Raw genomic sequence first — 72,089 nt, forward strand, 5'->3', positions numbered from 1 at the left:
TCAAAAATACAGCAAAATAATAATATTGTAAAATTTTATTGTAATTTAAAATTGTTTTATTGCCAATTAAAACTGTTTTGTATGTTAGTATTGTATTCCTGTGATGGCAAGCAACCATTACTCCAGTCTTATTATCAATACTGAAAACAGCTAAGTTGCTTAATATTTTTGTGGACACTGTGATTATTATTATTATTATTATTATTAAAGTAGCATATAAAACATGTTACAACAAACAAGAAAATGTATCTACCCACAACCCCTTACCCAACCCACCACACATCAGGAATTTGAAAATAAATAAAATACAGATAAATAAATAACAACAAAAATAATGGAAATTGTTTAAATGACCAAGATCTCCCTAATGTTTAGCATAACTGTGATTAATTTTCAAGAATCTTTAACAAATAGAAACGTCAAAATAACATTTATTCATTTATCTTTTGTAAAATTACAAATGCCGTTTGATCAATTTAATGTGTCCCTGTTGAAAGAAAAAATAAATAAATTCATAAACTTCACTGTCCCCAAACTTTTAAATGGTATATAAAAGTATCAAGTTGTCTTCTCTAGAATTATCCCCTAATTATTCCACAAAAGTCGATCTTTCAGAACCTGCGTGTTTTCCAGGGAACAAGGAAAGATTTGGCTTCTCGTAGTTCTACTTTCCCCTTTTTTACATGATCTCATTTGACACTGTCAACATCCTTATGTTCATCTTTATCAGTCATTTCTGTTGAACACATAAAAAAAGAAAAATCACATTTCCCAAAAAAAAAAAAGAAAAAACCTCTTTCACTTGTTTGATGTGGCCCTTCAAAGCTTTGTTTATGCCACCTCTTACACCCTGTTTTTTTGTTCTGTGAGAGCTCTGACACCCATGGTTCTCTCTTGCACACATGGTCCATTGAAAACAGCCTGAGGTGTGAAGTTAGCACCCCTAACATACCCAGTGAGTCTGAAAAAACATTGCAGAGGGACTTACCAGACAGGGTCGTGCCGATAGTCTAGCACAATGCACAGCTCTGGTACTTGTGTGTGAGATTCTTACTGACGGATTCATGACTTTGCGAACTAAAGATTTGTCTTATCACAATAATGTTTGAGATCTCTTTTAACTTTTCCTGTAAACTTATTTTTAGGAGTATGGTCAAAATGGTTTTCCACTTCCTTCCTTTCTCCTTCGTGACAGCTTTCAAAAACATGAGCCTAATGTAAACCAACTGAATTCCAAGCATTTAACCCCCATAGGATCCAAACAGAAGATTTCTTTCAGATGAGGAAGCAAGTCATTGTTTTGAGTAACATCAGAAGAAGAGCTACTCACATAAAATGTTGTAGGCAGTCAGATACTCTGTTTGTTTGGCTTGGTTTTCCACTTCCTTCCTTTCTCCTTCGTGACAGCTTTCAAAAACATGAGCCTAATGTAAATTACCAAATTACAAAAAAAAAAAAAAAACAAAAAAAATATATATATATATATAATTATATATAATAGATATATTATAAATCTTATATATATATATATATATTTACCAAATTACAAAAAAATAAAAAAAATTAATTAAATATTAGGCATTAATCAAGGGTAATCATGTTCATTAATGTTATTAATGAAAATGATTTTAAGTATAAATCTTATAAATATTAGGGGGTTTATAAGTTGGCTGAGAGTCAGAATAGAGGGATTTGTAAATGTTAAACATCCCAGATTCAATCCTTCCCTTATATGACCATTATTCCAAAATGCAACTGAAACTTAAAGGAACAGACAGAAACCAATTTGACTGGAAGTGTGATTTTCCCAGATTATGTCAGATGTTTCCATAAGATTTCTTGATACGCAGGGAGCACCATATGACTCATATGTAGTTTCTCAGTACTCAGAGTGAGAATGGGGGAATGATACATCATCCCTGTTTCTTCATAGTAGCTCTATGACGATAAAATGAAAGAGCAATTTCAAGAATATATATATATATATATATATAATCACCCACTACTTTTGCCATATTTATAATAATAATAAAAAAAAACTTTGTGAGTTTTTGTGAGTGATCTTTGTGAGTTAATAAAACAGAGGAATGCTATCCTCTTGTTCTTGCAGTACTTCTTATGATTTGTTTTTTATTGCACCGAACTTCAGCTATTATTAGTCTGAACCACAAAACTTCTCAGTAAGCTAGTAAACACTGTCATTGTATCTGATAAGAGTATAAACATGTTGTAGCTTTTTAATATAGTGAATTGAGGAATGTGTCAGTTTAGTGCCTCCGGCGGTGCCTCATTTACACTTCCTGGTTCAGCTGGTTTGGATCAGCAGCCGCCCCCACGCTAGAACAATAACTCTAAAATGTAATTTCTGAGGGTTTGTTTGAAAATATGCTGTGGGAATGAAACCATAAATGGCAAGAGCTGAAATGCATACATGGAGTTTACGTACACATTCATTTACACGTCATTAGAAGAACCATTCAAAGAATGCATTCAAACACAGAATGTCTCATACAATAGCCAATCATCATTAAGTCACTTACAAAGAGGGAGGCTAGAACTTGTAATTGCATTTGTTATAATGTAATATTCTGTAGGAAATCTGCATGTCTGAGAGCTGGAAGATATCAGGGAAACAAACCCTCACCAGGATGGGATTATTCACTTGTGCTTCCTTGACTGCATACAGGGAGTGTTGCACTTTTAATGTGATTAGATCACATCTCACACATCTGCAAACATGCAAGGACCATACAGTCACAGGTGAAAAGTGTAATTTTCAGAAATATAGATCCTAAAATTATCGCATCTTTGTAGATTTTATATAGTCGATTTTTGTTATTTATCACTATTTTTTTTTTTATCATGAATGTAGCTTTTGATGCTGTTATGGCATTTAAATGTGAATGAATGAATGAATAAATGAAGCAAGCAATCTCCATTTTCAACAAAACCAAAAAAATAAATAACAAACAATATTTTTGTTATACATTTGTGAAAATAGATTATATATTATACATATTATATATATTACATACTTAAACATAATATAATAAAATAAAACACAAATACTGCCGGTAATGGTAATAAATTAATATTAATAATACAAAATAAATAAATTATTATTATTGTTATACATATATAAAACATAAAAAAAAATAAAATACTGCCATATTAAATCCATATTAATAAAACACACACACACACACACACACACACACACACACACACACACACACACACACACACACACACACACACACACACAAACACACAAATAAATAAAAATAATAAAAAAATCAAGAAAATGATGAGCATACCATATTTCTGCCTAAACAAGATTAAGATGCAAAATTGTGTAAGCTATTATAAGATGTCAGAGAACATTTTTGTTAAATTATTATTATATATATATATATATATATATATATATATATATATAGTATAAATGATATACTGCAAGAAATAATTAAAAATGTATCAATAATAAACAAAAAATACAATTTTATGATTTTTTTTTAAGTGTTCTAGAACTTTTTCATTACACAGTATTTTAATTATGTTAGTGTGTGAATAATATAATGAGCCTGAAGTATTCAGAGCATGTCCATGTCCAGACATGTTTGGTGTGACACCAGCAGGCTCCATTCAGACTTTAACACTCTTTCATCAGAGTATTCAAACATTCAAATCAGTGCCATTTGTCCACTATAAGGTGTGAAAAACTACACATTCCCCTTTGTCATTTAGGCTTTATTTAGTGAGGGGATCTCACTCAGAAGGTGTGAACTTCATTGCTCCAGTCCCCCATCTTCGTCTCCCTCCCTCCCCCTTGCCCACACACACCTCACTTTATCTCCACCCACTGACACACTCCCTCTCTCATACACTCTCCTCTCGCCTGTCTGCTGCTTCAGTATCAGTCTCGTCTCACCGGTGAACAGACACACACTCACTCACTCACTCCAGGGAGGTTGGATTACAACAGGGATCACTAAACCATATTAATCTTGCAGGCAGATACACCAGCACTCTCTCATCAAGGAGACACACACACTATCCCAGGATCAACATGGGGAGTAGTATGTCATGCGTCCCCCAACACAACTTCAGGTTCTCCAGCAAGAGCTTCATACGCAGGAACAGGTAAGAACTATGAGATACTACCTTAAAACTATCACGTTTTAAAAGTATGAAGACATGTCATGCAAACTAGAGGGATGTCATGAAATGTTCCGATGTTTAATGTACGAGTTTGATATTGGACTGAAATGCCAGAAGTTTGGAAAATAAATAACTATTTTATAACTCAAACATCTGTATTTTTATCGTTTTCCAGTAGAAAAGTGGAATCATCATTAAAATGAGATAAATTCGCTTGAGAAGCAAATTTATGTACACTGAAAACAATTTGATGTAGAAAATATTTTTACACAAATTTCTTATAAATTTCATGATTACACGCAAACGCACACATTTAATTAAACATTAAATTTTAAAGCAGAAAACCCTGAAATACTATTTACTGTAAAACAAACTCTAATAATCTGTTTAATTTACAACAAAAACATTATTTTTTATATTAATATATAAGATTTGTTTTCAGAAAATATATTTCAAATTCATTTTATTTTCCTCACCCCACTGTGAAATCGTTTTTTCCCCCTATTTTTTTAATATGAAAATTATTATTATTATTATTTTAATAAAAAAAAAATAAAATTAAAACTATATATTTATATATAAAAAAAAAAAAAAAAAATCCAAAATAGTCACATAATCTGTGAAAATACTTTTAGCTTTTGTCATTTGACTTCTTAAAAGGTTTAGTAATATATGATGATGTTGTAACAGAAAACAAGACAAAAAGTCTCATTGAAAAATTATATTTTATAGCACACTGACATGATGAACATGGGTTAGTGATTTGAATTTAGCTGTGTTATGATGCTGCCTGTAAATCTCATTAGCTCAGTGTCCGGATCTCACTTCATACTGACTGATACATTCATCTGCTGATAGAATTCACTAGTGTAATGAAGTTAACTCTATTTCTGTTTCCAGTGCAGCCTTCAGGGAAGGTTCTCAGGTTTTGTGGGTTTTTGAGAGAATTGGGTTTATCCTGCATAGAAAGTAATACTACTGTGCTTGCACTGCTAGTGACAGCGATCTGTGTAATTTACTGCTGTCAAATTTGGACAATTCTTCTGACTACCTGTCAGTAAAATAGACAGTTGGCCTATTTTAAATCAGAGAGTTTATCTGTTGTGTCTGGTTTGCATGTGCTCTGAATGTAAGGTTCAGAGTCCGAGCCCATAAAAAAGTCTTTGTCGAACATATCAGATCAGAGTTCAGCGTAGCGGGACCCAGCCCCTTTAAAACCCAGGACCCCTATCAGATTTCAAATAAGTCCACTCAGTGGTTGCAGTTTTAATGAAAACAAAAGGTGATCTGCTGGAAATAGTTGATGCCTCTTACATTAAGTTACAAAGTTGTCGCTGTCAAACACTTTTATGAGCATGTTCTGTGTAACAAACAGCCTACAACCTGCATTCTTCTCCCGGATGAATTCTCCGGCTGCCAAACACGTCGATCACTGAGTCCTAGTAAATCACCGATACTTCCCATTATTGTCTGCATGAATGAGCCCAGTGTTGTTATGCTAATTGCATTCAAAGCAGAGACAGATTGACAAAGAGAGAGAAGAAAAACGTGGGAATCACTGAGGATGTGTCTCTCTCTGAGGATGACTTCGTCGCTGACACTGACTTCCTTAGCTTATCGATGGGCAGGAAGGACTTTATTATACAGATCTGACACTAATGGTTATAAATGGGGGTCATGGGTAACAAAAGACATTTCAGGAGCGGTGCATTGTGGTTTTTAACATAAGCTTTATTGTTTTTTTCCTCTTTAAATGGTGCAGACAGAGATGTAAATCTGATATGTTGACTTGTGCAAGCTAATGAAGAATGGACATGTGTAATGGTGAAGTAATCTTTTGTGTGGGATCTTCACAGACAGAGTGACTCAGTGTGATTAACTGATCATCTTGAGTCAAAATAACCCCTGTGTGGGGTCACATCCATTTTTCTTATCCCACAACCCTATACTTGACTAACTAGGGTCTACTGTTTTGTGAGCAGCAGCCGTTTGTTCCGGAAAAAGTACCCGCAGGAGGGCCAGGAGAAGTCCAATAGCATCATCAACATTCTCTGCACTGTCACCCCAAGAAAGGTGAGCAACCTCCCAGCTAATGATTTTTCTTACCTTCTCAGTATATCATGAAAAGTTCTGTGAATGTTCAAAACACCTATTTTTGTATGTTTTAACAAAGATTTTCTTGGGTTATACTAACATCTTGTAAAATGTTACCAGAAAACAAGTTTATGTTCTAAGAACATTTTAAAAACTTTATTTTTGAAAGTTAATTTAAAATGTCAATTTGTTTTTTTTAAGAAACATTATAGAATTATTCAAAATTTGAAGCTTTGAATGTTCACAGAATATTTGGAAATAGCATTGTCATAACTTATGACACTGGTCTTAGAATGTAAACGTGTATAAATATTATTTTGATGATAACATTTTGCAAATGTTTTTCAAGCTGTTAACTTAAAAAAATTCTAAGGACATTTTTTGTTTGTAACTTTGAGAAAACCTTTAAAGAACTTCAGACAAAAGTTCTAAAAACACTGCCTATTAGCTGGGATTTCACATTTCACTAATTTTTACCACTCTCTTGACATAGGAAATGTCACCCAAAGATCTCCAGACGATCGAGAACATCAAATGGGACCCTCCGTTCCCCTACGACCCAGCTAGTGGATGGAAAAAGAGCAGCATCAATGTAAAGAACTATGGCAGAATGATCCACAGCTCCAAAGTTCGCTTCCGCTTCCTGCACTGCCAGGTAAGACACACCAACTCACATCTAAAACACATATCCAATCAAACTCCAAAACAAAAATGCAGTCGTCAAGAATATTCATTCAATAAACCTTTCAAAACAGACTTTCATCTGATGATTAAGGTGGTCAGAGCAGCCATGACAGTCACTTACTCACTCTCTATGAGGTAATGCATAACAAGCAGATGGAAGATACAAGATGTCACATGGTGGTTGTATGAAGCGCTGTGAGAATGACGTACATGCGTTTGCTGATTAACTGATGCAACTCGGTTTGGGGAGTTTAGGCTGTGTCTGAACACGTGGAGATGTGAGGTGTTGTGAAATGGCTCAGAGTTGCAAAGATTACCTGGGGCATAGCGAACTGATCAAACCACTGATATGTTACACATTGGCTCTGAAGCGTGGGAACCTCTTTGGTTTGATAACATGTAGTCATACTGGGAAAAAAATGAGTGTGAAGGTGAAGAAAAGCAAAATAACCCAACACAGGGTGAGGTCAAACGGGGTACATAATGTACAGTGGTGATATTACAGTTGAAAGGAAATGTTACCTAACAGTATGTGATAATGGCATATTATGGAATGTGGTAAAGGCCTAGATCAGATGAAAGGAAATGAGCTGTCAGTGATAAATCAATGTCAGGTGCTTTAAAATAATCTTTAGAGCAAACAAACACTTCTCAGAAAGTATTCATAAAGAGACTTGATTTACGCAGGAGTATTTAACCGTTCATTCCAGGGACTTTAAACAAGATTGCTACATGCACCACATATTAATGCCCTGTCTATTGTTTTTTTTTTTTTTTTTTTTTTTTTTTGCATCTTGTTTGGAGTTTGCCTTCAACATGTCCTTTGAAATTCTTGCTATTCAGACTATGGGAGAGTGAAATCTTTTAATCCATCAGTGTTGTTAAATTCAAGCCTATAAAGGAGCATTACCCAGAATGATCCCTCTGATTGTTTCGAAGCTGAGCTGTTGGAATGTATCTGTTCTTTCAGGATGTGCATGACTGCTATTTGGACCTGTTCCAAACACATCTTCATTTTGTCTCCAACAACACAACTGGACTCACATACCAGGTAAAAGATGCACCTACTGTATTTCTTTTGTTACACACAATAAACAATGCATACCACAGGTTGAAATGTAAAGGAGCTCCAAATATGTCCATGCTTGTGTCACTGCCTTAGGCAGGAACTGTCGTTTGAGTCATGTGGTAACAGAGACGGATATTACAGTCTTTCTATGCTTTATGGTGATGTAAATGTGTCACCTCTCCATGCCAAAAATGCCACACAAGTTGTATCCAATCATAAAATTAGTCTCTTTCTATTGTGACTTGTATTAATCAGGTTTTATTATGTCTATTCATAACCTGAGTCACTGGGAGGCGACGGTAATAAATGTTCATTATCAGTTAAAGAGTGTTGTGCAATACTGAATGTGTCAAAGTGACAGACATCTGAAATGTCATAATTTTCATAACAATGTAACATTTATTTGTAAAAAAAAAAAAAAAAAAAAAAAAAAAAACTCTTAAAACTTTCTAATCAATCCCAGGTTTAAATTAAAGTTATTCTTATATGAAATTGTATATTATAAAATATAATATATAAAATAAAAGAAAAAAAATTTGAATTAAAAAAATATTTTGAATTAATATATATATATATATATATATATATATATATATATATATATATATATATATATATATATATATATATATATATATATATTATTTATTTTTTAAACCGTTTTAAAAATAAATAAATGTATAAATAATTTTGAATCCTACATTTTTAATGTGGATTTTTTAAATTTTTACAGGGAACACTTCCTCTTAAAGAGCTCACAATTTGCAAGCTGCAGAACAGGAACAGCTTTGGTGATATGCAGGAATTTGCATTCCAGATAAACGGTGAGTGTGCTTGATAATTCAGGGTTGAACAAACAGGAAAAGGTACGCAAGAAACACAAGATAAAGCAACAGGGAGATATAGTTGCATTCATATAATTGCCCAATACAAAGTTTTTTTTATTTCTGTAAAATTTTATTTCTTACATTTTGGAGGTCTATTTTTATTTATGTATTTATTTTTTATTTTATTTTTATTTTTTATTCTAAACCCTGTTGTTCTCAATGATATTTAAGGGTGGAATTTGTGACTCTAAACTAACCAGAAAACAAAAGACGGGTGAGGCATACATTGTAAAGCCACACTATGGCCACACTATGGCCCAAAAACACTTCCATGTTTGGACATTCCAGAGGTTCAAAAGCACAAAGACTAACTAAGCCCTCCTCCATTTGCCACTAGTCAGAAAAGAGATAAATTTTCCTCATGACCCCCCTTGTTATACGACAGGTGCGCCTGAACTCGCTCAGCTGTGGAGCTATGAGGGCCCTTTCCCTCTTCACCTCTCCGTCACAGTTAAATAACTCCACATTCCAGAGCACTGGACCCAAACACACACGTTTGCTTATAAATTTTTTACGAGAATTTACCACATAAGAAAATATTGACTTTATTGCTTTGTCACACTGAGCAATCAACAAAAAGCTTCAAACGTTCTTGGAAGATGAGTCAATGTGACAGTGATTGAATGAAAAGGAATTAAAGCTTAACCGTTATGTGATGTTAAATCCCACTTTCCAAATTAGTGAATAAATCTTCTTATTTGCCACAACATTATATTAGATAGGACTCACTACTGTATTTTAGATTGGAAAGATGATATCTTAGATTGCTGGGAATGAGATTTTGGAATCTATGAGGCACACACCAGCATTTCCAGTTCTGACTAAATATGTAATCTGGGAAAAAATGACCAAGTCTTGCACATGAACTCGTGCCTTTGCTAAAATACACATCACATCTAACTGGCAATGACTGTACAGGGCAGGTCAGAGTTGCTGATATCTGCGCAGATAAAGGCTGGAATGTGAGTCTGATAAAAGGGAGATTCCAGGTTTGATGCATTCTTTCAGAATAGCTGTTTTCAAGAAGGGACAACAGGTTTATTGCAAATGCATGGCATGTTGTAATGTTAACAGCTCTTGAAACAGAAATTTTGCTCTCAGGGACAGAAGTGTCAACACTGACATTTTGACATGAAACAGAGCAACGATATCTAAACAAATGCATCTATACTTAAAAACTAGAGATTCACTAAAATATTCAGCAACCTGTTGCAGGCTCTTAAAGAGATCCAGATGGTCACTGGTCGTAGTCATCTGACCTAACCTCTGACCCCTTGTCTTTGACTTTTGTAGGGGTCAGCTTGAATCCTATCATCGTGTATTGCTCGACAGAGGAGGAGATGAACAACTGGTTTGGCCTTTTGAAAGAACAAATCGAGGCTAACGGCGGCACTGCATTGACACCAGAGACATACACAAGAATTAAGGTATTGCAAAATCTACCTTTTATCAGAATTATCTGTACCTGCTAGCTGCCAGATCAAAGTGTATGACAATAAACATGTTAAAAAACGGGTTAATTCAGGTCAGAGTGATTAATGTTGGTCATTGTCCTTTGGGATCTTATAAGGGAGTGGTTTCTTTTGTGGTCACCTTAGCTGGATTTGAAAAAGACATGTTTTCTTTCCTGTTTTTTTCCACATCATGCTATTGCAGTAAGTGAGCTTTCTGAGCAAAACATCTGCATCCCATAATTAGCAGAGATGTGCAATCAAGAAGCAATGGATTTCTCTAAAATTCTCAATGCTAATGACACTCCCTTAACTTTCACATGACATAGCAAGAAACATCATGCCAGTTTTAACTTTTGAACATGGATTTAAACTCAATATTGCTTCCAAAGGTGCAGTACTCAGAAGAGACCAAAGAGGAAAAGGAAGAGCTGAGGAACTCCATCAGTAAAGAGCCCATTTATGAGTGGGAGGGCTCGCAACGAGAGAGTCTAGGGCCTATTACTTACGTCACGAAAGTCAGGCTGCAACACATGCCTTGTCAGGTAAGAGCTCTCCAAGATGTTATCATTATCTCACCCTTTATTTTGGTTTTATTATTTATACAACCTGAAAAAAATAAAAAATATATATTTGCATAAATGCAATGGAATAAAACTACAGTGTTATGTGACGTGACTTTTGGACAAGTATTTAACCCATCTGAGTGCACACACACAGCAGTGAGTAGTGAACACACACCCAGAGCAGTAGGCAGCCATTTTTGCTGCGGTACAGTTGGGGGTTCTGTGCCTTGCTGAAGGGTCTCACCTCAGTTGTTCTATTGAGGGTAGAAGAAAGCGACCACTCCCCCCACCTACAATCCCTGTTTGTACCGAGACTCAAACCCACAACCTTTGGGTTAGAAGTCTGACTCTCTAACCGTTAGGCCACAACTGCCCCATCCTAATTAATCCTAATATTTATTATACAGCAAAATCCAAATTTTATTCTAATTTTATTTAATACTCAAAACATTATAAGGAAATCGAATTACCGTTAAGTTCATTTGAACACAGTGGCATTACACAACTGAGAATGACGTTCACTCCTTCAAAAGCCTTTGAATTAATTGTTTGGTTTTAGCAAGAGGAGGGTCTAAATTCACTTCCATGTTTTCTTAAGAGGTGCAATGCAAGCTCGGTTTACACTCAGGGTCTGTTTTGGGATGGCCACTTTCACACCACCCTCATTAGTCAAAGTCTGGATCAAAATGCCTGGATTCAGCAGGTTTCATTGAACCGACAGCATAAACATGAAGCACATCAGTTCATACTATGGGGACTGTAGTGTAACCAAATATCCAGTGTACGTGTGGCCAAATATCTAAACCTTTTCCCAGAGAGTGAGGGAGGGTGAGCAACTGATATTCCTTCTTAAGTGTACTGTGAGATCGGAGAGGATCTGCTTGAGAAAAGGGTGTGTAAACCAGTTGCTTGCCTCACGCACTTGATTTGACTCATCCAACAGCTGTCTTTGAACACACCCTGAGTTAAAACACACACACACACTCGTGGTCGGAGCAAGCCCTCAGGGAAATCTGAACTTTACACACTGCTGTGCAAATTGATGGTCAGCTTTTAAGATTTTATTACACAACAGTTTGTTCCGTTCCTGATCCACTCCAACATGATTGGGATTTTCAACTGTTTGTTTTACTCCGCTTGTCCATATTTGGGTGTTAGTAGTGATGAGCACATTCAAAACAGAACTTCATGAAGCTTTAATGCTTTTGCAAATCTTTTGTTTCGATTCAGTAGTTCTTACCAAACTCCCTATGTCAGGTGATTTAAGCAAACAAGGCTACCGTTTCGAAACTGTTCAAATTCCGATGGTTCACAGTTAAAGGGTTCTTATTGGTTTGCAAAAGGTGTATTTGCAGGTTTGGGTTGAGCTCTTGTTGCAATTACACCATTTTGACCAGTTCAGCAGGTAATGCCAGCTTGCGGTTTAAAGCGCTTCGAAACAGTGAATCATTTTGCGAAGCAATTGGATTAGTTGATTCAGAATTTTGAAAAGCTTAATTTTTCCCATCACTAGCCATGAGTCTAGCCACTGCATCACTATACACTGAATCATTCACTCAAACTATTTGTTCAAACACACTGATTCCTTTAGGAAAACAACTAAACAGACGCTAACTCTGCTGCTTATTTGGAAATAGTTTGTTGGTGGAGCAAAAATAGATGAAGCAACTGCAATAAAGTGTCCTAAACAAGTTACTCAATATTTGCTTCTTGCCTTTTTTACTGTAGTGTAAGGAATAATGAATGTGATTCAATTCCTCTGTTTGGCTCACAGGAGCAGTATGACCGTCTGCTGGTGTTGTATCCCAACTATCTCATAATTCTGTCAGAAGGGAGTGATGGCCTCTTTTACAAGGTAGGCCAATCTCAAAATAATTTCATTTGCACAAATGAATACAGCAGCAACATTACGTAATCCAGTGAGGCACTCAGAAAATAATCTTGAATGTATTTGCAATTGCAGGGCAAACTTCCTCTCAACATGATAACAGTTACAACTCCCTGCCAGGACATCAAGCCCAACACATTTATGATTGAGGGTGAGTTAACAAGTCAAACTTCAGTTGCCGGATGTTATAGTTCTTGGCAAAGATCTGATATGTGCCATAAAGATGAGTGTACACTCTTACTGTTTTCCTTTCATGCTGTGCCCTGTTTCTGCACAGATTCAAATATGAATCTAACTCTTGTGGTTTTTGTTGTTAGGGAAGTTGATTAACCCCATCATTGTGTCCTGTCTGGACAAGAGCGAGTTCAATGACTGGATCCTGCATTTCAAAAGCGCTGATGTCCCCATCCTCAGCCCTCCTCCCCCTGTCTATGACATCATTTACACTCCAACACAGAAACAGGTGAGCGATCACTTCCATCTTGGACATGGTGTTGAATATCTTAGATATTGCACGTAAATGCTGTGAGATATTCACTTTCTCTTCTGTTATTCTCAGGCTCCAGAGTTTGACAGGTGGAGTGGCAGCAGCCACAGAGCAACCGAACCATTAAGGCAGTCCCAGGACAAACGCAGATCCCATGAGCTCCAGCTGCCCAGTGCTGATGACAACCCTGTTTCCCCTGGATATGCTGAGCCTCTCTGTGTAAGTGTCTATCCCAACAGCCCAAACCCATTAACGTTAAGCTGTGAACATGATATTTGCACATTTGTAATGTATTATAGGGAACTAGATTTCCTATGTGAATTGCTCTTACAGTTTTAGTTTGATTTCGTGTCTAGTGTGAAATTGGGTTAGGCAGTGGTTATCCACAGTTTTAAAACATGGGGCATTATGAATGACTTTGCTTGTTTATTTTTGAGGAGTAGCACATGTGGTTGTGATCAAGATCAGTAGAATTTCAGCTGGGCTGTTAATAATTAACGTGTGTCCAATTTCAACTCTTAAAATGTTCACATCTGAGATTTAAACATAAGCACATCCCTTACCAAAAAGTAGTATACTTCAAGTTTATTTTATTAAGTATACTTAAGTATAGTTCAAGTATATTTAGACTTTTTTTAAGTATAAGTCAAGTATACTTAAATGTAATTTTAAGTATATTTCTTAAAGCCCATTTCTGAGAAGTACATAAAAAGTAAACTAAAAGCATACTTTCCTATTTTTAGTTTAAAAGAAGTATACTAATAGCACACTTGAATAAACTTCTTTTTCGTAAGGGATGTTGATGTTCAACCACAATATGACAAGATGTCATGACATTTTATCACCTCTGAGTCAACATGGACTGCCATTCACAGCACATTTTATGTCCGTAAAGCAACATATTTCTGATTGAAACAGAAAAAAAAATAGGATTAGAGGTTTTTCCACTAGATTTTATCCATTGAATTTGATTGGAAAGTTAGTTTGTGTTGTTAAATCAGTTTTGTGTTGTGTTGGTACAGTTCATTTCCAGCAGGCCTAACTCCTCAGACACGCAGTACTCGGCTCACCTGGGCAGCAGGAGCAGCAGCTTCTCCTGTCATGTCCGACCAGCTCCTGACCACCGCCCTGTTTCACTCCACTACTCCTCCCCTCCACAGTCATCTTATCTCGCTTCAGAGGGGCCCATGTCACCGGTTTACAACACACCATACAGATACAGTCAACGCATCGAGAAGGCCCCGCTAGTCAAGGTAGTAAAGCATGACTATAATCTGATCCCCTACTTAGTACTGTTTTTTTTTTTTCACTTTAAAGACAAGTATAGGAGTGATATTTTAATTATTTGCATTCAGTTTTGAAATTTGGCATTTGGGGGTTAATAGAATGCATAAAAACATGCATGACTTTTATATTTTCCATCTGTCTTTATTCAGTCAAACAGCTGGAGCACGCCACAGACAAATGTCAAACATCAGCTCTTAGTTCCTCACCGCCACTCAGATTTGATCGGTCACCGCAAACCTCTCTCACCCCTTTATGACGACCCCAGCACCCCCAGTATGTACCCTCTTGAGGAGAGCTCTGCACATGCGTCGGTAAGTGGGTCAGGATATTAGATCCACTCTCTCACTTGACACCGCTGCCTTCGGTGACCAAACACCCTGAAAACAGGGGCGCTGATTTAATGCGCTAAAGCCATGGAAAGTCCCCATAGCATTCATTACTAATTGATCCATCCAGATGCATAATGAAAAAGGCTGCTGAGCGAAACCTAACTTGAATATTTGAGAGAATATTTCTACATAGAATGCAGGTTTTAACTTGTTGGGTTTTCAAACCTGGATTACATAACAGTTTTAGGTTTAAACCCTTTAATCAGCTGAGTACGTTCGGTTTAGTTCACTATGTTATCTTTTAAATCACCCTTATGAGTCAGGGCAAATCTCATGAAGTGCATATTTTTCTGCTACACAGCACTCATCTCGGGGCTTCATGGAGCAGTCGTATCCTCCTCTCCTTCCTCCCTCTTTCCAGCTGCGCACTCCCCCTCTTGGGCGGAAAAATAGACATGGCCAGGCCCTGGAGCCCGAGGTGGTCAGCAGTCAGTGGGCTGATGATCTACGTGCCCAGGCCGTTTCCAAACTGAAGTTACTGCCCGCCCCAAACCGACAGCCAGAACACAACCACATCTCTCAGGTAATGGGATGGTAGTAGATTTCCTTTCAAGACTTTTATTCTTTTAACAAGGCTTTTTGACTTTACGTCCCCCAAAAAATATCTAAATGAATTTTTGTTAAGTCACTATATGCATGAGATGTACACTATACTGTTGTTTGGGGTTGGTAAGATTTTTTAAAATGTTTTGAAACAAGTCTCTTATGCTCACCTAGGCTGATCAAATATACAGTAAAAACAGTAAAACAGTGAAATTTAAAATAACTATTTTCTATTTTAATATTTCAAATAGTAATGTATTCCTGTCTTGGCAAAGCTGAATTTTCAGCAGTCATTACTCCAGTCTTCAGTGTCACATGATTCTTCAGAAATCAATCGGATGAGATGATTTAGAACTCAAGAAACATTCCTTATTATTATCAATATTGAAAACATCTTAATACTTTTGTAAAAACCATGATACTTTTTTAGAATTATTCAATGAATAGAAAATTCAAAAGATCAGCATTATTTGAAATAGAAATCTTTTGTAACATTATAAATGTCTTTACTGTCTCTTTTGATCAATTTAATGCATCCTTGCTGAATAAAAGTAAAAGTGAAAAGTGAAACAGACACACACACACACACACACACACACACACCGTGAACACATGCTCGCAGCCCGGAGCAGTATTAATTTTGTTAAAAAAAATCTTACTGTCCTCAAACTTTTGAAAGGTAAATAATGTTTATTTTAATGAATTAATAGGACAAAAAATAAAGATGGATAGAAATATTGCTCTACATTTGTGTAGCTTAAAACAGTATAAAATAAATGAACTCCTGTTCTCCTGTCTTTTACAGAGAGGTTTCTCAGGTCACATTGTCATGGAGGCACAGCAGATATCTTACGGTTACTCACCAGGTGAGAATTTTTGACATGCTAAAGTTGGGAGGCAGTTACAGCACCACAATGGCATGATCATATGCACGTTTCATGGATGTAGATAGAGAAATAGATACGCAAGATATGTACAGCAAGTTACACGACCAGTTTTGTAGCCACAAGTTTTGTTTAGAGTGTGAAATGTTGACCTAGATCATGAGAATGTTTTATAGACTGGTTAAACTGATCGAAAAAAAATTTGTTTAATTGAATAGCTTAACCATCTAATTAGGCCACACGTGTACACACTCACTTGTCAGGTTTAAACACAACACCATAGGGAGGAAATAATCCATGGTGACATGTGCACAGAGCAGAATCTCACGGCACAACTAATAGGATGGTTTTAGAATGACCTTCTCCAACGCACACACACACAGGGTTTGATGGGGTGTGGTTACCCAGGCAGGACATGGCAGTGGAAACAAGAGCGCAGATGAAGGGACATGTGTGTGAATGGTTGTGTGTGTAATATGGCTCAGGCTCAGGGTATTTAAATGACAGCACTGCAGGTGGCACATGAAGGAAAGACCAGCAAAAGGACAGAATTACCACGGAGGGTGATTTAAAGCTCACAAGTGGGAGATCCTGCAAGACATTTAGAGCCTCTCTGTGAAAAAGAACACAACAAACGATATGTTAGATCTTAAATTACGGCATGAAGTATTTACATGCCGTAATGTATTAAAGTATTTAAGTATTAAAGACAGTTTAAGTTGGTCGAAATTTAGAAGAAAAACCATTCTACTAAATATTTCAAGTATTTGAAGACATTATTCATTGTCTTTTGCTTCTCACAGATGACTCTTACCTTCAGCCAGTGGATCCAGATGACCAGGAAATGGACTATGATAATATATGGGAGTTTGACCCGGATAATAGGAGGATTCAACCCCTGCCTGGAACTTCACCACACCGGACACTGGCTTACTATGGAGCTCAAGGCCTGGGCGCTATGACAACACAGCAGAGATGGTCATAAAAGAGAACAATGGGCTTATGCCCGTCCGGACTTGCACACATAGCAGACTAATCAAAGCCACACATGCACACTGGGCATGTTTTCACCAAGGGCTGGCATGCCCAAGTATCAGGATATTCACAGTTCGTTTATTCAGTGGCTTTATGACATATTTTGCACATGTAATATCCTTTAATTTTGTGGTGATGATTTCAGACGGCTGTATGCATTCGGTACGAATAAGTGTATTAGTCATTGATGCATTTATGTATATATGAATATAATAAAAGATACTTAAGGTAGCATTTTGAAGTTTTTGAATTTAGTTTAGTTTGTTAGTCTTACAAACTGTTGGAAATAGTGATTATATGCATATTTTTAATACATACCAAATGTAAATATGTTACTTTTTCTATTTAAGTTTTATATGTAAGTTTTTATTATTATTTTAATTTTATTTATACTTTTATTATGGCCTTCTACTTTTTGTTGGAAAAATCTGTTTGTCCTGTGGAGGTCAAAGCTGTTTATTAGAAATGAAATAAATCTGTACTGTTTTTGTATTGTTTGTGAAAAATAAACACAGTGATAAAACAGTTGTAATACCGCTTCAGCTGTCCACTTTAAATATGTATATATTGTTAATCTTTACATTTTTGAGTGATTTGAAATGGATTTTTTAAAATAAAAAGTTCCCAGAACACCTTTATTCTCTAGTCTGAACAGCCTGGATTTACTTTTAAATTATAACATATTTACATACAAGGCTAGCATGTGCAGGATGAATTATTATAGGAAATAAATAGAAGCATTTAATTGTTTCATTGTTATACCACAAAATGTAAAATATTAAAAGAGGGGTAAGATGGCCCCTACTGGGGTAACAAGCTTCCCTAGATAAACTTATATGGATAAACCCTTATTAACTTGATATAATTCTTATCAATATTTATATATATTTTTAAAGTGTCATTAATGTAAAACATTATATCAACAATTCTATAAATTTTTTTATTTTTATTTTGACAATTTAGTTTAATCTGAAAGGTAAAATCATTCTATGATATATACAGGCAGATGAATATTTACATATTTTAATTGAAGACATGTTAATAGCAACACTATGAATGCAAATTTAATGATTTCACTCAGTGAACCTACAGGTTTTAATGAAAGTGAAGATGTTTGAAATGTACAGCTAATTCAAGGAAATATTAAATTCCATTAATTACAGTAAGTATTAAGCACTAGTAACTACATGCCACTTGGGGCCATCTGTACTAATTCTCAGGGGCCCATCTTCCCCAGGGGTCTACGTTTTACTGCAAAATAATAAATATAACTTTTACCCCACAAATCTAATAACACCGATGTGTTCACAGATCCCTCATCATAGACACAAAATTAGATTAATTAACCGCAAAACTGTTTTAACTGCCTGAATCTCACGGATGTTGATATTCAGATGAAATGACAGAATTAAAAAAAGCGTAGCCAAAAAAAAGTGCAGACATTAAATATTTCTAAAACTATATTCAATTGACAAAAATGTTCAAGAAAAAACATCTTACCCTACATTTAATTTAGTACAGTTGAACGGTGACAAATGCTGTAAAAACGTTGGGAAAGGGAACCTTCAACAGTGTGTTGGAAATTATGAATTTGAATAATGAACGTCAGGTCTCTGCCCGCGCGGCCTTTACTGTGACCTTTACCGCTGTCTTCTGTTGCCATCTGCTGGTAACATTTAGAAGTACCTGTTACATGTCTCAATAAGCAAATACATTTTTCTTAACTTTTTTTTCCAGAAGTGTTAGAACAAACCTCAGTTTTTATTTCCATAAAAACTGTAACGTTCGTTCCCCTCAATTATAACAAATGTTTAATTTTATAATTTGTAAAAAATGTTTAGGTTTCTAACCGTAGACTGGCATCATAATAGAATTGTCTTTTTAGTCCCCTCTAGTGACCAAAATAAACATTACTACTGACATACAAATGAACTGACAAATAAAACAACCGTAACCTCATTTAAATCAAATTAAATCAGATTTATTTATCCTACGTGATCACTATATGACTGAAATGTGAAGAAATCAAACACTGTTTTCAGATCTGAAGTGGCATCATCACATGGGTATCTGATGTTACATTTAGATGGTCTATAAATACACCAAAATAATTTGGCCCAGCAAAAATATTCCAATAGCATCCCACTAGTATCACAATAAACTGCCTATTTGTACATAGACATTAGTTCTTCCGTTTGAATCTCTCCACAGGTACACTTACTTAGACACACGTCTATCTTCATCATAACACCTCCATAATCATCTCATTATCAAATATTAATCAACATACTGCTGCGCTCATTACAACGCACAACGGCATTCACTGTGAAGAGTGAATCCACAATATCTCAGGATCAGATAAAGATCTTTGGTCATTTCATAAACAAACTACATTCCTTTTTTAAAACTGGTTCATCAGCAATAAACACACATCAGAATGTTAATCATAATAATATGTATTGAGAAAGATGGAAAAAGTCATGCATGCACATGTTTGACATTCACCATCACCCTTTTGGATTACATGGAAACATGGCAGTGTGACTGAAATCAGATCTGGGGGCTGTCGCGGTGCTATGGAGTTATGCTGGCTCTATCTGACGCAAAGAGACCTTTCCAGAGACCTCCTCCCTCTTGTGTCTGCGCAGATATCGTATGGCAGAGAGTGCACTGACGTTTGCGAGAAGAGCTGAACAATAATAATTAAAAAAAATTAAAAAAATTAAAAAAATTAAAAAAAAAAAAATTAAAAAAAAACACACACACAGATATACGTCATTATGGATTACTATGGATAGTAACTACTAAAATTTTGCTCAATCTGATGTGACAGAGCTTTTACTGGAGAAAAACATATTTTTTCTGTTCAAATTGTAACATTCTAAGTAACCAGTATTTAGGAAAAGATACATACCAGCTTTCCAGGTGTCTGCTCCTGAACCAGTTGATTTCAGCACCCATGAAGCAAAAGCAATACAAACCAAGCACATGTCTGCCTGTTTAAGAGGCAAGAATGAAGCATCCAACCCTAGAAAAAAGCAGCAAAATCAGAACAGAACTGAGAAGCTGCCCAGCAGGAGTGAAGACTAATTTGCATGTACTACCATTACATCAGCCCAGACATGGCTCTACATGTGACTAGATACTCTTAGTCAGCAGCTATTGACAGAAAAGAGGTGAGAGTTGACTTACATGTGATAATTTTGAGATACCGATGTATTTTCTTATTTTAGGTTTAGGTTTAAATAAAACCTCTAAGAAAGTGTTATTGTGCAATTTGCAGTTTCAGTGTGTGTATGTGCAGAATACTGTGTGGTAGGAGTTCTTACTTGGATCAGCAACAACTGTCTGCATCTCCATACAATTCTTCTGTTGTTCAGCCAGCTGCTGGAAGATGCGGTTCTCCAGGTTGAGGAGCAAAGAATCTGGGAAAGGGCTCCCATCAGGGCTCATAGCGTTAATAGGTTGAATGATTCCTTTGGGAAATGTCTTCACAAGGACAAGCTCCCCAGAACATGTCTTCTCTTCAGGGATGGTAAAACCTGTGCGTCGGACTTTTCTAAGTGACAGAGGGTTTGTCCAGAGGAAGTCGCTCTCATCATCAGAAAAGAAGTGCTCATACATGTCAACAGGATCGTGGTTGGGAGGCTTATAGTCATACCGTGTCACTACCTTGATCGCTGCATTGTCATTGTCATTCTCATCATCTTCATCTGAATTCCCAGGGGAATCGGGGAAGAAATAGTCGTATGCCTCTGGGAACTGAAGGATTCTGTTAGCCGAGTGGGAGCAGGAAAACATGGAAACCAATTTATCACCACCTGACTCTTCCACAGTTGGAAAAACAAAACTTTCAGAATCAAACTCAGAGAAGAAATGGTCATACATCTCAGGCAAAGAGGTGCCTGTTTCATCAAGGTATGAAGCAGCTATGTTGTCTGCACGAGACACACATTTTTCAGATTCATCCTCACCAAAGAAATACTGGATTATTTCAGAAAATGTTATACCACCGCTTTCTATTTCTTCTTCGTCATCAGAAAAGATCTTTGAACCTGAAGTGTTCACATGGTAGAAAGGATCCATAACATCATCTTCTACCTCTGAATGGATTGAATGCATTGAGGCATTTCTCAGGATTTGTCTGATTGGTTGAGTATCTAGAACTTGCAGGTTCTGCACAGACATGTTCTTACACATTCTTCTGAGGCACTGCTGGGCATTAGCCGTGTAGGGATGTTCAGGAAGAGTGGTTTCAGAACTTATGTGCACCATTCCGTCACCCACAACCACTGGATTTGGATCATTCTCCCACATCACCCCACAAGAGCTAGGAAACTCGACTGACTCGTCCTCTTGCTTGGAAGGAAATGGGGTTTGAAGCTGTGCGAGGTCTTCATCCAGATCAGATATGCAAGACATATCTCCAGTTAAGTAGTCGGGCTTAGAGTCATCAGGTTGTGTAAAGTAGCCTGAGTCTGCAGCATCGGTAGTGTCCACTATGCCACCATCCTCTGCCTGGGTTAAAATGCTGGGGTGCTGGGCGTTACTGATCAACCGCAGACGCAATATGTCATTGATGGTTAGTTTCTCCATTTCATTCCAAAAGGAGGAGATAGCAAACACAGGACATGGAAGTTGATGTGAAGCATCAAGAGAAGCACTCTCTAGGTCTTTGATTCCACTTTTCAACTCACCAGAAGAAGGGTTACTTTCAGCAAACATATTTTGAGGTAACTCTACAACATCTTGAGTAGGACCTTCACTGATTATTTTTTCTGTAGGACCATGAATGTGTTCACTAGATTTGATGAACTTGCCACAAAATAGCTGTTCACTATTATTCCTGTCTGAAAAAGCAACTTCATTATCACTAATGTCTCTTTTGTCATCCGAATTCCTTGGATTTATGGGTGAGGCATTCACAATTAATATCTCACTAGTCTTATTTCTGCTTTGGATATGATAGTCATCTGTTACATGAGCAATATTATCAGACATAGGACTCTCAGTCTTTGCATCCGTCTCGTTTACAGTGTTTATTTCAATGGTTTGAGAGCCCGAATGGCTTTGAAATTCTGAAATGTTCTCATGAATACATGCTTTCTGTTTTTGAGAAATGTCCTGTGAACAAGTAAAGGATTCTGGACCGTTTCCATCTGAAACAGATTCTACTCCATCAATGTTGTCGGTTAAAAACAAGCTGCTTTCTTTGGTGGCTGAAATCTCCACAATATTACTACTGCTTGGAATTGTTTGTTCTTTTTTTAATGGAGAACAGTCAGTCTCATTTCCTGTACAGGATACATCTTTGTCCTCCGTCAATTTAAAAGAGACTGTAAAGGAAGGAGGCTCTGTTGAATCAACAGCACTGGAAATGCTAGGAGATAATAAGGATTTCCTCTGACATCCTGCATCAGAATTATCACTTAGAGGTGCCGATAAGGTCTCTCTTAAGTGTACGGCAGCATCAAGCTGAAGGGATTCGGTTATATTTAATCCACTTTCTTTTACATTTAGAACTTTATCTTTCTGGGAAAATAATGACAGCTCACAAATCTTTGCTTTCAATTGTCCATTGTTTACAAGGGAAGTATCATGCATGCTTTTAAAGCTTATGTGTCCAACTTCCGACTTTGGAAGTATAGTGCCTAAATCTAAAGATACTGGCAAGCTTTTTGAAAACATAAAATCAGCTGAAGCCTCCAAATCAAATGTGTTTTTAAGATGTAAATGATCAGTATTATGCACAATTGAAGGTGTTTTAATTCCCTGAAGTAATAGGTGCTCTGTCTTCCAGACATTTGCAGGAATGTTGTTTATCTCTTCCCGCTGAATTAATCTTTCTTTCTCTGATTCACTTTGATGGTAGTGGATCTGAGCATCATGTCCTTGCTCTAATGGCTCGATACTCAATCTCTTCTTCTTCCTCCTCTTTCTCCTGAGATTGGAAGGTGACACTGGGATCTGACAGACTGGTGAGTCTTTCAAGTCAGAACTACTTATAGCATCCAGTTGAGCAATGTTTTGTCTTGCTGGGTATGGGTCAGTCATGTCTTTTCTATTAACCACTACCATTTTCACTTTTTCAGGTGGCTTTGTTTCAGGAGTTAGCTCTAGATCTTTGCTGAGACTGCTACATCTTCCCTGTTGCCCCTGTTTCATTCTTACTGTAATTAGGGGTGTTGTCAATGGCTTCCCTCCAATGACTAGCTCTGTGTCAGACTTTGATGCATCTTCATGAACATTAGCGGATGTGATCTCTAAAGCTTTTTCTGAGGCTATATCGCCCCAGGTATTAACCACACCCTTTTTAGTGATTTCTCCTCTAAGACTGGCCTCATTTGGGCCAGATGGACCAAGGTCTACAGACAAAATATCCTGCTTATCAAACAAACCCTCCAGATGGCCTGTCTTCTCAATTCCACAAATGACAACGTGGCTTTGTTCCAAGGGCTGTTGATTTTCTGTGACACTTTTTAATTGCTCAAAGAATACATTGACAGTCTGAAGGTGCAAGTCTTCCTCACTGCCAGAGAGAACCTGCTCTGGACTACGTATTCCATACTTGCTGAGGTAATTACAGACAGGTGAACCCTCACAGTCTGGTGGGCCATCAATCTGAAGGTCTGCATTAGTGTCTGTGGATGCTGTGCCCTCGGCTAGGGTCCTGCTTACAAATAGGCAGCCCGTCTCATCAATGTCACTCATACCAGAGTCCTCTCGGCTGGCAAGCACTGGAGAGAGCAGGTCACAGTCCTCACACTCCTTAAAAAAACAGTCCCAGTCTTGGTCGGAGATGTGCACACTGTATTCAAAGTCGTCCATCGTGAATGGATGATACACGGGTGACTTTGAATCTACATATGAAACATGAATTAATCAATGAATGACATGAATAAATAGTCTGGCAAAACAACTACACAAAAATAGGGGAAAAAATGCAGACGTGGATGTTTTTATTGCCATCTTGAGAATGGCACAACCATTATCAACTGAAAGCTCATTAATCTAAACATATATGCTATTTATCTGATAAACTAGGACTATAAATGTTGCAACCACAAATCATGATACTGTACAAGATTCATGAAACATTTTTTTCAGAAACAAGGTGCACTAAAGCTTAAAAACATTGAACAAACTACAATTATTTCAAGCTTTATATATACAATTTGCATAAAAAGAGTAAAGTTATCTTTAAATGAATCCACCTTTCTTCAGTGAATATATACAAACTTTAAAAAAAAAATAATAATCCAATTTTTCTGTACTCTATCACTGGTAAAACTGCATGGGGAACCAAGAATGCAGAACCCACTGCTTTTGTTCACATTTAGATTTTTATTTGGTGTGAACAATACTATTAAACTAATATTAAACTCACAGCAGAAATCTGTACAGTACCTGTTCAATGATGTGAAAGTGCAAAAATCCCAGAGCAGTTAGCCTGTCAAACCACTTCAATAGACTGAGACATAGTGAATGCCCTTTGAAGTGTGTCCTTCTGAGTAAGAGTGGCACACCACAGGCCCTATGATTTGTTATAAATAGAACACATCACCTAATACACACAGCACTTTATCTCTCATTTGCTGACATCTTCCAACAGTCCCCCAAACAAATGTGTACACACTGTACACTATAGCTTCTTGATTGGCAAGGCTGTTATATCTGCTAGCTAGAGCAGCTGTTCTCAATTCCAGTCCTCGCGACCCCCAGCTCTGCATATTTGCTCTGTCTAGCTCTGTCTCTCTTTGTTAACACACCTGATTCAGATAATCTGCTCATTAGAAGTGAGCTCCGTGCATGAACTGTGTTCCGATTGCATGCTCCCTACACAGTGTTCATTGCTTTTTACTCCCTGAGCAGGAAGTTTACTTTACCTTGGAACATTCATTCACGGATTTGCGCTGCACAACGTCTTCTCACACGGACAAGTGTGACATCATATACCTCTGTAAATAAATAATACCTAAACTCACAACTCGAACAATTCAATGAACTTATAACCAAACATAAGTTCACTTAGAACTCGAAAAACATACAAAAATCCAATTACATCCACCACGAAAGCCACATATATATTGAACTACACGTATCTAAATGTCAAAGTAACACTTATACATGCAACCCCATAGAACTATAGACATGTACAAACGTATCTGAATGCATTTTTTCAGGAAATGTTCCGTGTTACATATTTTTACCGATTTATGCCGTCCTACCGCGACTATTTTTGACTAGGGACACGACGTTGCCGTCGGACCAATGTTTGCTGGGATAGAACAAATGTCTAAGCCATAAGAAAAATATTCAAAATGTGCAGAGCAGGGGGGCGCGAGGACTGGAAATGAGAACCGCTGTTATGGATTTCAGCACTGTAGAAGGCACAGTAGAATCTTCCAGAAGAATGACTGGTCATGAAAAGCCATGCATCAGTTGCATATATAAATTACATATTGACAAAAAGTTAATGAGAGGTGTGGCAGCTTTAGGTTGAATGAGTGTCTTATTAGAGTTTATACTGTAAAAAAAATGATTTGTAAAAAAACAAAACAAAAAAAAAACTATTAACATACAGGAAAAAGTAAAGATTTTATTACTTTTATTCAGCAACAATGCTGTAAGAGTGATTTCTGAAGGATCATGTGACAATAGAAAAATTTGATTTTAAATTATACTGAAATAGAAAACAAGTATTTTAAATGGTAGCCCCCCTCCCTCCAAAAAAAATACTGTATTTTTTTTTACTTTTATAAATTTATTTTCCTTTGTTTTACAGAACATCATCCAAATTCTGCTTTAAACCCCTTACAGCAAAAACGAAAAGAAAAGGGGAAAAAAAACACAATCTGAACACAATCTTTACATTCATCACAATAAGAACATTTGCAACCAAATACCAAGAGTAGAGTACATTGACAAACAGCATTATATCTATAAAATAATTTCATCATAAAAAAACATAAGATACACAAATCAAAATAAAAACAATACAAAACAAAAACAAAAAATATATATATATATATATATATATATATATATACACACACACACACACACACACACACACACACACATAGTTATAATAGTTGTAAAAGTCCTTGAAAGTCTTTCCTTTCAATTTCCAATCTCAGGTTTTAATTCTATTGTACACTTCTATTGACTGTATTGCCTGCAGTTAAAAAGATTCCATCAGCTGACACAGTGGAGAACACTCAATCTAGAGGTCATTTGATTGTGTCTGTTGCCAGCTTTCTGTTGTGATATCATGCGTACATATGTAGGGTCTTCTTTCCCACTGCTTAGAAGTCATGGCGAATGCCACCCAAGGTATTAATGTCACAGTCAGAACACATTCACATTTTGGTCATTTGACACAGCCGTGATCGTAGGACACGTCTGTTCAGCACAGTGCTTAAAACACATGCTGCATATTATACAAGGACGTCTGTAAAGACAAAGATGCTTGGAAACCAGAATCATGAATTGCAATTTTACAAAGCTAAACTGCAGATTTCCTGAACTGTAGCTCAAACAATAGAGCATGGTGGTTGCCAAGGTCATGGGTTCGATTCCCAAAGAAAGCAAAGACTGATAAAATGTAAATGTAAACTTTAAATGCAATGTAAGTTGCTTTGTTTTTTAAAGATTTATTTTTGCCTTTATTTATATAGGACAGTATTTAGACAGGAAGCAAAATGGGAGAGAGAAAGGCGGGACAGGATCATGAAAGGTCCACGAGCCAGGACTCAAACTTGGTACACATGAAGCGCAGCGGCACTATATTCCCACAAGACTATTTGGCACCGACTGCATAATTGTAATTTTACAACGAATTCATCAAGAACATCATTTTACAATGATTTCAAATAAAATGCATATCATTTGTACAAATTGCTCATGTTGGCTCCTGTCCAGCCTAAGGCTGAATGGCAAATGGAGTCCGAGGTTGTGTTGAGAGACATCAAGATTATAAACGTAGACAGTAGGATTAACTAATCTGGCCAATTTGCAAAGTGCCATTAAGTCATTATGATATTAAGATAACAGATCTCTCTTTATCCCATTATCTACAGATCTAAGGGGTGTCTCATGCCTTCTGCTCTTCAGATGAGAAAGACAAACTGTAGCAAGTTTATCACTGTCATACATGTAATATTTACAAAACATTAAATGTAAGAACCAAAGATGTTCAAAAAACAAGTCAGTAGTACTTGGAGTCCTCTACTTTGCATTCACTCTTTTAATCATTCATGACTTTTATACATTTGATTCTGGCTTCGGTGCAAAAACATTCCCCCCACCAATTAACCAACCCCAGACTGGGCACGCTGCCCAGCGAGGTCCTACACTATCAATTCATCAGAGCTTTACTGAGACAGAGGGGGAAAGGCCTTGTCTAGTGAGTTTACTGCACCTGGGGCGGTGGGCTGTCTGAACATGGGTGGGATTCTGTTTTCATCAAGAGGATTAAGCCCAATAAATCTGTTTCTGGGATTAAGATTGGGATCTGTTTGGACTACTTAGCAGTGGCTAATACAGTGGTGTTTCTTCTCTAATTGTACCGCTGTTTCAGCAGCAACTATTCATCGCCTGACTTTTCAATCCCTTGTAAATAGAAACACCTAGGTCAAGTGACAGTTTTTCAGCATGGCATGCCATCTCCTTTCCAGTTTTGCATGTAACAAAAGACACTGTTACAGTATTTCTTTGAGAAAAAGATCATTAAATTCTTGCTTGTCTGTTTTGGAAGCTTGTTAAGTTTTAAAGAATGGTGCCACTATTGCTACAAATGCTAAAATGTCTTGGTCTAAATGAAATAGCTGGGCATCATGGTCTGTATCTCCAATAGTTTATTGGAAAACTACATATCCTCATCTGAGGTTTGAACATAGGACTCCATGTTATAGCATTTTTATTTCTGAGTTGTTCAGTAGTGCCTTTGCAAGGTAAAAAAATGGCTATTTAAGACACTATAAAAATATGTGTTTATTGTAGGCTAACTAGGTAAAACAAGTTCCTGGTCCATCTCTACATATTAGATAACCTCTCAACCTTTTTTACCCCCCTTTATTCAAGACAATATGTGTATGATAAAAACTTAACATTTTACTCAAAAATATGATGTCAGTTTATTGTTTTCATCTTTATTTTTTTTTATTATTTTTTTTATTTTTTTTTTAGCATTTTAAGTTAACATTATATTTGTTTATATAACTAATTTTTAATTATTTTAAGAATTGGGCACTCTTGTTGAGAGAACTTCTGGTCTAAAAAGTGGAAGAATTGTAATCAGGAGATCTTACTAATCATAAAATTGATACACAGAAATGTAGTAATTTCACAATAAATTTATATAACTAAAGTCTACTGTGTTTCACACTTAACACATGGCTTTTTGTTTAAAGTTTAAAACAAGAAAAAGTGCACTTTTAGATAAACAAGGCAACACAAAAGTAGAAAAACAAAAGAAAAACTGTTTCTGTCAGTGGTGAGCTTTAATTTAAATGTTTGTGATAGCCTACTTTTAACAAGAAAAGTAAGCTATATGCTGTGTTAAATGTGTTGCCACTTGCTTGAGCAACTTAATATAGGCCTACAAATAATATTTTGTTTATATTTACTGAGTTTAACGAATGTCTATGAAAGATTACTGTAATGTGGATCACAATGCTGAAACAGCATTCTCAGTAACAACGTATAGATTTGAATTCAAAATAATGAATAATTGTTGTGTTTGTGGTGGCCAACAGTCATCCGAGCTTCAGCAGCTAACTGCAAACGCGTCCTGTGTGAAAGCAAAATGCGACCGTTCTGCTTCTGCACCGCATACGTGACGCACATAGACTGCATAAGCACTGGCACTGCAACTGACAGTATGTGTGAAACAGGCGTGAATAGTGGTGGCGTTCATGTGCGTTCAACTCGTTCATACGATATATCAGACATGATTTGAAAGCATCATAAGCAACCGCATCAAAGAATATAGAAGCCCACATGACGCAGATATGGCAGCCTCTGGGTTGTGTACTTCCAGGAGATAAGCTGAGCAATTACCAATACCTTGCCATGTATTAAAGCTATCATACAGACAGATCTTTAAACAATACATTATGTTGAATTTAAAAATTAAACATAAAACATACACAAATATTTTTACATTTACTCAATTCACACCATTAACTGGAAACTTTATGCACAAATCAAAATATGCAGAGTGTAGCTGATGTCTTCAAAATCAAATCAGTTGCGTAATTAACTTAACCAACGAGCGCATTCTTCTGTAAAAATAGGAGACAAGTTACCAGGGCCTACGCGTCACCCTCAGTTTTAGCCGACCTAAAAGCGTTAACGTACATGTCGACAGATTCTGTCAACAATTGTCACTGTATTATAAGAATGCGCCCCACTTTGTCATTGTCGTTATCTTTACCTGTGAGAAGGAGGAACTAAGAAGCATTTTCTGTAGACAATGAGGGAATTTGACGGGCCGCGCGCGGAGCTCATCCCTGCACGCGGGAGCAGATGACAATAAATGCGCATTGTCTCAAACACCTTAACGATAGCTACCAGGGACCTCCGAGTCTGAATACTGCCTCAACGGTGCTTTACTCAATCCCATTATTTACAAGAGGTTGGATGTCCTTTAAGGAGGATAGGAACTGCTCATTTCGGATTCAGGGTTTAAGGTATAGTCTTACTTGTTGATTGACTGGATTTGCAACACGAGTGTCAAGTTCTGACTAAACGCACACACATAGGCTACTCAGCTTGAAATTAAATAATAAAAAAAAAAAAAAATCAATCAATTACTATTATTTATGTAAATAATGGGTGGCTAATTACTATTATTATTATTTTTTAAGTTAGGGCCTACTACCAGAAACCTAGAGCGAACACTTAAAACACATATTGCATTTTTTTTTTTAAATTGCGAAATAATATTTTTCTTCAATAATTAAACATTTAATATATATAAATGCGAAGTTAACTTCAGGATGACCTGTATGCAATCGCTTTTTAAATGTTATTCACTGTTGGCCACAAGGTGGCAGTCGAGATTAATATTACAACAGAAGAGAAGACGGCTTAGTGTTCACCAAATTTCGCGTTATCAGTTCCCAGTTAACATTCATCGTGTGACATTTATTTGTAGGCTGGATGTAATAATACCACCGTGTACTTTACATATTTAATTCCTTGTTATTGTCAAGTAATGCATTTCGTGTAGACATTTACCATTTACTTTTAGTTCGTTTAATTCCAGTTGCACTTAATTACATTATATATTATTACATAAAATAAACTTATTTATATGTTATTGTCAATTTTGTTTTATTTTTTATTTTTTTGCTTTCAAGTACAGACCTATGGCATCAGTCTTGCAATACTCATAGACTCACACAGTCTACTCTAGGCAATCCTTTTTTTCACACAAAGCTCTGTCTTTACATTAAGTATAGATTAAAAAAAAGAGAAATCCAGCCGACTTTCTCTGACTCATAAATCTGGCTGTGGTCCACAGTGTATCTCACTCAGCAGAGGGCAGGCTGTGCTCCCCTCTTCCAGGCCTGGGAGGGAGTCATCAGGGAAGGGTCTCAGACCACAGCCTTCCTCTTCATGATGAGTCATTTCTGAAGCATTAAAGGTTATACAGGCAGGAATAGGATGAACGTTATTTTTAGTTTAATGACCCACCTCCATTGTCCTATCCTGTTACAAAGTTGACTCGTGTAATACAATCCCATTTATTCTTATCAGGGACTCATCTTTTACTACAAATTGTGCTTTTGGATAAAGCACATATGGAAATTTCACAGCAGTCTAGGATAAGAGTGTTGATTAAACATTAAATTATGTCTGTCTGAAAGGCTATCTCACTTTTTTTGGCCTCACACATCAGTTTAGTTGCTTATTAGCTTTTCAGACAGACATGTGGCCTCCATATGTCACAAGATGTGCGGAAGCTTGTCAGTTAGTAAAGTTAACAGCACACACTGGAATATGTGTAATTGTATCATTAAGAATTAATTTCTCTTTTAATCCTTAAAATGACTTTGGTGTAAAGTCAGGATGATTAACTCTCAGGTTCTGATAATATTTTTTGCTTTAATAAAACCAGTTAATGCAAATATTACTGCACAAAATGAATTTTTAGGAGACCCGACAAAGCATTTTTTCAGACCATTGAGTTATTTTAACAGAAAGATATAGATGCATTAATATCAGGCAAGCCCAGGTGTGAGGCTGACAGGAAATGTGATTAAAATCCTTCCAGACAGACGCACTGCATCCTCTCAACCTCCTGCACTGCTTGTGTGTTTGCTCTGAGTTAAACATACCAGGACTGATCACAGATCCATTCTCCACTGGTGGAAGTGTTTGTTAATGAGTGATCTGATGACAAAGGTCTGACAGGCCCTCTACCACACACAGACTGATGGCTCAACCTGCTTCCATAAGGTCGCCTGGGTTATCATTGGCCATAAAACAATGGGAACCGGCAGGGCCAGGCACTGGCCAGCTCTAGCATTGACAGGCTGCATGCCTGCAGACCTATGCAAACCAGCACTGGACACACAGCCCTCTTCACTCACCCCGTCACTCATCATGGCATATAACAAGAGCAGGGCTGTCACTACTCATTCATTTAGCCACGCCGTGAATGGATTGAGAGTTGCCCTCTGACCTCTCAGGTCTGCTGTTATTACTCCTCACAGCCCAATCAGCACTGGACAGAGAAACAATGACCTCTGTAAGTGCTGAATAACACTGATGAAAGATATTGCTTGGTATTAAAGATTAGTAAAGCATGTACTTACAGCCAGGCCTAGATTTTGCAGATGCAGACTGTTTAAATACTGTGGAAGTGGTTTACAATCATACATTGTGAAATCTTAAAAGATGCTTTATTATTGGACAGTTTCTTTGTAATATCTTAATTTAAATAAGGCTCAAGATTACTTTGCAGTATAGGTTGATTTCAAAATGAAAACATTTCTAATGATGACAACTTTATTTATTTATTATTATTATTATTATTATTAATAATATATGAAAAAAGTCATACATTCCTAAAAATATATTCCCCAAACTATATAAATACAATAAATATATATCATTCTAAAATATAAATATAGAATATAAATGTAAAAAATGACTAATTATAATAAAAGTTGTATATAGTTGCAAATATTTAACTCTGATTGTATAATAATAATAATTTTATAGGCTTCTGCATCTCTGTGACAAGTTTAGAGAAAGTTTAGGAAATCATTTTAATTAATTTTTAAATTATGCAGATGCCTTTGGGATTGAAAGACAGCTTGTAATAATATTTTATATATATATAATATGTTATAATATTATTATATAAGATATATAAGATATTTACTGCAAACTTAAACTATGTATACAATACTATTTTTTTTTTTTTTTTTATTATTCACAACTGTGTGAGATAGATTTACACATTGGTGCACATACAAAATCACTAATGTGTTTTACTGTCGCTTAGGTGAAATGTTTAGAAATAGGGCTTTTGTTGTTCTTTCGCAAAGTTATAAGCCATTATGCTTTGATGGGCACTTTTGACATCATCTATGATTCTCTTTCATGTACCTTCCAAAACACACAGTTTTTAGATGGTTAAATCCCATTCTTAGACTCATCAGGGTGTGTCTTCATCCCACGCTCCTTGGTTTGCACACTGCTTCTTCTGTTCTCTCCAGCCCACTGAGCATGTACAGTAGAGCCGGGTCCTGGCAGAGCAGCCAGGTGAGCAGAATGTTGAGACATTACTGCTTTTGGGAGTGTTTCGTGCGCCTGTGTGCTTGGCTCTGCAGGAGTAGAGAGCGGATGACGTCAAGGCTGGAGTGCAGTCAGGATCAGACAGTAAATCACAGGGCATCCGCTCTCTCACCGCAAACACACCCGGGGAGGACACATCTGGACTCACTCCTACTCCCTCTCTTGGTTTACTCCTTTACTATGTGGCCCACGGATTGCCTGGACAGACAGAGCAATAGCCTGCTGCTGAGAGGAGTGAGGTCTGGTGCTTTCCCTGGACTTCCCCCTGCAGTATGCCAGGCTTCAGGCTGAGGCCTGAATAGCAACTGAGATGCTATTTGTGCTCGTGGGCTTCCAATAAATCATACTAGACATGCCTTTTATCATTTATATAGTTTGAAATGTTTTTGGCAGCTGATGCTGTTTGAAAAATGTGCTTCTGCTGGAGCTTGAGCAAGGGGGAATTTAGAAGGTAGAACTTTCCAAACTTGTAATTGCTGTGACGTGATCATACAGAAGGTAGTGTTTAACATCCAATTAAATTGCTGAATTACCAACACTCACCCTCCTCACTTCAGTCCTCAGAATGGGACCTACAGGAGTGCAGTGTCTCAGAGGAGTTAGGGCTAAATCTTATCTTATTTGTCAGGTAAATGGCCCCAGAGCGTACAAACGTTTTATTCTCCATCTGTTTGGGTCCTTCTGATTTGGATCAGCAATTCTCTCCAATTTACGTAAACATCCCTAGCTAATCAGTCACTGGTGACATCAGCCTTACCCATTGGAAAGTTTTATTGCTTAAATATTGCTCTTTCATAGCTGAAGAGATGTAATTGAGTTCTCAGTTGCATTTTATACGATTTTGACTGTGTATTAGATGTTTCTCCTAAAATTTCTTAGGAAAAATAAAAATAGACACAATTCCAACAAGAGTATTTAACTTTAATATTAATGTGGATAACATAGATTGGTTATGAAAGAATTTGAGAAATATTTCAGTTACAGGACTCCAGGCTAAAAAATGAAACATTTAAGGGCCAAATGACTTTCAGTTGACAAATTACAGAACCACTTGCTTTATCTTTAACAACAGTCACTGCTTTATGTTTTAGTATAGGGATGGTTTAATATATAGATATAAATTTATAATAGATATAAATTTGTTTTCTAGTTGTATTTAGTATAAATGAGTTCTAATTTGTAGCTTTAACTTTAACAAAACTGATTGCATTTGTTCCACATAAATATCACATCATTGTTAATATTTTTAACAGACTAACCAACATTTTTTTTTATTTTATTTTTTTAGAATTTTCTGTTGTGGATGTGTACTGTGAATGATTCTACACAGATGTAATCTCTGTATAGGGAGGGAGTCAATTGTGAGCTAAGTAGCAGCTCTGGATGATTCACTGACTGACTATGTGAGTCTGTATCTAACCACTAAAGGTCTGTTCACACCAAGGATGATAACTGTAACAATTACAATAATGATTATAATAAACCAGAGGTGTCCTGTAGGGTCACTGTCCTGCAGAGTTTAGCTCCAACCCTAATTAAACACCTGAACCAACTAATCAAGGTCTTCAGACTCACTAGAACAGGGCTCTTCAACTCAGCTCCTGGAGAACCGGTGTCCTGCAGAGTTTAGTTCCAACCCTAATCAAACACACCTGACAAGCTTATCAAAGTATTCAGGACTTTTTAAAAATTATGAACAGGTGTGTTGGATAAGGGTTGGAAGTAAACTATGCAGATCACTGGCCCTCCAAGACCGGAGTTGACTATCCCTGCACTAGACACCCCTGTAATAAACCGAATGTTATCATGTATGTATGGTATGGACGCTAATATAGTTATCATTCTTGATGTGAACGAGCCTTAAAGGGATAGTTCACCCAAAAATGAAAATAAGCCAATGATTTTATAAGCCAAGAGAAGATTGGTTTTCTTTTGCTAAATAGGGGTGCACGATATATTGAAATTATCCAAATATTGTAACTGTAAATATCGCTATATGCATATCGCACCAGCGTGCGATATATGAATCATTTTAATTATAGGCTACTTAAATCAAAATTTCGTAAAAGATCAAAGTTTTAGTTTGACGCATAGAGCAGAGAATTGCGTGACATTAAAAAGAGTTAAGTGCAATAAGTTACAGAAAACAACTCTTTGCCCTCTCGTCTTGCTGTTTGACTCACACCTGAAGCGCGCACAAGCCGCATCTCACACAGCGTCTCTTCAGTTCTGCCACACATGTGCAAAGTGCGCACATGCCGAATTGTTTCGTCTTTCGCATCTCCTCCTTATGTTTGAACCGGTTTGAACAGACACATACACACAGAATTATGTCAATAGTACACGTCTCGACGATAATTCTCGTAAACGCAGTCAATTATGTTTTAAATGAATGTAAACAGCTGAGAAAGAAATCAGATGTGTATCATTATACTGGATCCGTGCAGTTGGTTTTAAAGGGACAGCAGCTTTTATAAATACCTGCTGCTGAATGTCACTAATGTTAATCAAACACAGCTTTAACAAAGATGAATTGTTATTTTATACACTTAATTATTGAATTTCTGTACCTGAATACTACTGTTTATTTTATCTATGCTTGTAAATTGTGTATTCATTTTTTTCCCCCTTTTTCTTACTTTTTTTTTTACTGACTGTTCACTTGCTTTTAATCATGTTTGAACTTTTTCAGACTGTAGTTTTTGCTGTGGTATATGAAGAAGTACTTAAAGTGCATGGAAAACATTTTTTGTTTGTATGTTCACTTTGATGTTAAAATTACATTTTCTGATTTGTGACTAACTTTTATGTACTGCTAAAACACTGCCGGACACTTTCAGAAGTTGTAGTGATTCTTTCTTTTCAAAGAAAGAATGTGAAACAAATTGGTTATATAATTTTCATTTTAAAATATTTTAAAATATAATTTAAATAGATTTTTCACACTTTAAGCAATATCGTATCATATCACATTTTTTAACAAGGTATCGCATATCGCATTTTTCTTTAATATCGCACAGCCCTATTGCTAAAGTAAGGACACCTGTAAACAAACGTTGGTTTTCGCGAGACTAGCATATTCTCACCAGACCTTACACTACGCCTACGTCATCGGCCCGGAATGAACGTGCGTACCAGAGTTAGCTGAAGCTAGAGATTACTGTTTATAAAATTTTAAATATGGATATTTTTCTTACAAAAACGCACCGATTCTCTACAGGAGGACTTTATTTCCCTGTACTGTTGAACAGAAACCACTGCCCACTGCCATTATAAAGCTTGGAAGAGCCAGGACAATTTAAATACACCTGGTGTGCTTCAAGGGTAAGTAGTGTGCTTCAAAATAAACCAAGGATGGCTTGAGGGTGAGTAAATCATGGGTTAACTTTCATTTTTGGGTGAACTATCCCTTTAACTTACTGTTTCGTGATTGAGACTGACTTTGAGATTACTGGGGACTTTTTGGGCTTAGAAAACATTTAAGGAGAAGACTTAAACAAAATCTCCATTTTCTGTTGTGTAGAAGAAATAACAGAATGTTTGTGATGTTTCTTTCCTGTGGAAATCACAGTAAACATCTGAGCCCTGTAAGAGGCCCTATAAAATAATATTGTTGCATAACTATTGAAAGATTTTTTTTAAACACCCTCTGTATGCGCTACTTTTTCTATTAGCAGTAACTCTTTTCTATTATGAGTTTATTTGTACGTGTAAATGAAGCTTTTGAGGAGTCCCAATGTTTAGTTCTCTTGTTGAATGGCAACATTCTTCACTAATGCTTTCAAATTACCCAGAGCTAAATGAGACCAGCCAGGTTATAGATAAGATTTGGAGGTGAAAACAACTACATTAACATAACCAATGAGTTAATTCTTTCTTTCTCATCAAGAGCGTGGAAGAATTTGTGTCCGGGCAGCCTCATTCTCTGGACAATAGGGTGGATTCCAAGCAAGTGCTGCTAACAGGACCCTGTTCTCGAAGAGTGCTGCCCTCTGAAGGGTAATAGCCCTTATGTAGATGACGACAGTCTGAGGCAAGAGGTTGGAGCTTATTTGCTTGAATGTTGCCATAACAGTAGGATAACAAGTAGTTGTAACCGATGTGTTGCCTTGTTTAATGAGGCACGAGAATAGGGGATAGGTCAAAGGTCAGACAGGGCTTTAAGCACTTTTATCCCTTTAAAGGCCACAAACATCACTCCGATACTTAAATATACCTCAATACATGTCTCGAAACTTTGCAAGGTTATCACACCATGGTGATCCAGACTTATGATGGTGAATAAAACCAGACATAGCCTTCTGAGCCGTTAATCTATGGTGTACCTTGCCAACAAGAGACAAGAACTTTTTTATACCTCTCCGCAGGAGCTCCCTGCCCTTCACTCCCACAGCTCAATGTGGAGCTGCCCTGCTCTTTGAAGTGATATTTACTCTCTCATTCAACGCATGAGAAGAAAAAAATAAAAAAGAGGTAAAATAAAGAGAAAGAAACACCTGCCAGACAGCAAACAGCTCCCAAGGTCCTCAACTCCTTAACAGCGATCCCCATGATGTCATCGCAGTCACATAAAACACTGCAAGTTTTCAGCCTCTACTTCCTGATAGGCAGGTGCATTTAGAGCAGTGCAGCTTTTGTGTAAAACTGGCTGATGGCTGTCTGTCCGCCAGACAAGTCAGAGGTTAGAGGATTAAAGGTGCCAATAATGATTTTTGGTGAAGTACAAACCTGCTTTTCATCGTCCAGAACTTCTAAGTCCAAACTATCTCAGATTTCTTACTAGATTTCTTTTGAAGTGTGAAAAATAATGTCATGTGCTGAAATGAAACTCAAAATATGACTTTGCTTAAGCTTCAAAGAGATGAGAGCGACAGTCGGTCGAAAACACAAGCTGTTAGCTTTCCACGATAGTCTCAGTTTTAATCAAACAGGGTGAGCTGCATGCTGGGAATGAAGTTTCACTCTTAGCCACCAACAACATGGGCCTGCCTAAACAATAGGAAACTCAAAATAAACCTCAGCTCCTTCACTCCCTCTCCAAGCTCCCACTGTGGGCAATATGATAAGAGAGGCAGGAGCAGGACTTCAAGACATTTAGGCCTTTAATGCATTATGAGGTTCACACAGCGAAATCACATTAAATACTTTAATTCTTACTGTTGGGGTGGGGTTGCTGAGGTGAATGCATAGAGGGGGGTTGGTTCCTCCGTACACTCCATTTGATTAAAAACCCCCTTCATGGGTGCATGTGCTGTACTTTTATTACTCTCAGGCAGCACTTAGCCGTTCTGCTGTCTGGTGTTCACGAACAGTTTTGACGATATGAGGAGAGGACCCACAGTATTGGTTTATGACTCTTTTGTGAGTGTCAGTCAAATCTTTTCACAGTGTTATATCAGATATATATGTATATATATATATATATATATATATATATACATATATATATATATATATATATATATATATATTTTTTTTTTTTTTTTTTTGAGATTATGAGGAAGATATGAGGCATACCTCTATTGAATCCAAAAGACTGATTTGTACATATACACATCAGTTTTGAGGACAGCAGAGAATGTGTCATGAAAATCAATGTCATATGTCATACAGAATGATGTTGCTAATTTGATAAAGATTTAGAAGTTCCCAGTATGCACTGTGGCATGAATAAATGACTTTTATGGTATTTTGTTGTACTGTGATGGACTGACCTACATAGGACAAGTGGTTTGGTACAACCCTACATAGGACAGGTGGTTTGGTACAAATTTTACTAGCTACAAACTACTAATTATATCAGCTGTTGTGTGGATGTGTGGTGGTATTTTTTTTTTTTTTTTTTTTACTTTTATGATGTGGTTTTTGATTGTTGCTGTTATTGAAGTTAATATATGTTAAGTGTGTAGCGTCTATTTCTTGTTCAGTGACTGAAAGATCTTACTGTGTCAAGATGTACTTTCCTGTAGTGTTAAATGAACATAATGAACATGATACATTCTTTTCACACTATAAAACAAAACTAGTAAAATAAACCTTTCATGATAAAGTTAAAAGGTGGCAAATCAAAGTTTGCAAAAGTGAAGCCCAGGCTTTAAAATGTGTTATTCTAGGCTAAAATGTTTTTTGTTTTCTCTTTCAGGCTTTAAAGTGTGTTGATTTGTTACAGAAATGTGAACAACCAAAAAAACACCAAAACAACAGTAAAAGACAAATTATATAAATTAATATTTAGTAGTGGTCTGTGGACAGAAATGTGCACATTGTATAAGTTACCATAACAACAGTAAAAGTTGACTTACAGAGCAAAATTATCTATTTGTGCTTATTAAGTTTTAAACTGTGTGTAACCATCAGATGTCCCTCCCCCTCAGCTGTGAAGGACCTTGTGATTTGAGAGCCCTCCTGTGCAGTCATTCTGAGGAGCCCTGAGGCCATGTTACCCCCAAATACACAACACTCTCTCTGTTGGACCCCCTGTGAGCTCCAACATGGTGAAACGGCTGCTGGCCATGTATGTAAATGCCATAAACTTGCGGCCTCAAGGCTCTCTGCTTGCTCTCTTCACATTACCCATGTGTCACCTTGCTGCCTGCAAAATCTGTAGTACATTCATCCAGAGCTATGCTAACTTAATGGATTTTATTGAGCGAGATTTGTTCCTTTTGTTCTCCTTACCATTAGTGTCTTCTCCATTTAGAGGAGCGAGTCAATGTGTGTGTGTGTTTTCCTGAGCAGAGGCAGACACCTCAACTCGTGCTGCACTTCCCCGCTGCGTCACTCTTCCAGTCCGAAGCTATTTCTGAGCATATTGATGTGTTGTCCAGCTGTGCCGCTGAGACTCTGCTAATACTGACCCTAAGCCACAGGTTACAAGTCCAAATCCTGCTCATTAGGGCCCTAATTGATTGTAATGTGGCCTTTGAGAAGCACTCCCTGCTATGGGGTGGTACTACTCTTACGGGTTTCCCCGCTGTCCCTTTCCTGTTGTCTGCATCGGGCACCAGCGGGGTCTACGGTTTGGCTACAATCGGCCCTTGCAGACGGAATCATTAAAACGGGGGGGTGGCACGAAGCCTTTCATTGTGGCTGTTTCTGTGTACCAGCTTGAGCCCAGGACAGTGTCCACTCTGCCTTCCCAGCAGGAGAACCCCATCCTGGGCAGGACATTGTTGGGCTCTCCCCTTGACTTGCTGCCTGCTGCTTGAGATGCATTGGTTTGATTTTAATGCCAAGTCCTTGGACTAAAGCCCACCTTGCAGGGGAGCTAGGTCAATATTGGTTTTGAGAGCATGTGGAAAAATGTCAAAATGTTAAGTTCTTTTCACTTTCCCCAGTGCTGTTTGTTTCTGCAGTGAAAGGCCTAGTGGGCCATTAGTGTAAACAGCGCTTTGTCTCACAGCTCAGTCTCCAGCAGGAGGGGACAGAACAAAACAGATATAGAGATTAAAGTCTGGCCTTAAAATGGCAAAACAGCAGGACTTACAGAGACCTTAAAATGGAAAAAAAGAGAAAGAGATAAAGAAAACAAACTGTAATCATCCCGCTGTCAGGTGAATGAAATGCAATGCATCTTTTGAATCACTCTCCCTGTCTGAGGTCGGAGAGCATTAGGCACTGAAAATTGAGGGAAAGGGAAAGGCTTTGTTTGAAATGTAGGATGAATTTTCACACATTAGCCACAAATAATAGAATGATGTTTCAATTATGGGCACTTATAAAATGAGGACTTGAGAACCCTCTTAAAGCTTAAAATGCACTTTTGACACTCTCAGTGGTTTATATATATATATACACATACAGTGGTGTGAAAAATTATTGGCCCCCTTCCTGATTTCTTATTTTTTTGCATGTTTGTCACACTTTAATGTTTCAGATCATCAAACAAATTTATATATTAGTAAAAGATAACAACATGCAGTTTTTAAATGAAGGTTTTTATTATTAAGGGGGAAAAATCCAAAACTACATGGCCCTGTGGGAGAAAGGGTTTGCCCCCTAAACCTAATAACTGGTTGGGCCACCCTTAGCAGCAACAACTGCAATCAAGTGTTTGTGATAACTTGCAATGAGTCTGTTACAGTGCTGTGGAGGAATTTTGGTCCACTCATCTATGCAGAATTGTTGTAATTCAGCCACATTGGAGGGTTTTCGAGCATGAACTGCCTTTCTAAGGTCATGCCACAGCATCTCAATAGGATTCAGGTCAGGACTTTGACTAGGCCACTCCAAAGTCTTCATTTTGTTTTTCTTCAGCCATTCAGAGGTGGACTTGCTAGTCTGTTTTGGATCATTGTCCTGCTGCAGAACCCAAGTTCTCTTCAGCTTGAGGTCACGAACAGATGGCCGGACATTCTCCTTCAGGATTTTTTGGTAAACAGCAGAATTCATGGTTCCATTTATCACAGCAAGTCTTCCAGGTCCTGAAGCAGCAAAACAGCCCCAGACCATCACACTACCACCACCATATTTTACTGTTGGTATGATGTTCTTTTTCTGAAATGCAATGTTACTCTTACACCAGATGTAATGGGACACACACCTTCCAAAAAGTTCAACTTTTGTCTCGTCAGTCCACAGAGTATTTTCTCAAAAGTCTTGGGGATCATCAAGATGTTTTCTGGCAAAACTGAGATGAACCTTTATGTTCTTTTTGCTCAGCAGCGGTTTTTGTCTTGGAACTCTGCCATGCAGACCATTTTTGCCCAGTCTCTTTCTTATGGTGGAGTCATGAACACTGACCTTAACTGAGGCAAGTGAGGCCTGCATCCTATTTAAGAGATTTCTTGATTGCGAACAGCTGTGGCAGTAATCAGGTCTGGGTGTGGCTAGAGAAATTGAACTCAGGTGTGATAAAACACAGTTTTAACAGGGGGCAAACACTTTTTCACACAGGGCCATGTAGTTTGGATTTTGTTTTCCCTTAATAATAAAAACCTTCATTTAAAAACTGCATGTTGTGTTTACTTTTGTTATCTTTGACTAATATTTAAATTAGTTTGATGATCTGGAACATTAAAGTGTGACAAATATGCAAAAAAATAACAACTCAGACCACTGTATATGTTTAACAGTGATATTTACCTTCAGAATGATATCATTCTGTATGTTCTCTTAACTGAAACTCATAAACAGCATTTTTTGAGAAAACTGTATTAGTGTCAAATTGTTGGAATGATGATACAACTGTGGGACAGTCATAATCTTCAATTAAAATTTTATAGTGAATTCTCATATTGTAAGATTGAAAGTCTGGTTTTGGGAGTTCATTTTTAACTTAAGACAAGCACTTGAATGACTAATGATAACATTTATTGACTGTAAAAGACCAATGGACTGAGATTAACAAGACTGCAGACTGATGATCAGGCAGGTTGGTTAAGACACTACAGAGACTATAAATAATGTGAACCACAATGTTGTATAAACAGTGTAATTTCACATACAGTAATTCATTATATTTTGAATCCCTTCCCATATACTGAGTGGACAAATGACCAAACGGTGCCACCAGCACTTTTTCACAATGACAGAAATGTTTTAAACATTAAATTTACTTCCATTCGATCCAAATGACATGTTTAAGCACAGAAATCCAACATAAACAACAAATCTCAAGCTAGCCAGAATTTCCATTTATCACATTATTTCACTTATTTATTCATCCTTCTTCAAAAGCGGTATTTTGACTTATTTAACCAATAGCTTCAATCTGTTTATGACAGACAGCGGATTGGCAGAAGAATCCTGTTTTCCATGATTTGGTCAAAACCTTCCAGGTCCATTTGAAATAAAAAATGTCTTAAGGAAAATCTAGATCACCTATTGATTTAAACCTTTTTTGGTGTGCGTCATCTGTATTTCTGCATGCTTGTCTTTTGAAACCAATGGAAGTAAATGAAAAGATTTGCATTTTGCAGAGGGATTGCAGTCACCAATTTGGGTCATTGACTTAGAAAATTTGCGTTATGTTTTTTAAAATCTGTCATAATTCTGTATATATTCTCCAGACTGATAAACAAGGGCATTTACTAGGACATCAGTGCTGAAAAATGCCCAAAAGACCCCTTTATGCCTTTTATTGCCATTAAAATCTGACTCTACAATATAACTTTCTACTGGAAATGGATGACATTGTGAGAAAGCAGCTGTTTTACTGCAGTCCAGCCCCTTCCTCTCGCTTTGAGCTGTCCTTTCTCCTCATGGCCCTGAGGGAACGTGCCACTCTCCCCTCAATGACTTCAATTAAACACGCAGCAGTAAAACTGTTCTCTCTCCACCTCCTCCTCTATTTGCCTTCACCACATTCTGCTCTTTCATTTGTCTGTTCTGCCTTTTATTGCCCAGGTAGCCTTTGTCACATGTAGATGACTTTTTCTGAAAAGAAACAAGGAAGAAAACAGTTGCATTTTAAAAAGAAGTGAGATGGAAAATCATTGATAAATAACTACATTAATAATACAGTACATTGATAACACTGACAGCAATGACAACCAAAATCTCTCTTCAGCTATTTTCAGGCATGCATCCTCAAATTTATTGACCCCACATAGCGTTTCAAGACAAAGTTTTCTTTCTTGTATTGATGTATTTCTTATTGAAACAGGAAGTTTGAAAGCTATGAATTCTAGTTGGATGCAGATGTATTGGGGGCGGGGCTTTCTCATTCTAGAGCATATGATTGGACAAAAATCTGTGTGGTGCAGGATGAGTCATCAATATTTTGGATAATTTTCCTGGAAGAGAAAGATTGTACATTTTATTATAAATTATTTTGTCAGTGTTTAGAAGCACACTACCATACACTTAGCCTCACAGCTAATGGTCTTTTAGTTATTCTGTCTTTTAAAATAAAATATGCATCTGGATACAGCATTTGTTTTACAATGATAAGTACTAACTTTGTAGGTTGTAGACAGACTTTAACTAAACCAAAGACAACATTAGCTGCCTCATCTCTGTGCTTCATAGTTGCTAATGGGATAATTGAAGGCCCTCACACCTTGAGGAAACATCTCAGAGTCCGTTCACACGTTGTTGTCATTTATGGCTATGTGCGATTAGGTCTTCCACGCTTCAGGTGTCGGGCATGGGCCGAGCTGACACCTCTGTATAAACTCCACCATACATGAGCATTACAAGGTTTACTCACATTGACCCTACACAAACAAATAACATTTACATGGGCAGCCGTTCCACTGAGGTCATGTTAACCACACATACTCCCTTCAGTGGTCTGTACAGGCTCTTAAAGCAACATCTCAGTCATACTGTAGGGGAGCAGAGGAGCGACAGAATTGAGTTAGGCATCCAAATACCCATGATCTGATTCACATAACCTTTGTATTTAAATGTATTAATTTTGTGGTTTTATCCATATCGTATTATTTGTGATTTTTATTATTATTCAAACTCTTAGGACATGACATTATGGTAAAAAATTTTTTTCAAATAAATGTACAGCATGGCAAGGCATGTTTTTAGGTTGCATATATAAGATTACATGATATATAAATATTGTAATAATATCTATCTATCTATCTATCTATCTATCTATCTATCTATCTATCTATCTATCTATCTATCTATCTATCTATCTGTCTGTCTGTCTGTCTGTCTGTCTCTGTCTGTCTGTCTGTCTATCTATCTATCTATCTATCTATCTATCTATCTATCTATCTATCTATCTCTCTGTCTGTCTGTCTGTGTATATTAAGGTATGATTTCAATTTATATAAAATACTATATATATACATTAAAAAGTCATAATATACAGGTGCATCTCAATAAATTAGAATGTCATGGAAAAGTTCAATTATTTCAGTAATTCAACTCAAATTGTGAAACTCGTATTAAATAAATTCAACGCACACAGACTGAAGTAGTTAAAGTCTTTGGTTCTTTTAATTGTGATGATTTTGGCTCACATTTAACAAAAACCCACCAATTCACTATCTCATCAAATTAAAATATGGTGACATGCCAATCAGCTAATCAACTCAAAACACCTGCAAAAGTTTCCTGAACCTTCAAAATGGTTTCTCAGTTTGGTTCACTAGGCTACACAATCATGGGGAAGACTGCTGATCTGACAGTTGTCCAGAAGACAATCATTGACACCCTACACAAGGAGGATAAGCCACAAACATTCATTGCCAAGGAAGCTGGCTGTTCACAGAGTGCTGTATCCAAGCATGTTAACAGAAAGTTGTGTGGAAGGAAAAAGTGTAGAAGAAAAAGATGCACAACCAGCTGAGAGAACTGCAGCCTTATGAGGATTGTCAAGCAAAATCAATTCAAGAATTTGTCCATTGTGTTTTTTGAAAACCAAAGTCACTGCAACCGTTTACCAAGAAAGTTTGGAGCACTTCATGCTTTCTTCTGCTGACCAGCTTTTTGAAGATGCTGATTTCATTTTCCAGCAGGATTTGTCACCTGCCCACACTGCCAAAAGACAAAAGTTGGTTAAATGACCATGGTGTTGGTGTGCTTGACTGGCCAGCAAACTCACCAGACCTGAACCCCAGAGAGAATCTATGTGGTATTGTCAAGAGGAAAATGAGAAACAAGAGAACAAAAAATGCAGATGAGCTGAAGGCCACTGTCAAAGAAACCTGGGCTTCCATACCACCTCAGCAGTGCCACAAACTGATCACCTCCTTGAATTTATTTAATACACGAGTTTCACAATTTGAGTTGAATTACTGAAATAAATGAACTTTTCCATGACATTCTAATTTATTGAGATGCACCTGTATATTTTAATATCTATCTATCTATCTATCTATCTATCTATCTATCTATCTATCTATCTATCTATCTATCTATCTATCTATCTATCTATCTATCTATCTATAAATCTACATACCTAACAAACACTCCCCCCAACCACAATATAGTTCCACCACCAATCGAAGGTTTGTGAATTGCAATCTCGGGCCGGCAGGAATTGTGGGTGGGGGGAGTGCATGTACAGTTCTCTCTCCACCTTCAATACCATGACTTAGGTGCCCTTGAGCAAGGCATTGAACCCCCAACTGCTCCCTGGGCGCCGCAGCATAAAATGGCTGCCCACTGCTCCAGGTGTGTGTTCACAGTGTGTGTGTGTGTTCACTGCTCTGTGTGTGTGCACTTCGGATGGGTTAAATGCAGAGCAAGAATTCTGAATATGGGTCACCAGACTTGGCTGAATGTCACGTCACTCACTCTCACTTCATCTATCTATCTATCTATCTAAAACAATTGCAGTTCTCAAAAGTTACTGTCCAACTGGATTTGTTGTTTTATTTTCTTGAAAAAGGTAATTTTTAGATTTGGTGCTTCAAATCCAGACAGCACACATTGTATTGCAAGGCAGAGACATACAGAATGCTAAAGCACATTGCTTTGATCTCTGCTGCTCTGGCTACAGGTTTGGGTTCAGTAACCTCAGACACAGAGTCGGGTTTGGCACCACCTGCTCTCTCACATTGGTTCTGCTCTCTCCTTGCCTTCCTCTCTCACCTTTGTCCATGGTTCATGGGAAATAAGGCCCCACAATGGGACGCAGGGCCTGTGCCTCATGTCGGTTTTGTGTGTGCTGTAGAAGCGATCAGATTACGTTGCAGACAGTGGACAATAACAACATGTAAATGAGTCTGGATGGAGAGAGAAGAGGGCTGTCCAGCGGTGTGGATAGAACAGATCTGTATTGGCGGAATTGATCCTGGGCTGCACTCTGGGGACAGGGCTCAGTGACTGGACACTGTTCATTCAGCTCTGATCTGGTTTCCCACCCAGGTCAGAAACGCCAGATTTTGGTGACTAACGTGTTTTTGAGAAAAAATCCCGATTAGGACATGTCTGGAGTGTTTCTGTCCATTTAGTAACTCAACAAAAGATTGTTTCACCTGACTGCTGCTCTGCGGACTGGACAATTTGCTTTGGTGCTGAGTTTGTCCTGCATAAATGTCTTTGAAATACATCTTTGAACTATAGTTGTAAGATTACATCACTGTAATTTTTACCAATAGTATGTCTGTCAAAAGCAGACACACCTTTGTGCACATAGTACTTTTCAAGAGAAACAGTCAGTCAGCCAACTCCAGTTTGACAAGTGTCTGGGCATTCTTGCAGTGACCACAAAAAAGATTTGAGCTCATGCTTGTCAGTCTGAGACGAAGCTAGTGCAGACAGACTAACTACACTAGTACATAGTACTAACATGCTAATTTAGTGCTCAAGAAACATTTCTTATATATATATATATATATTTCTAAATATAAAACACACAAACATACTGTAATATATCTATAAAACTTGGCAATGCTTCATTGCTTAATTCAAAACACGGTAAAATACTTAAAAAATCTATATGGAAAGTTCCTTCATATTAACACAGTAAATTGTGCCTTATTTTTACAGACTTTTCTTAAGAGTGTACATGTAATATGTATCCACTATATACATGCGTATGTACTGTATATATATATGTGTGTGTGTGTGTGTGTGTGTGTGTGTTTATGCTTTAATGTCAAAACTAAAGAAAAGTACAAATCTCGTTCTGTTTTCTTACATTGTCAGTTTTTTAATAATGAGCTGCTTTTTGATGGTAATCAGCATATTGTTGTACATGTAAACACTCTCATTGTTTCACCGAGTCTCTCAACAGCTCTTTCGTCCACACATCTAGCCTTCCTGCTCTTAATCAACCAGAACACACACTACAAATTCCTAACAATCCTTCACTGACTGTGTGATAAATCATTGCAAAACACAGATCGTAATAATAGAAAGGTATAAAAAGTACTTAAAAGTTTAAAACATTTCAAGCCACAACAGTAACAGTAAAAGTAAAAAAAAAAAAAAAAAAAAAAAAATAGATAAAAAAAACATACATGGCTAAAGCAATGAGTGAATTAGGCTGGGCTATCTTAACAAAACTGGAAAACGGAACTTTAAGACCAAGAGAAAGCCCCTTGAACAAAGCCCTGCTTTACAATAGTTTAAAAGTATGTCCGGCCTCTCCACATTTATAGACAGTGAGATCCATTTGGGCAGTAGAGAGAGAGAAGTGTTGTAAAATGTTGGCAATGATGAGCAATTTTCACACTAAGGTGTCATGGATATATACTTGCCTTTTCCATTCATACTTAACCCAAGTCGGTTTGCACACATATACACGCACACACATAAACCTTATCAGTTTTAAAACGTAGTTGTGCGTACACATCAAATGCATACACCTTCATTTATATGTCATATTATGTGTGATGTCTGTGTTCATGCTGCAGATACTGTCCATCAGTAACAGTTAGCTTTGAGACATTGCAGAGTCCACTTAAGACATACTCAGCAAACTGATGAAAATGTAATGGGTTTTTTTGGTCTCTCAGGGTACATATACACTTCTGGAGCCCTTAATTGTGAACCACAGTTATTTATTTATTTATTTATTTATTTTCACATTACCATATATCATAATACTTTCTATGACCTAAGGGTGGCAGTATTGGATCTACCCCAGTGATTGTGTGAAACCAGAATTCTTGCAGTGCACATGAATGAAGCTCTAACCATTCTGTGATGCCTTGAGAAATCAACATGTGAAACGTAGACTTCACACAATAAATAAAAAATAAATAATACTGAAAAATAAACTTTCAGTAATATACAACATGTTGAAAATGTGCATAAGATGTGTTTTTGTACAATATGTTAAATTAAGTTTAAGTTTGTTTTTCTTGCTCCAAGTAGTTTTATCTATCTAAAAATGTATTTTTAGTAACACCTTACAGTAAGGTCCAACTAGTTATTTTTGTTACTGCATTAACTTAATATTAACAAACAATGAGCAATATATTTGTTACTGTATTTATTAATCTTTTAACATTAGTTAATAAATATAAAAATTAAATTAAATTAACAAATAATTAAATTTTTTTATTGTAAGTTCATGATAACAAATATAATAAACTAATTTTAACAAATATTGTTAAACCATATTGTCAAGTGTTACATTATTTATGTTATTTATGTTGTTGTTGTTTTGTTGATGTTTATGCTTAAAACAAGAATCAATCCATCTATCTATGAAATGTAATCAGCATTATCCTTAAAACAGAATAGAAAAATAAATAAATAAAGAAATAAAGAAAGAAAGCCTGGACCTGAACAGATATTTACGTTTAAATTCACATGACAAATGTGAATATGTTGTTGTGCCGTTGTGCCACAGGTGTACTCCGACCAGCATCTACAGGGTTAACAACAATGAAACCACTCAGATTGGAATAAAGGAAGGAGGAAAAGTTCCCACACTTCGGCTCTGTTTTGTTTCTCTCTTTCTTTTTTTTCTTTTCTGAATAGTGCCAGGATAGGCTGATGTAAAGTCCAATGCCATGAATGAAATAAGGGGAAAGAAAAAAAGGAGTAAATTGAACACACTTGACTTCTGTAACTCACCTGTTGGTAAAAGGTTTTGTTTTGTATTCATTAGGTGGGCAGGTTGCTGGCCCCTCCCTTTACTTGTGTGAGTTTCCCAGGTAAGGTTGTGTAAAGCCGTCAGAGCGGAGATAGAGGAAGAGAGCAAGAGAAAGAAGGGAGGAGAGTTCCCACCACCTTCATTCGTCGTTCTCACAGGAGCTGATTGGCCAGATCTTGCCTCATCATTGTAACCTGACCTCCCCAGCAATGAAGGCAGGTGTCTGCAGCCCGGAGACAAGAGGAGCAGTGCACACGTATAGACTGTGAGGTGGGAAAGTTAAAACAAGTTTCATCTTATATTGGTCCTTCTGTCACTCTAAAACAAACACTGCATGGCCCAGTAAATATCCAATATAATGCAACTAAGCCCAGCGTCACAATAGTTTGTTGATGTGTGCTCTTCAAATCTTCAGTAATGACCTCCTTTCATATAGTATTTTGGCAACTCATCTGATGAAAATTCATATTACAATGTACGATTGAAACTGCTTTTATATTACCTTTGCTGCAGCCGGCAATGTGACATTCATCCTGCCCCAAGCCATCAGATACCACAGGCTTCCTGCTTTGGGTTTTGACCAGACATGTTTCTCATGCTTAACAAAAAGTTGCATGTATAACTCGATGACGAGTAGTAGACAAATATTTAACCATTTGAAGACTCCTTTGAACTGCAATACTTTGAGTCTGTTGTCTGTGGCTATTTTTGCAAGTTGGACTTTGATCTGAGGTGGTGACCATCTGAAGCCCTCAGATGTGGTAACATTGACGTATGCATGGGAAAATAGGGGCATGAGATAGATCTGTCAGTCAGTCAGTCAGTCAGTCAGTCAGTCCCCCCCCATTGGATATCCACTATCTATACATCCAGTTGAGAGAAAAAAAATCTAGTTTTCCAGTAAAATAAACATCCTTAAAACAAGATGCATTTACTCAAGAAGCAATATATATATAAAAATCAGTGTAAATATAAATATTCAAAAAACTATTCACCTATTGGGCAATCCATCTATCCATCCATCCATTTATAAACATATCTGTCTGTCTTTGAGTTTTTTGTTCTCAATCACACATACACACACATAGTATAATAGAAACACTCATGGGACGGGTAGTGGACACTCCTGCTCAGGCAGCATGTGAGAGTGTTTACTGCAGTCTGAAGAGCTTTATCACCATTCAGTGTCAGCTGCTGTGCCCCAACCACACCCATCCCACTATATAACTCACATAAAACACAATACGCTGAGCCATTAACTAAATGACAGGGAGCAGAGACGCTCAGCATTCAGTCCTATAATAATATCTCCTTAACATGACCTCAGCCATGACATGAGCTGGAGTGGATGAAAAATAGCCAAAATTGTGTATCCTCGAGTTTGTCCTTGATCATACGTGATTTGCAGGTATTGTACGTCTATTGTTAACCAAAAAAGTTCATTGTAAGCGTGTATATCTTTGAAGGTTGAGAGAGGAAAAACACTCTGCCTTTGTATTTGAGTGTGGGCCATGTGTTTTTAAGTGTGTGTGTGTTCGTCTGTGGGTGCCTCAGGCTTCCTCATCTGACTGTTAAAGTGTGTCAGTGCGAGAGGGAGGCGGAAAGCTCGACTGTGTGCCACTGGGAGCATGTGTGCGTGTGCTTATGGGTGTGTGTGTGTGTAAGGCTGCTGACGGGACTTGTCACTATCAGTCTCACAAATCTCTGGCACCGGGTATGTTGACACTCTGCCCGAGGGGGAAGGAGCCGGCAGAGGTTGAGGAGAGCAGCGGTTTCCCACGGCTAAAGCTTGCCCGCCTCAGCCCTGCCTCTGCATTCCTAGGCTGCCAGCACTCTGTAAATGTTTGGACAGCCTTGAACAAATAACACACCTTGAAAGGCACAAGTACAGGCTCTTTTCTTATTCTTTCTCACACGCTCCCTCTCTCCCACCTCTCCCTCACTTACTGTTTAACTCTCCTCTGTCCACCTCCTGACTGCAGATGCTGCCTCCTGCCTCTATTTAAACTTGTCTGTCAAAGATATGACGTGTAAACATGAGTCTAGTACGTGGGCGCATGTACCGTAAGCACGGATACAGATGCTACACATCACAAAGCCTGCCTTACAGAGGGTCTCTTTCTCTTCCATACACCAACACATGATCCTTTTTTACATTTTAAAAGTACTTTTCACCCTAACCTAAAATTCGGTCATCATTTATTCACTTTTATGTTGCTCTAAACCTGTATAACTTTTTTTCTGTGCAACACAAAAGAGGATACTTTGAAAAATGTTGCAGTGCTTTTTTAATTTTGTGATTTTTTTTATTAATTTTTTTGCCCATACAATTGATTCACTGGTGTTCAGTGTTGTTTTGGACTACCAATCCTGGTTTATCTTGCTTCACCTTTCACACTGCTCATACTTCATCCGGGGTTAACAGTTAATCCTGGGTCTTCATAAACTGCCGTTTCACACTGTACATTTATAAACCCTGGGTTAATGCTCTTATTTGCATATTGCAGTGTCAGTGTCATTGATTGGACAAATGCAGCACGTAACCTGTTTATATGAAGGCATTGCTCTAGTATTGCTCATCCTCATATATTGCTGACTATATTCTCAAGTTTTTCCTGAATGGACATTTTGGACTATAAAGGTTACTCCAATTCACATGTTTTCTGTCACCATTTTACATTTTCCCCTTAAAATGGCCTAGTGTTTCCATGTATGAAGCATGTGCATATGAGGCACTTGATTGGATGTCTGTTGCTAAGCATCCAGCAGTAACATTCTAACATCACTCCAGTTCACACTGTACAAGGCTGGCTCTACAATGTGGGGTTAACACTGCAAAAGCGATGCTATAACATTGCTCCAGAATAGGGTTTTAATTTAAAACAAAAAGGTGGCAAGAGGTTAAAAAAGGTTAAAAAAAATGGACAAAATCACTATGTAAAGTAATGGGCTTACTATTTTAAGGTAGCAACAAGTACATCTCTAAAATAAAATAAAATTATAATATTAAATAATAGTAGGCAATACACCCTAAAACGCTTTGAAACAATAAAATCATCATCCTGTGGTTTTGTTCTTTTCGTGTTTTTTTTCAGTCACAACAGAGTGTGACTAACAGCACAGATCTCTGCTTAAAAGTACAGAAATAAGGGGAAATCTGAAGCTGGCATAACCTAAGCCTAATTCACACACTTCAAAGCCGGGCCCCTATGGGGAGAATGCAGAGCATTGAGTATGACAATCTGATGATTGGTAAGTAAGAAACTAGGGGGTAAAACACAACTAAGCATGTTGAAGTACATTTGATAGGAGCGGCTGATAACCGAGAACTGTTTATTCATGGTTTAGGCATGCTCTGTAGAAAAGCAGACTCAGGTTTAAAATGTCATGTATTTATTGTTATATGCAGGGACAATTTGAGAAACCATGGAATTTGAATTCTTCTATAACACAAAACAAAAATCAAATAATATAATAAAAAAGGAAAAGCAAAAAAAATTAAAAAGGAAAATAACCTCAAAATAGTACCAACAACAAAAATTAGAGCAAATGATGTGAAAGGCTAAGGGAGGAACTGAAAGGAGGTGCTTAACCTTTAAAAAATGCTGATTGTCAGCTTAAGGAGGTTTCATATGAGCTATTCTATTTTCTATACATTTTCATTAGTGCTTGCAATTTTTATACTGTCAATCATTAGGGTCTAGCTAGTAGCTAGTTTATAGCTTTAATTCTCTAATTATTTATTTTTCTTCTTCTCGGGTTAAAGTTTGGGAGAAAAGAAACCTAACACCACAAACACACCCACGCACGCCTGGGTTGATGTCAGACGGCAGCTGTGGAATCTTGGAGCTCCTCACGCGCTGTAAATCTCACGTCACTGATCGGAGGACACGTTACACTACCGCTCTCTGGAAGCGGCCAGTCAAACACTGCTCTGTTTTCACTGTCAGGAGGCCTCCGGCTGCATATTTCTGTAATTAGGCTTTTATGCTCAGCAGTTCTGCAGCTGTGCTGACATTTGGGTGTCGCCCCCCTGTTTCTCACGGTCCCGCTGCCAGTGCTGCTCGACCGCTGGTCACCGGCCAAGACTGAGGTCCATGTGTCAGAATGAAGGTGCTTTTTCAAAATATATTCCCGGCAAGTGGAAGCTAAATGTGACGCCATGTCAAGGTCACCTCGCAAAACTGCAGCATGCAGAGACATGACTGGGGCCTTTTTGCTGTGTGTTTGCTAAGGTGTAAATAATGGTTGCTTACTGGTCCAAATAATAATAAAAAAAAATCTAATCAAAAACCTAAATATGTATAGGTCACCTTTTCAATGTAAATCGCACACAGTGTGCTAAAAAGATGCAATGGAAGCTCTAACTGCTGCTCAACTTGACACAATCACATCTAGTCATGCAGTAAATATGATATTTATGAGTCTTAATTATGCCACAACAAAGTCGTAATTATAAGTAGGAAACTTGGCGGACGCAATCGATGAAACATCTATATTGATGGTAAATATGTTCAAATGAATAATTCTTTACAATTATCATAAGTTCCATTTGTTAACATTAGTTGACTGCATTAGTTTACACAAACAAACCATGAAAAATATTTCTAAAACCGTGATTGTTTATTTATTGCTAAATTAACAACATAAGTTAGTATAATAAGTATCTGAAGCTAACATGAACTATCTGCATTATCTAATGTTAACCAATGGGAACGTATTGTAAAGAGTTACAATTTTCTCTTTACAATAAAACTAAAAACAATAAAAATTATAATATTGTACAATTATGATTCATTGATGATTGAGTTTACAGCCCCTTTAATCAATTTAATAAAATAATTTATTCTACATTTTTTTACTTAAAAAAAAAAGTTTTTGCTGTATTTTTGTTTAAAAGATACATTGCCATCTTGCTTCAAAAAGTGATCTGAATGCATCTTATACTGTAATTCCAACCCTCCAAATTGTAAATACAAACTTCCCAGGAGGACTTGAATGCACTATTATTCCAATGAGATTTCACAGTGGATGGAGTTACTCAGAGATAGAAACTCAGATTTATGTAGAAGAGATTCATTTATTTTATCAAATTGCATCTGGTTTGGGCGAAATGTAATATATTTTTTTCACCCTTTTTAAATTTGCCATTCCATCAAGCTTTCAAATTTTTAGGTGAAAGAAAAACAAGTAAGAGAAGTATGAGAAAAAAGAAAAAAAAAGAAAAGAAAAAAGGAGCAAGCACTGCTATCACTGTCTCATTACAAACTTCAGTTCTAATATGTTTACAAGGAGTAAAAAAACCAAAACCAAAAGCTATTTAAATAATATAAACACTTCTCCTCTTTAGCTGCATGCTGACAGCTTTCCAAAATGTCCTAATAAGCCATTCCCACTGAGAGTTTACTCATTAGAGTGTAATCGCAGGACTTTAGCTGAATGACCTTTTGTGTCCCCAGAGAGCTGTTAAGCAGCATGTTGAAATGTATGTTCAGTGCTCTATAATGGCACCATATGTTGCTACTTTGGGACCTGACAAAAGAGTTAAAAGCACTGCTTCCAAAAGAAGGCAGTTCATAAGCTAATATGTTTTAATTTCTGAAATTATGTATAATATTGAATGAAATAGCATGCAATTATAAGACATAGAGTTATGGGTATGAAACACAAAAGTTGGATGAGACATACAGCGCACAGTCAGTAGGGAGGTCGGGAAGGACGGGGTGTCCCTCTGTGTCCGCCAGTGCTCAGCTGTCCTCCCGGAAACCCCGGTCCAGCTGCTGCCCATTACAGCAGGAATGTATCCTTGGGTCGGATGCCAGCAGTGTAGTAGCATATTATTAATGTGGTGACCACCAGCCTCTGCCACTTGTGAAATATTAACATTTCACACACTGATCCTTCCCATGAACCCCCACCCACACCCCGCCAATGTCAGAAAGGCCTGCTACAACTGCTGTGCATCCCAAACTCCACCAGGAGCATTTAGAGCTTCAGATAAAATATAAGACATGTGATGTGTGGGTAATACTTTACACAATATTTTCCATTTGTTAACTATATTAGTTAATATGAAAAACATTCATAATTTATTAGTTAATGTTTGTTTTCACATTTACTACTACATTATTATGTTTGAAAAAAAAAGTTGTATTTGTTAAAGTTATTTAATGGACCTAAGCTAACATGAACTAACTATGAACAGTTGTATGTTTATTAACTAACATTATCTAAGATCAATAAAAACATTCATAATTTAGTAGTTAATGCTTGTTTTCACATAAAAAACAAAATACAAATTTTATAAAAAAAAAAAAAAAAAAAAAAAAAAAGAGTTGTATTTGTTAAAGTTATTTAATGGACCTAAGCTAACATGAACTAACAATGAACAGTTGTATGTTTATAAACTAACATTATCTAAGATCAATAAATACTGTAATAAATATATTGCTCATAATGTTTTGTTAATGCAACTAATGGGACCTTATTGTAAAGTTTTTCCAATGTGTGAAGAACACACACACACACACAAATCTATGTATATATGGCCAATATTTTATTTTGTGTAATTTCCAGTCTAGCTATAATTTGGAAAATCATGCAAGTTATGCGAAAATACTATTACATTGTCTGTATTTTAGATACTTTTAGCCTTAGAAAGAGAAAGACGTCTGCCGTTTTGTTTCAAAAAATTTTAAAGATGTAATTTCCAACACAAAATGCTTAATTTTATAATTTGAGGTATGATGGATTCCCACACTGTGGTGAGAATATTCATAATTTCATAAAAAAAAAAAAAAATTGTGGAACATTGTTACCAGACAAATTCAACAGACAGTGTTGCTATAGTTGAAGAAACACCCAGTTGCTTTGCAGTTGATTTGTGTAGGCATAATAATGTTATATTCTTTGAGTGTGGATGTTCTTTAAAATGTCTCTGTTAGTTGAAAAAATGTCATACAAAAACTCACAAAAACAACTAAATGCCAAACTAAAAGGATTATTTATGGTATTGCTCCTTATATGTGTACTTGCTTGGAAGTACAAAACAGAAGGTCTGGCCCCTTTAACTTACATTTAAAGGAGCCAGACCTATACATATAACATGGTAAAACAATGCACTAACAATAACATTACAAGCACTGAGCAATAGTTGCGCTTTAAACAATCTCCTCTATTATACTAAGCCATAAAGCACCTTGGCAGGGCATGCCATTTGGCTTAATGATACATTAAACAAAAAATTAATCTAGTGGACTCTTTAAATATTTTAAAGCTGCCCCCTAATTACAGCGAATGAAAAGCAAAATCAAAACGCTCAGTGCAGTAATTGGGCTCTTTTCTTTGATGATTGTATAGATGCCATTGAATGTAGGGACCAAGCCAAACAAAACCAGTGCTTTCACTCACCCAAAGCATTCCCCTAATTACAGCAGCTTTGTATAATACAGCTGTGCGCCCCTTCCCCTTAGGGTCGCATCTACGCACTCCAAATTGAGGAGTGTTTCAAAGCATTTCTCCAGACGCACAGGAAGGTAGTTTGCACACATCCGACTATCAGAGATGACCTGATTAAATAGAGTGGCCAATATCTGAGCAAGATATTCTCTGGATCACAAATGCGAAGCAGATTTTGCTTGTGCAATAGTTACAACAATTATTTAATGTTTTGGCCTGCTTGATTACAAGGCATTTGTTGTTCTTTTTAAGTGCAGAGGTCTGTGGGGTGAGAGAAGGGCTGTGGGATGCACTCCGGTGAAATGTACTTGCATATTCACACTTGTTCTACAGACCACATTGCAGACATGTGCCAGAATGATCGCCAGCCTCGCAGGCGACTGAACAGACAGAACACATCAGTCTGCTGCGATTTGGCAGTGAATATCCCTGAAATGTCTCGGACAGATTGATAACATCTTAGCAATGTGAGAAAAGCATTTAATCTTAGAACAACAACCTTTCAGTTTTGCAGTTACTGTCAGGACAATTTTAAGTAATATTTATATCGTAAGTTATATTTATACATATTTATCATGATATTTCTATCAATAAAAATGTCATTATATATATATATATACACACACACACACAGTATCTAACACTGCTAATATTTATATTTATCATTCTTTTTTAGTTTGTTTTATATAAAAATAATACAAGTATTCCTGTTTTCAATAATTTCATAATTTTAAGTACTGTCTTCAGCAGATTTTATTATATAAAATGTGTCTATACAATATATAACTTTAATAGTATCTATATTGTGTTATATTTATTCAACTATATTTATATTAGCTGTAGTTATATTTATACAACTATGTATCATTATATTTTTATCATTAAGCTTCAGTTTTTAAATAAAATAATTACTTTATACAGCTATGTGTGTGTGTGTGTGTGTCTTTTAAAAACTAGAGATATAAATTATAATGTCTATATGTCATTTATGATATCTTTAAACCATTACTTTATATTTTTTGTCACAATTTTCACAGCTTTTTCAGTATTTTCCCCACCTTTTTAAGGGATGCACTGAAACCATGCTTTACTTTCTTTAGAACAGCGGTTCTCAATTCCAGTCCTCGCGTCCCTCAGCTCTGAATATTTTGCACGTCTCTCCTTGTTAACACACCTGATTCAGAAAATCAGCTCGTTAGAAATGAGCTCCGTGCATGAACTGTGTTCCCATTGATATGGTTCCTACACAGTGTTTATTGCTCCCTACTCCCTGAGCAGGGGAAATCTGCTGAAGTTTTCCTCACTTCGGAACATTCATTCATGGATTTGCGCTGCGCAACGTCTTCACACACGGACAAATGTGACATTATATACCTCTGTAAATAAATACAGTTTTAAATTCACATCTCGCACACTTCAATGCACTCTGAATGGAACATATATGTTTGCTTCGAACTGGAATCATGGCGGAATATCCTGTGATGTCCACTTCGCGGGGCTCTTAATACGTTCGAATAGACCAAACGTCTGAAGCGATAAGAGAGACATACAAAATGTGCAGAGCAGGGGGTCGCGAGGACTGGAATTGAGAACCGCTGCTCTATGAGGTTTCAGGACATTGTATTTGCAGCGTTGTTTTGCCCACATCCACATTTAGGATGCCACTTCCTTTAGAGAAAGAAGAAATGGTTTAACAGTTTAGTGCAATGGCTGCTCAGTGAGAATGTACTGTGTATTCGCTTCCATGAGAGTCCAGTCATATCACTACACTTAAGCTATTTTATCTATATGGAGTGGGTCACATCATGGGTGACACCATATTGAGATCACAGGACTAGCCTAATGCTACTTACTCATTTGATGTCTGCAACCCTGATGAAATTCAAATGACAGAGTGCACCTTGATAGTTACCACTAAGAAATTTAAGTTACACTAAGAAAACTGAGGTTAGACTGAACAGCTGAATTATTTACAAAGCATTTACAAAGTACAGAACAGCACACATTTTCAGAGCTCACAGAGCAGCCACACATGCATCAGCCGAACCGCCTCTGTGAATAGGCCAGCTCTGTTGAAAGGCATTTGCAGGCAGAGAAGTGGAGCAAATGTGCTGGTGTGTGAAGCTGCCAGAGAGGCCTAGCTGAATGTGGCTCTGCCAAGCCTTTCTCAGAGGCCAAGCACGGCCCCTTTCAGTTGCCGGCCCAATCGCGTCTAATCTCTGACCCCATCAATAAGATGTATTCAGACTCCATCAAACAGCCGAGCTGCTGTGCAGGCGGGCAGAAACCACTGGGGGAGAACCATGGGAAACACTCCTTTAATTGTCCCTCGACCTTTTTAAAGAATATTAAGCTGCATTAGTTGTCTATGAGCCTTTCTTTCCTGGCCTTTCTTTTGGAGAGGGCTACAGCAGCCCACTCAGCCAACAGGCCATTAAACGTGACAGTTCTTTGTGGAGAGAGGGGAAACACACGGCAGAGATGAGGCTCGGCCGCTGTGCATGAGGAGGGCAGCGAGAGGCTCTGGTTTACATCAATCCTCTCAGCCCACACGGAGAACTCCATATCTATCATGAATAATTCTCTGTCTGCCATAGGCTCCCGCTCAGCTGCCGCCAACACTGCGCTTCTATGCGTATCCCAAACGAGATGGACACTAAAGAGCGTAATTACTGTATAATGGTTACATTTCCCAGTCACATTCTCTGTGGTGAGCGTTATCTTTATTATGGATATTGCTAGAAACCTTCAGCCCACTCAAGTTATTCCCCAGCTGGAGATAGGACTGTTTCAGAGAGGAATGCGATGAAGGCGTTTTTTTGATAAGTTGCAGTGTAGGATCTAACCTGTGGAATGCAAGCTTATTAAGAGACTACAGTCTTAGCACGCATCACTAATTAATACTTTTACAAAAATGACCTGTATGATTCCTCCTCTACAAAGTTTCCGTATGAAAAAGAACAGTGCTTAAGGCTTAACATAGGAGTCCTTTTCTGCATCAACAAGTACATCAACAAAAAGAGACTTTATTTCTCATAATTGCAGCTTCATAATTGCAACTTCATTTCTTCATTTTAGCTGTATGTCTCATAACAGTGGCTTTATATCTCACAACTGACACATTGTTTTTAATAATTCCAACTTCATTTCTTAATTTCAACTTTCATAATGTGAGACTGTATCTCACATTTGCAATTTTTATGTCTCATAATCGTGACTATATATTTAATTAAGAACTTTATCACAATTGCAACTTAATTTCTCATAATTGTGACTTTTTCATCTCACAATTTTACAACCGACACATGTCAGTTGTAACACATTTCTCAGAATTGTGACTCTGTCTTGCAATTGTGATTTAACATCACAATTGCAATGTTATATCTCAGAATATTATATATGACAGAATTCTGTATATCTCCCAAGTGCAACTGTTTATTTCAGTTGTAACTGTAAATATCTCATTGTAACATTACATCTTTCTATTTAAATGTTAAATCTCACAACTGCAACTTTAAATCACTCAACTGCACTTTATATTGCACAAATGTGACTTTATCTCTCCCTATTGCATTTTTTCCCCATAATTATGACTTTATATCTCACAATAGTAGCTTAACATATATTTCAGCTGCAACTGCTGTATATATCTTATAACTGCAACTGTTCATTTCAGTTGCAACTTTATATATCTCACTTGCAAGATTACAAGACTCTCAGTTTAATGTTAAAATATTTTAATGTTAAATCTCACATTAACTTTATATAATTTAACTGCAACTTTAAATACTGCACAATTACAAATTGATCTAATAACTGTGACTTTATATCTCACAATTGCAAATGTTTATTTCAGTTGCAACTATATACCTCACATTTGCAACTGTTTATTTCAATTGCACATTTATATATCTCATTTGCAACATTACATCTCTTAATGCCAGTGTTTAATCTCACAATTGCAACTTTATATATCTCCATTGCAAAATTACATCTCTCATTTTCAACATTAAATCTCACAAATTAATCTTTATATTGCACAATTGAAACTTTATATCTCATTATTGCAACTTCAAATTTCACATAATTGTGAATTTATGATTTTCTGTCTTATTGTACACTGTATGTTTCTGCTCTGAAAAAATAAAAAATAGTTTAGCTCTCATAGTCACAAAACATGCAATATTTTTTTCAGTGCACGTTGCTCTTTTCTGTACAATTCCTGCAAAGCAGGCAATGATAAAAGGATAATTTAATTCGAAAGAACAGCAGACTCATGGGCAGATGCACCTGACAAGCATTTGGAGAGGTTAAAATGATGTTTTGCAACCTTCCTTAGTTTGGGGGGAAATTGTTATTGTGAGCTTAAACCACCCAATGAATAGCTGCATTCTGAGTAAATTATGCATCACCTCCTTTTCACGTGTAGTGTGTTAAAAAGCTTGCCTTGACCTTGTGACACCAAGCATAGAAATTCAGCATAAAGCTCTTATAGAATCCCAAAATGGCATATGTTCTATTGAATGGAGGGTCCATTAATCAACAACCATTAAGCTCTAAATAGGCATATTTTAAAGAGGGACATGGCAAGAATAGTCTGTAGACTCTTCTGCTTATCTAAAGTGATCATATGATCCAAAAAAGTAGGGATTCATTACCTTGTCATCTTTTAAATGACCACAGATATAGAGGAGAACAGAATGATGGCAGAGGTGGACGGAAGGGGGGAGAGAACGAGCGAGGGTCTTTGGTGAGGTTGGGTGGGGCTCTCTTTTAGCCATGACACAAAGGCGTTGCTGTGCAATCAGCTCTGTGTAAAATTGGTGCTCTGTGCCGGGCACAATGGGGCACAAAGGCAGGGGGCTGGTGGCTCAGTTGGGAGCGCAAGGACACAGCTGTGAACAGAGCCTGCACAGCCCCGCTCAATATGGGCCCTCATCACATCTGTAGTGGTCCGGCCGTGGCTTCCGCAAGTCCGTCGCACAATGAGAGCCCTCAGCAAATCCTTTGTTGTGACTTTCAAGGCCCTTTTTAGCCAAAATCTTAAATATTTCATTAGGCCCCCTTCGCCCGCTCCCATTCTTCAGGTCTATTATGAAGAGGCGAACTGCGCTTTACCCTGAAATCCATTCCCCTGAGGGTCAACAAAAGACTTCTTCAGATCTGTTTGAGTTCTGATGCAATCCTGTTGCTCCTCAAACATGCCAATGTTTAATTTTCAAACTGTGAAAAAAGGGGCTAAACGTACTTTTCTCTTTTATGTGTTCACGTCAACCGTTCATATCGTGAATATATATGGATGGATCTTAATCAAGTTGAAATTAGGAAAATATCAGCAATTTCACATGTTCAATTATTGTTGGAATTAACATTTAAAAATATTTAAAAGATGACTTGAGCGAGACATAAATTTGGACAGAAGTTAATTGGATGGATCTGAATAAACTTTTATCGCCACTGCATCATTACATATCTCAATTTCAACATTAAATTTCAACTCCAACGTTAATCCTCCTTTATCTGTGCTTCAAATAAGTCTTATTGTTTATTTAATCTCTGGATCAACATAAATGCATCATAATTGTTTCAATAATTTTAATTAGAGCAAGACTTAAATTTGGTCAAAGTTTATTTAATGGATCTAAAAATTAATAATTTGATATATAAAATTACTAAATTAATCACTGTATTATGACTCATTTATTAAGCATTTTAATAATGAATTTAGAGAACTGTGACAGTTTCTCAAATAAAAAACTTAATTATGTACTAAATCATATTGTCAGTTACTCTATTTTCTCATGCTCATCCAATAAAGTGTGTTTGCTGATAGTTATAATTCGACTACTTTGCAATCATAGACTACCAGCAGAAGATGATAAACCACTCCCATACAAATATTAAACTCTTGTTAATAACTTTTGCCTCTGTGGCGCAAAGAGCTCTGTCAGCCTCGCTAAACAGGTCTGAAAAGGATTTGCCTTTATGCAAGGCCTTAAACTGCCATGCTGATTTGGCCGATAACAATGAGCAGGCTTTTGTTGGGGTTGAAGGGGCCCTGATTTATCCAACACTTTAAGCAGCCCTAATGAATAATTCAATGTTATCATTCAACTTGCCGCTCAGTTATTATGTTTTGATTCTTTTTTTCACACGTGAGGGAACCGGCCGGACAGTGGGTATCGTGCAGGGGCACCAAGGGGGAAATAATGCACAGCATGGGACAAAACAAGAAAGGTCCCGGCACAGGACTCTGGCTGTCAGCTTGATAAATATAATGTGTCACCAATTAAAAACTCATTGCCATTCTCTAATTCAGCCAGCGCCTTGTTAACCGCTGCCTGGCAGGGAGGCTCCTGCTCTGTCCCGGCCCCTGCTACCAGCACCCTCCATAATAGAGGGCCTGCTTTTCCCATCCTTTAAAACCACATCCCCTTTCCATTGGCATGTAAATAAGACATTCATTCAGCACCACTTTTTCCATCCGAGGCAAAAAAAAAGAAAAGAAAAAGACCATCAATGTCTTTGATTCAAATCTTTTTTTCTCCGGAAAACAAAGAATTCTATAGTTTCAGATTTTTTTACGCCAAAAAAAACTTTTCTTGCCTTTCTTTTAGGGCATTGTCATGTTAATGGTGTTGACACAACTTTGGGCAGCATGGGTATACAACGCATATGAACCCTAGCAGGAGTCCATTACAGAAATGCCATTTAGCAAGCTGTTTCTGTGAGAAAGTCAAACGTTTAAGAGGCTTTTTTAAAAGCGCCTGAGAATCAGTGCTTCACAGGAGCAGCGGGAGGCCTTTTCTGAGAGTTTTCCTGAAACTAAAGGCTGTCCAGGTCTCTAATATTTGCTAACCGGAGTCAAAAGTGCCGGAATGCATAAGAATGCTGTTTATTCGTAAGCGATGTGTAATGGTTTGTCCTTTAGGACTTTTGCACTCAGTCGCTCCTTCCTTTTATCACTCAATGTTCATTCAAAGTATTCTTTGGTCCCTGCTTTTGCCTTGAAGAGTTTTGTTTGTTTATTTAGTTATTCGTGCATTTGTTTATTTATTGTTTTTAAAATGATGCCAAATGGTTCCCAAACTCTAACATACAAATTATAACATTCAGGTTAAAGGTCAGAGGACTAATCGGAGCAATGGATCAGTTAAGTCAACGAGGTGTCAATGTTTCAACATCATTGTCTAAGAGAAGAAGAAACTCTGAGAGGGAGTCTCCAACAAAATCGGTTGAAAATATTTAAATGAAGCTAGAGAAAGTATTTATCAACTAGTTACTTGAAAGCATGTCTTGTTCTCTAATCATGAGAAAATGGCATGAGACACATATAAATATAATTTCATCATTAATTATTATCATTACACGAATATTATGGGTTAGATAAAAAGGTTGAGCTTAATTGACAACATTTGCTGGCTATCATCGCCAAAGGCTTTGTTTTTACAGACTAAAATTAATATCTGTGGAAATCAGCAGCATTGCAGCAGATGCTTTCAATGACAGTTGAATGTATTTTTGTAGATTTGCTTTTAATAAAATAACAATAATAACTGCAAAATAGAGCAGTTTTTACTTTAACTCTAAAAAGCAAAAAGTAATATGAAATTCTGATAGCTTGTAACGTAAATCAATAGGATCTTTAACAACAAACTACTTACATAAAATGCATATAAATATCAGTTCATCACTCTGTATCTCCTAATAATATGTCTTAGTAAGATGATATTTAAATGTTTGGCTTTCAAATCAAAGCTATTTAGTATTTATTGTTGAGTGGAAAACAATGCAATACAATACAATGATGACTGAGAGATGTACATAATAAACATTCCTCAAAAGCCTGATGTATCATATCTGATAGAAATTTGCATATCAAATATGATACAGGTGTCTTTTTACAGTAGGATAGATATTTCCATCTGATCTGGTCAGGTGTAACCCAAAACAGGTAGGTTGATTTAGTTCAGTATTAAATAACATTTTAATTTAAAAACAGGTTGCCACTCAATGCTAATTTTTTCAGTTATTTTTGGATGCAATTTTTACCCGGCTTTCAGCAGAATGCCACAGGTGCTTTCATAAAAGGAATTTGTATTTTAAACCGGATATTCCTTAAATGATAATCATTAACTGTTCAAATAATCAATAATCATACATACTGAAGTCTAAAAGCAGTTGAATTAAAATTAATTAAAATTGTCTTTGCTAATCATGAGACTCTCAAAATAGCTGAATTATTTCCATTTTATTATTAATTATTATATATATATATATATTTTTTAATATCATTTTTTCACATTTTATTGAATTATTTTTGTAAATTATTTATTATTATATTCTGTTTTATTACTTTCCTAGATTATTTTTTTAATATCATCTTTCCTATCAAAATATTGATCCAGATATTTTCTGTATGGCATATTCAGATTGCAATGTACTATATAAAGGAAATCCACATAAGCACAGTGCCTTCCGCAACATCACTGTTCTCCCTTGATGTGTCTTCAAAGAAATTTCACAGATTATGAGCCACTGTTTTTCACATCCGCTCTGAATCAGTGTGGCCTCTGGCATGCAAAGATGAGGGGCCAGCTGTGTTTGTGCCACACAGTGGAAAGAAAAAGTGAGAGAGAATCAGTCGAACACCCAGTGCAATATATAATGCCTGCTTGTGTGTCTTCTCAAGCCTCTCTCATACAGCCGTACAGGAATGCGGAATATTCCATTTAAAAGGGTCTAAATAAGTGTTTCCAAGCTGTTTTCAGCATTTCAAAGACTGTCTGCCAGAAGCATTGAATTAAGGAGAGCATGCCCCCCTCCCCAATCCCCAACCAAAGCCCACCCCACCTACACATACTCCCGCCCCACCAGCAGAACTGCTCAAAGCCCAGGCTCATTACTACTGTCACACCGGCAGTGGAGAGGCTTGGCACAGCCTCGTGTACTTAATTGAATTAGACATACCCGCTTGTTTAGGCATTGTGCAATGGCTTGAGAATCCCGCAGCCTTTCTACATGATAAAAACGAGAGGCCTCGGCAACACTTGTCAGCAGATCTAAGCGTTCCGAACGGAGCGTGAAACTGTAGAGCCAGAGGGAAGGTGGCACGGAGGGAGAAGACACACAGGAGCATCTTTTCACAACCTGGAGAGGTGCCCGCCAAGGAATGCTGGGAGCAGCATGTTAGGGCACTGTATCCATGCTCCGTAATAACACAGTAATCAGTGTCTAACTAAGATATGACCACATATTAAGGGCCTGGGTCAACAATAATTACGTGTGGAGGCGGTTGCCAAAGCAATTGGCTTACTGCAGCATTTTCTATAAAGATCATCACTTTTTAGTAGATTTGCAGATGACAGGAAATCTGTAGGAATGCAACAATATAAATTTTTCTGAAAGTTACCGATAAGCCATGTAAAATGTTCATGTTATGACTGATAAATTGGCAATATTAAATATAGATTTTTGTCTTAATAGACTAAAAAAAAGAAAATCAATTTATCAAATAAATGATTTTTCAAATAAAATAATATTTTGTTTTTGAGAAGTTGCTAAATGAATGATTACTTTTTAGTGAGTGTTAAATGACAGCAAAGGTATTCTACATGTAACACAGAAGAGAAAATCTGATATTGGTCTACATGCTACCATTGAAAAGTGGTCATTCAGCAGCCATCAATCCAGTCTTCAGTGTCACATCATTCTAATATGCTTAATGATTAAAAACATTTTGTAAGATTATAAGTGCATTTTGTATTATTATAATGCATCTTTGCAAAATTAAAAGTAATAATTTCTTTATTGCCTTAATTGTCTCTTTTGATCAATTTAATGCATCTTTGCAAAATTAAAAGTAATAATTTCTTTAAAAAAAAAAAAACCTTACTGATTTCAAACTTTTGAATGGTATATATTATTTTTATAACATAAAAAACCCTCTAATGTTGGATGACAGCCAATATTATACATCATGTATCTCTAGAATTCTCATTTCGTATATAAGAAAAACTGTGGCTACATGTTCATTTTTGTACTTTTTGTCTGAATTCACAAGTGAGGACAGACATGAAAGAAAAACGTCACTGTTAGATGACATCAGAATCCAGAGCTCGGCCTCATGACCCACATCTCTTAACCTAACTTGAAAAGACAACAGTGTGTATGCACTTTAGGATTTTGGAGTTTTGCTTTAAAATTCAGGGCGAAAGAGGGTGAGCACAAGAGACAGAAAGATAGTGAAAGAGCTGCCTAATGTGATTGCCCTCTGCATTTATCCCGCCAGCTTTGAAGAGAGCTAAGAGGAGATGCCCCAGTGCTGTCACTACATAATGTCACCTCACTAACCTCCGGGGTCAGACCCAGACTTACGCCGTAACCCAGGGCCCTGATCCGCCTCCAGCCCCTTTAGTGGTGCACCCAGCTGTCAGTAATGCAGCCCAAACTTTATTCAATTCGAGATCAGTCAACGTGAAAGGATAATCTCTGAATAATTGGAGCCTATGGACCCTGGAAAATCTTATGCCTTTTCTTAACTTTTCCTCAAAGCCCCTGTCTTATTTCCAAGAGGACACCCTTGTTACCCTCAATGAACAACCAGATGGGCAATTATAATTTTGCAATAATTGTTGAGAGGGTTTTCAGCGGCTGTTGAGGGCTGTCAGTCAGGCTGAGAGGGCGTAAATATGGCTTCTTCTGGGCCACCAGCAGTCTACAAGTGAAAGAACAGCGAATACCAGACATGTCGATGGTCCACCATCCAAATCCATCTTTGCTCTTCACATGAATTAAACGCAGACAATTAAATTACTGAGATGGTCACATTCCTTCACATTAGCATTGAAGAGTCGCGACATTCCTGAGATGTTTCCCATTATGAGCTACGGACTGTGTAGCTTTTGAAATGTCACAGACAATGCATGACATTTTGATGAACACTTTTTCACAAACAACTAATAAATCTTAATTTTGCTCTCTCTCTCTGGGAAATCTGTCACTGAGATGATTTATAACGATGCAAAACCATCTGAAGTCATTCCAGGATTTCGATATGTTATCATGAAGCGTTTATGTTCATAATTTCACTGAGAATCAATGTCACATTTCCATGCTAACAACAGTAGCATTGATAAATGAATCTGATCAAAACAGAATGATAAAGCAACACTGTTTACACTTGAAAAGTGACCTTTCCATCAACTAAATCACACAGTGCATGAATGGATGACACAGAGAGAGCAAGCGAGCCTCGGATCCTCTGTACCGCTGTGCTTTACGTGTCTGTCTCGCCGCAGTACGGATGATCCACTAATGGAAGCTCCTGTCACACTGGGAGGGCTGATGCTGAACACAATAAGATATGAAAATTAGCAAGGCTGATGCTGCTGCTACTAATATCAGTCATCAGACTGTCAAATTCGCATCGGTTGAGCTCCATCTGGGACAAGCCAGAGGTGGTGGGATACCAGTGGAGATGGCACCCTGCCAGACCACACCTGTGAGAGTTTTCCAAACACATCTTTGTGTTTTTATTTACATTTTTACATTTGGCAGTTTACATTTATTTATTTATTGCATTACATTTTTACATTGCATTTAAATTTGGCAGGTGGATTTATCCACAGTGTGTGAAATCCCATCTCAATTTATCTGGGGTTTCTGTGGGTCCTAAAAAGTATTTTAAGTCCTAAAAAGGCCTTAAATAAGGTCTAAAGTTGAAGCAGAAAGACTTAAAATCATAAAGCCATGACATTAAATGTTGCATGCCCTGCAAAATTTATTTTTTAATGTTTAACTTGTTTACAAATATTTAAACATCCTAAATCAAGATACGTTTACTTATGGAAAGTGGAAAAATTAAGTCTTGTTTTCTGAATAAACTGAATAAAATTAAGTGAATTTATGCTTAAAACAGGAACAAATATCTGTCAGTGGAATATAAAATATTTTCCTTTTGATTTAAGTAGATTCTTCTGAGGCCATTGGCAGTTATTCGTCCCATTTTTATGATAATTCCCCTTTCATTTGGATAAATATCACAGAAAACAATCTGCATTGGAAAACAAGACAAAAATACTGAGGAAGAATATCACTGGTGAGATGTGTCTGAAGGTTTTTTTTTTTATTCAGATTAATTAAAAACTAATGGAGATCAGTTGGAAGTTGTATTTTCAAATTTAAAGTGCTACTAATACAACTTAAAAAACATTTACCTTTAGAGTGCATAATGACATTATATCTCCTTCAATTTATACTCTAAATGATCTTTAATTGGTCTTAAAATGGTCTTTTAAAAGTCTTTAATTCCTTCATGAAACTTGCAGAAACATTTCTAGAAATAAAATAAAATAAAATATATTTAAAAATAAATCAAGATGGCAGAAAACTTGAAAGTCTAAACATGTTGACTAAAAATGATTATGATTATTTGAATAGCTTTAGAGCCAGATCAGATATAAAGAGCGAATGTCATCCTGTAAGCTGAGGCAACACCAGCGACCTCATCTCATCACAGGATAAACCTTCATGTTTAATGACATTAATTATTATAACAACAAGAGGAAAGAGAAAGTGTACCGGACCCAAGACAAACAGACACACAGTACAGCCCTGCGTACTTGAACAAATCTCCCGCCAATATGTCAAGCAAAATATTTTCTCTGCTCAATCAGAGTGGCACATCACTTCCTGCTCTGGAGGAGGCATCAAAAAGTGGCTCAGAACTGCCTGTTTTCCATGCCACAACTTCCTGACTGCCATCCAGCTTCTGAGAAAAAAAATCCACAAAAGGGGAAACAGAAAACAGAAAAGCTGCCCATTGTGAGAGTGATCTCAGGGCCGTCAGGGGACGGGAACAGTCTCTTTAGCAACAGCAGAGAAACAAGCACACAGTCGGCTGTAAAATAAGCCAGTTTTGTTAGCTTGGAAAAATGCCGCTCAGACCCCAACTTATTAATGAGACACTAAAGAGATCAGGATTTATGGCCTGCTACAGAAGCACAGACAAGAGCACAAGAAATGTGTCAAACTAAACTGCACAATAAATTCTAATACACACATGAGATCTTGAAGTAAAACGGCTGGATTTGGGAAGTGGTATGATTTCACAATATGTTCAGATTCACAATTACAATTTTTATTAAAAATATTTATCAAGATCAAGTGTGCAGTGTGGTCCAAACATCTGACTTTTACATTTCCCCTTTAAACCTGAAAATATTTGCAGGCGCTTTTTTTTATGTATCAAAATTGTAATATTTAAAAAGAAAATATGTGTTCTTTATTTAATTATGCTTATGCATTTATTTATTCTTAGATAAATACAAAATGATACAAAAATAAATCTAGCAAGGGTCCTCCCAATTATTTTGACATTTATGTGATGATTATACATGATTACATTCAGCCTAAGAGATAAAAATGTATCTATAAATGACAAGTATCTGAATGAAAGGCTCTGTTTCCACCTCTAATCCGCTTTAATTACCCTGTTAGTGTGAAAGTCCTTGTGAACAGACCCCTTTTAAGTGGCTAGATATTATAAATCAATGACGTTTTGTTATTCTGTTCATTTAAACAAAGGGGAGACGCATAAAAAGCCATTAAAATGACACGTGAATTGGCAAACAAACTGTTTAATTTGTGTCTGCGCTGTGGAGACAGTGACGTCGGGGCAAAGGAAATTTACATCTGATTTGAGTTTAATGGGCCGTAGCAGGCCAGCCGCCTGGTCTCCATGGAAACCAGTCTTTTCTCAAGATTTTCAACAGGCCAAAATGTTCCTTTTTTGTTAATTTCAAATGTGTCATGTGATCCCAATGGGGCAGGAGCTTGTATGTATCAATTTGTTTCTGTTGCAGGGCCTGCAATAGCCCAGCAATGAATATATGGGCTATTGAGTCCAGCCACACAATGGCCACAGCTGATGCGGTTGCCACAGAGACACGCCCACACAAAGCCAAGGAATGATGACATATGGTCTCAACCTGTCTGGTCAGAAGACCCCCAATAGCCCTGACTGCACTGGATGACAAAACCCTCAAGCAGGCCATTTATCTGTGCCTACTCATTTCATGCTAAAATAAACTTTTTATAAAGTTTCTACAGCCCATGCACAAGGAGTAAAACAGAGGCCCCAAAGCCACCATGTAAAGAGAAGAATTCATCATTAAGTGATTAACAAAGGCTTCTTTTCCACCTGCTCCTACATTTATACGGACATTACTGACAGCTTGTTCCTTTTTAGAGTATATCAACAACAATGCAAAGATAGAAAGTTTGAAATGCTACTTGTGCACTGTATTTTTTATTTATTTATGTAACACATCTTACATAGCCATTAGTATGGAAGCCTGTTTCCACCATGAAATTAAAAAAAAAAAAAGTCAGAACTGAGAGATATAAACTCAGAATTCAGAGAAAAAAAGTCTGAATTGTGAGATGAAAATTCAGATTTGCAAGAAAAAGTCAGAATTCTGAATTTATAACTCATAATTCTGTTTTTATATCTCACATTTTTTACTTTTTTCCCTCAGAACTGCAATTTGCAAAAAAAAAAAAAAAAAAAAATGAATAATACTTTTTTTTTTTTTTTTTTAAATGCAAGAAAAATAGGCAGGATTCTGAGTTTAAATCTTGCAATTCTGACCTTTTTTCTCAAACTGTGATTCTTTATCTCACAATTTTGTTTTTTCGTAGAACTGTGAGAAACAAAGTCCGAATTGTGAGATAAAAAGTTGAAGTTACGTTTTTTTGTATTTTTTTTTATTCCTTATTGGAAACAGGATTCCATACATTTGACTGAAACTGTGAACATTTATAAGAAAGGATTCACTACAGCTGTAATAAACCTCTCAGGTTCCTGAAACATGTCTTCTTCTGTTTTAATTCTGTCCTAAACGAGTAAGTGCAGTTTGGGCAGAT

General features: G+C 36.9%; 2 protein-coding genes across 3 annotated transcripts; one reads left to right on the forward strand and one right to left on the reverse strand.

The window, feature by feature from the left end:
- The first annotated feature begins 3,890 nt into the window (after nt 1-3,890).
- LOC109067465 (probable pleckstrin homology domain-containing family N member 1) lies at nt 3,891-17,957 on the forward strand. Of its 2 annotated transcripts, none has more exons than XM_042713163.1 (16): nt 3,891-4,143; nt 6,123-6,234; nt 6,749-6,910; nt 7,910-7,990; nt 8,742-8,832; nt 10,189-10,322; nt 10,739-10,891; nt 12,687-12,767; nt 12,876-12,951; nt 13,118-13,263; nt 13,360-13,506; nt 14,310-14,540; nt 14,724-14,885; nt 15,265-15,486; nt 16,312-16,372; nt 17,194-17,957. In XM_042713163.1, exons 1-16 carry the CDS (start codon nt 4,070-4,072, stop codon nt 17,373-17,375), a joined length of 2,115 nt encoding a protein of 704 aa, XP_042569097.1. In that variant the 5' UTR covers nt 3,891-4,069; the 3' UTR covers nt 17,376-17,957. The 2 variants fall into 2 exon arrangements, with proteins under 2 accessions (XP_042569097.1, XP_042569098.1); XM_042713164.1 differs by having other exon boundaries at nt 6,144-6,234.
- A 1,906-nt stretch (nt 17,958-19,863) lies between these two features.
- LOC109067468 lies at nt 19,864-25,155 on the reverse strand. The gene is made up of 4 exons (XM_019084398.2): nt 24,833-25,155; nt 20,755-24,285; nt 20,340-20,453; nt 19,864-20,114 (listed from the first exon to the last, which is right to left on the reverse strand). Exons 2-4 carry the CDS (start codon nt 24,251-24,253, stop codon nt 20,008-20,010), a joined length of 3,720 nt encoding a protein of 1,239 aa, XP_018939943.2. The 5' UTR covers nt 24,254-24,285; nt 24,833-25,155; the 3' UTR covers nt 19,864-20,007.
- Nucleotides 25,156-72,089: the final 46,934 nt, after the last annotated feature.

The sequence above is a fragment of the Cyprinus carpio genome, chromosome A23, assembly GCF_018340385.1.
Source record: "Cyprinus carpio isolate SPL01 chromosome A23, ASM1834038v1, whole genome shotgun sequence".
In the NCBI taxonomy this organism is placed as follows: domain Eukaryota; kingdom Metazoa; phylum Chordata; class Actinopteri; order Cypriniformes; family Cyprinidae; genus Cyprinus; species Cyprinus carpio.

Coding starts and splice junctions, on each gene's coding strand:
- LOC109067465 (XM_042713163.1), top strand. CDS start 4,070: ATGGGGAGTAGTATGTCATGCGTCCCCCAACACAACTTCAGGTTCTCC. Junction 8,833..10,188: donor ATTTGCATTCCAGATAAACG/GTGAGTGTGCTT, acceptor TGACTTTTGTAG/GGGTCAGCTTGAATCCTATC. Junction 13,264..13,359: donor ACACTCCAACACAGAAACAG/GTGAGCGATCAC, acceptor TGTTATTCTCAG/GCTCCAGAGTTTGACAGGTG.
- LOC109067468 (XM_019084398.2), bottom strand. CDS start 24,253: ATGGACGACTTTGAATACAGTGTGCACATCTCCGACCAAGACTGGGAC. Junction 20,454..20,754: donor GACAGTTGTTGCTGATCCAA/GTAAGAACTCCT, acceptor GCTTTTTTCTAG/GGTTGGATGCTTCATTCTTG. Junction 20,115..20,339: donor AGCAGACACCTGGAAAGCTG/GTATGTATCTTT, acceptor ATTATTGTTCAG/CTCTTCTCGCAAACGTCAGT.